This window comes from Thunnus albacares, chromosome 11 (genome assembly GCF_914725855.1).
Source record: "Thunnus albacares chromosome 11, fThuAlb1.1, whole genome shotgun sequence".
Taxonomy (NCBI): Eukaryota; Metazoa; Chordata; class Actinopteri; order Scombriformes; family Scombridae; genus Thunnus; species Thunnus albacares.
Window position 1 is genome coordinate 21876151 of NC_058116.1, and position 62083 is coordinate 21938233.

Sequence of the window (62083 nt, forward strand, 5' to 3'; positions counted from 1 at the left end):
TCTGAGAAAGATGACATCTGCTTTGGTGGTTGGTCCACTATTATTCTCACTATACATGCTGCCATTTGGTGACATCATTTGAGAGCACAATATATGTTTCCATAGTCACGCAACTGTACATCTCTGCTAAACCAAATGATGCTGCAGCTGTAAACTCCATTTCTACCTGTCTCTTGGCAATGACTAAATGGATGTGCTATAATTTCTTAAAACAAAACTGAAATCCTACTGGTTGGCCCTAAAACAAAAAGAGAAAAGATGTTTAATAATCTGGGGAAATTAACTCTCTGGATTAAATCTGAGTTTAAAAGTCTTGGTGGTAATTTAGATTCAGATGTAAGCTTCAGGTCCCACATTAACAAGGTGATGAAAATATAATTTTTCCACCTTAGAAACATAGGTTAAGTATGACCATTTATAAATCAAAAAGATGCAGAAAAATTGATTCATGCCTTTATTTCAAGCCGACTGGATTACTGTAATGCCCTTTCTACTGGCCTCCTGGAGAAAAAAAAAAAAAAAAAAACACTGAAAGACTCATTCAAAACTGCAGCTCGGCCATTAACCAAAACCAAGAGGATAGAGAGCACATTAGTGCAGTTTTAGCTGCTCTGCACTGGCTTCCTGTAACATTTAGAATTGACATTAAGATCCTCCTCCTTATATACAAAGCCCTTCATGGGCTAGTACCAAGTTACATTGCTAACTCCCTTGTTAACTATTTGCCTTCAAGAACACTGTGACCATCTGCTGCTGGTTTATTGGAGATTCCCAGCAACAGCTGAAAGAAAATCGGGGATGCAGCCTTCAATTACGCCCCAAAGCTAGGGAACACATTACCGATAGATAGCAGTGAAGCCATTTCGCTAAGTATTTTTAAAAGAAAGCTAAAAACGTACCTCTTCACTTTAGCCTTTAACTAGCTATGACTTTCCTGATATTGTGTGAAATTCTTTTTTTGCACTTTGCTCTGAACTCATGCACTTCTTTTAAAATGTTTTTGCAAATGTATTTTACTTGATTTTTTACATTCTATGTATTCTATTTTTTTAACTTTATTCTTTATTTTATTATTATTCAGTGGGTTTTATTTTCCTTCTTATGTTATGAATTCTACATATTCTATTTTCATCTTTATTTTTATCTTATTTTTATTATTATCATCAAATTGTTTTTGTATTTTCCATCTTATCCCTATTTTTTATGTACATGCACTCAGTGCATGTCATTTCTTAATGTAAAGCACTTTGAGCTGCATTTCTTGCATGAAAAGTGCTATATAAATAAAGTTTATTATTATTATTAGTAGTAGTAGTAGTGGTAGTAGTAGTAGTAGTAGTAGTAGTAGTAGTAGTATTTGACAACAACCAGTGACTGTGTGTCACAGCTAAGGCAGGCTGAGTCATACAGTTTTGAATAAATCCACTAAGTTTTAATCTTCTCAATGACTTTATTTGTATTCATGCCATGTCTAAAAATCTCTATACATTGAAAAATACACCTAAGGGACAGCATTCCTACTACTGTGGGAACCTCTTGTTTTCATTGAGGTGAGCAAAATTTTGGTTGCCAGACAGCCTTTCCTGGTGGAATTACAGGTGATTTATTTGAAATTTGTAAGTTTTGGTAGAAATACGTGTAGAACCCTGGGAAACTGTTAGATGTTAGTAAGATAAAAAGAAACTTTAACTGCTTCCCAGTTCAAATACCAACCAGGGACTTTCTTCTCAGTCAGGACCAGTCAAATTGCAGGCTCAGCCAAGTACTATAAGGTTGCTTTTGTGGTTCACACAGCCAATATGCCCTTGGCTTGAATAAGTGCTTCCTCCCATTTCAGTGTCTGTCTGGCCCCATCCTGGTTGGATGCAAGGCTGCCCGTTGAATGAATGCTAATGTCTGACCAAGTGTAGAATGACGTGATGGCTGTGGTACATCTGCTGACCTGACATGCAGGGGGTCAGAGATTAGAGGCATTTTTTACTAAATGGGAGACTGAATAGGAGAAAAGGTCTGTGTAGCAGAAAACTTTGAGTGTGCATCGAGCTGATGGATTTCACACCAACTACAATACATTGTCTAAATTCAGCCAACTTGTGGCTTAAAACCAGCTGGATATCTTATATCCTCGCCTGAGAAGAACTGGAACTGCTTTGAGAAATGAGTCATGCTGAGGATCTTTTGCTGCAGGAAAACTATGACTTAATAGGCACAATGAACCCAATCCACATTACTCTTCTCAAGGCATCACATAGAAGAACATTATACAAAGCAGTATGACTGAATTAGCATGAAGATTAAATTTGATGGGAGGGGTTTTCATGCAGATAGAAGAACTAGTATTAAACATAATGATAGAAAATGTAACAGGCTCTGGGGTGGGTTGATAAAAGCTATCAATAGAAAGAAGCTTGATTAAATATGATTGAAAAAGGATGCACTTTTATGTCAAAGTCTACAACATTACCCTGGAAAAGATTTTAAAAACCTGGAGAGTGACAAGCCTCTTCAAAGTGTGTCCTTTTAGCTGGTCCTCAAAGTTGTTCACCTTTCTAAGTAACAGTATAATTAAAGTTGATCCCTGTCAGTGGCAGAGATACCGTGACAAAAATTCTTAACATTTGTGTGAGGGGATGATGTGAAAGGCCACACAAATGGGCTTCAGCTACCAGAGGCTGAAATAATTATGTTAAAAATGGATGGCTCCCAGTTCAAAATCAGTCAGTATTTGGAGTGTTGGGCTCTCCTAATAAAAGACACTGGGAATGATAGGATGGGGTTGTCACTGGTGGAGTAGCTTGGGTAGAAAGAGAGCACCATTTGAGGTAAACTAAATGCCAACAGGGACATATAATTATTCCTACAGTGGTTCTAATTGGACTAATACTGTAGCAGCTGTGTATTATAAAAAATAATATTAATCTTTTAACCTGTATCATAATATAATTACTGTTTAACCTAAACCATGTGAAAAAATGCTTTTTTCATAACTGTGATTGTAAATGTTACATAAATTTGCTTTAATAAGAGCTATACTCTCCCTTGTAATGCCTTTATAGAGGCTTTGTGTGTAAATGACCATCCCACACACTCTCAGCAGACATATAGAAACCCAACATTTTTTGTCAGAGGGCAAAATTTAAAAGTCAAACAGAAATCAATGGAATGGATTAAAGGCATGTTTGTAGATCTCTGAATCTCCTCAAAGACATCTCCTCAAAGACACTGAGGTGTTGGGGGGAAGGAGTTCCCTGGTAAAATCGCTTCACTTAAATCCATGTCCATGTTCATGAGAGAACAATGTATTTGAGCAACGTTATGTCCTGTGTCATCTGTCTGTGAGCTCTTATTCCTTGTTTGAGGAGACTACAGTCCAATCAACCACTCTTGGGGTGTCAGTGACACCTGACAAAGCTACAAAATGCCCTTCCTCCATCTCTCTCTTTCTCTCACTCTCTGCAGGGGCAGCATGTCATTTATTTCAATTTGAATTTCTTAAAAAAAGAACAACCCAGATTTGTTTAATTAGTACTTTGGGGTTTCCTTCTGTATGTTATTTCCCTCGTATCCAGGATTGAGCCAGTTTTTTGACACTGGATGATATTTCCCATAAAACACTGAAATGTCAGTGTTAGAAATTCGGAGAATAATTCCTTTCCAACCTTGTAGGTTTACTGATTTTTTGTGTGTGTGTTTGTGTGTGTTTTAATTAAAGTAGGTTTGCCACTTGATTCGCAACCTTATTGTCTCTATTCATATTCTGCAAAAAAGACTATAATTTATGTCAGATTTGTCAGAACATATGATATGTGAGAAATTTCTCATGTCATGTGTAGACACGTTCTCTTAAAAACCAGAACTGAAGAAAAGTTAATTTCCTCCTTCCTCACAGCTTCCCTCTGTAGAGTAGGTGATTAGATTTTGGAGCACCTTGCTGCATATATTTGCATACTAATAAGGATTTCTGTGACATGTGATCACTTCTTTGCTTTAAAATATGTATGCTCTTAAGACATTTGTGTGGGCATATAAATATTTGCTTATTGATTCACGGTTTAACTTAACCCTCATTAGCATAGCTGCTTGTGTTTAATGTATTGTATTTATTATATAAGGATATTTGGCAATACAAACAGTTTTGGTTATATAACGTGATAATCTATGAATTATGCTGCACCCAGCCATCTGTCTGTCAAGTATAACCTCCCATGTCATGTCTCAGACAGTGGTCTGACAAAAAACTGAATAATACATCTGCGATGTGTGTCAGCATTTTCATAAATTGCTTGGCCTAATGAAGACGACATAAGACTCAACATTTGGTTGGGAAAACAGAAGGTCAACATTTCCAACTTTGAAAAGATATTCAGCCAGTTTGGTTTCAACAAAACGTAGAGCGATGAATCAGCCTGCTGCTGATTAGCCCAGGGCTCTGCATCATTCTTGGGGGATTATTTGTTTTTGTAAAATATGAGATGCAAAGTTAAGTTTTTTGTTTTGTTTTGTTTTGTTTTGGGGTTTTTCGGGTAGGCAGAGTGATTCAGATGTACCTCTCATATCGATCCAGCCTTTGCTCCATCCATCTCTGTCTTTTCTGACAAAGTGTGAACTTTCATTTTGTTCTAAGAGATATGAAAGAATTGCAAAAACTTGTTCAGGGGTATTCTCAACTGTGAAATTCTGCTTCCAGTTAATTCAGTGCTACATCAGATGTGTAGTAAAAGAAAAGAGAAAGAATTATTTTTAACACACACAGGCACATATTGCAGCTACAGTAGATGTCTTTATTCATCTTGGATCAGATATAGATACTTTGATACTACTGATTAGATACCATATACATCATTCTGTCAAAAGTATTTAGCTTTCATATTAATGTGTTATTACAAATGCCTTGTTTTTATTCAATGAATCACAGTTATCTCAAGACGTCTGATAAAGGTGTTGTGCTTGAAGGTTGCATTAGCATTTCAGTAGATCTTAACATTAAAGCTGGACAGGAATATTCTTTATAGCTACGACTTCCATTCTGACAAGACTGAGGAAGTCCTTTCCTTCAGTGCTCATTCATCCAAACAAAACATTATCTTGTATGTCTGATTTTAGGAATGACTGGTTTGCAGCAGACTGTGAAATGTCTGTAGGGAGCTTTAAAACAATACCAATGACTGACTGTTAACTCGGTGAGGTGCTATCCGATATCTGTGGGTTGCTCATATAATTGGAGTAACCTTCTTGCCTCCCCCTGTGTTTGCAGGAGTCAGTTGTGTTGGGGAGGACGGTGAGTCAGCCAATATGACGGAGTGCCTGAGATGGGCTGACCCTTTACCCCCTCAGATCAGAGAGTGCCGGGTGGCTTGCAAGGACGACTGCACTCTAACTGCATGGTCCAAGTTCTCTGAATGCGCTGGATGTGGCAGCTCCCGAAGTCGCAAGCGCTCACTCACAGGTAAAGGCTTTAGATTGTGAAACACAGATGTCATTCAGGGCAACAATTTTATCAATACCAGTGGAGGATTGGACTCTCTGTTTAGGTCATGCATTTTTACATCGGTTGGAAAAGCTATATACTTAGTAGGCTATTTTCTTATTAGTTACGGGCACTTATTGCTGCAAATAAATTGTTTATTTTGCTCTTTATCTCCGCCAGTAAGTGTCAGTGCACAATGATAGGACCTTGTCACATGAGGGTTTCAAACACAATAAATGGAGTATAATTGGAAATATAAAGAAGTCACCTCGTAGACTCATTACAAAAGAAATGTGAGGACATTCCCTGATCTTCAGGGTTGTTGTCATTGCAGCATATTCTTCATGTGTGGAAAAGCCACTGCACTTTGACATACATACCAGAACCCAGTCCAACCTCTTTTTCTGTTCTGGTTCTATAACTGTGACTTTCTTCTGTCCCTGTAGTGTTACGTCAGGTCTAAATTAGGTCTCTCACAGCTTGTAGTCCCTTTTTTCAGTGCAGATAGAAAAATCTGAATTACATGCCATGGTTGCAGACCAGGCTGGATACTATTTGTCTTCATGAATATTTGATCCGATGCCAGAGGGGTTGTAGTAAACATACCCTGTCTCCTTCTATAATGCTCTTAGAATCCAACACATGAAGCCTCAACTCAGTGGTGGGTTTATTTGGAAAGAGTATGTACATGTGCAATATTTCAGCTCCTTTATGCCAACTTTAACACTTGCCTGAATGTCAGGCAAGTTGATGGAGAGGGAATCTACTGTGGGTTGAGGTCTAGTACGGTATTAAGGAAATTGACAGCAGACCAAGGCTTCTGCTTAGATAATACAGCTACTGTATGCTAAAAAGCTTCCTTGAGCCATTACAGCATTTTTCTCATGTCAAAATTGAAAGTCATTTTGAAGGTCTAAAAGGCAAATCAACAGTTTAACCAAATGCTTTTCAGTTGCAGTGCATGTTTCTTTGATTTTCTAGAGGTGAAGAAAATAAAAAAAAACTCTATCTACTAAAGTCAGCATATGTCTGAGAACACTGGCAAGTATTGTAAATGTTATAAACATGACAATGTAGTGTACACCACATGTTATTCTCCAATTTGGACAAAGCACATTATGACAGGCGTTCCTTGAATTTTATTTGTGTATGATTCTTGCATTGTCATAATTTGACAACCTCCTTTTATATGGTTCCACTTGTTGGCCATAGCAAAGGTATGTTTACAAAACAAAACAAATTGATTGCTTGAAAGGAGAAAGACCTAAAATGAGCAACCACGCCTCAGCACTCAATTAGTGTTTACTGTTTTATCGGATGCTGACACCCCACCATGTCATCTTCATACCACAAACACACACAAACTGTTGGATGACACTTTACAGGTTTTTATGATGTTACACCTCCCCCTTTAAATTTCCCACTGAGAAGTCTGTGTAATGGTTTGCTTTGCGTGTTTAACTGGTTTTCCAAAATACTGTATGTGAAACTTGAATTAGAGACTGTAAATTGACCCACTGGCATGAATGGGTGCATATTTGTGACACTCTATTGCAATGATATTGCATGGTGGCTCAGTAGTTAGCACTATCACCTCATTGCAGGATCGTAGTGAATTTGAGTTTTCAGGCAAGCTGTGGCTTTTCTGTGCGGAATTTGCATGTTCTTGCCATGTGGGCTTCCTCTCGGTTGGGTGAATAAATTGGACTACCCATAGGTATGAATATGTTTGTCTGCCTACATGTGTCCATTTACCAATAGACTGGTGACCTGTTCAGGAAATATCCCACTTCTTACCCAATGTGTGCTTGATAAATTCAAGCCCCCTCATCACCCTGCACAGTATAAGAAGTTAAGAGGCTGAATTTGTATTAGCCCGGTGATAGAGTGGTCAAAGGTGCATGCTGCATGCTTGTTGCTGAATGCGTGCTCCAAAGCCTTCAAATATATCAAAACCTCTGACTCCCCTACAGTAAGTGAAGTCTACTTTAACTGATACTGATAGGCTAATATACTTAAATAAATGTCACCATATTAGAAAAAATTGAAAGCCTCTTTCCCATATCAGCAAATTGAGATCTCATTTTCAATTAACAGTGTTTGTTCCTTGTTTGTTCCTGTTGCAATTATGATGTCGCTCCTTGTCAAGAACTACAGGCCCCCTTTACACCTTGCATTAAAATGCATTTTGGGTGATCAGATTGCAGTCGGATAGTGCTTGACCACATGAAATTACAGGTGTAAATGCAGCCAAGACACACTGAGGACGGATTGTGATCCGATCTTCCAAACCAACTCCAGAAGTGGTCAGGGACACACTGTGACCACACTGAACACAAATGTAAATGCAATTGCGTTGTCAATCCACATACAACAACTAAGTGGGTGGAAATACATAATCACGCGCAACTGTTCCAAACCAGCGTTGTAGCAGCCATCGGCCAGTTAGCGAGCTAAGCTACTAGCAAAGTAACAAAGTTATGGATATTCAAGACACTCGTGGATGGAGTGAAGACAAGACCAAGTGTCTGCTTTCCATTTGGTTTGACGAAAGTATACAAGAAATGCAATTCATATTGCAAACGAGCCATTTATGAAGCAATAGCTAAGCAAATGGTGGAGATTGGCTACAACCAGTTCTGGCTGCAGTGTCAACAAAAAATTACGCACATGAAACTACCATAAAGGGGTTGTTATTGGCAGTTGTCAAAGAGGAGGGTGTGATGTTTGGTTGTTTGAGCTGGACAGAGTGATCGGATCTCAATCGAATCTCAATGTGGACACTGGAGACACATTAATACCAGGTGTAAATGTAATCAGGTTAAATCATATGTAGATGCAATCTGGATGTGCGATGTGAGACGCATTTTAATGCAAGGCTTAAAGAGTTTACACTGAAAAATCAGCATAGAGGATGACAGTCTTCTGGTTTGTTTATATTAATTAAACTAATGTCTCAACATTAATGGGTAATAATTTATTGATGTTTAAATGATACACATTTAAGCAGATGCTGCTGCAATCTAAATCAGTCCCCTGTCAGAATTAATAACGACTTGACAACTTGGGTGGCAAAAATGTTCCGAAAATTATATAAGGATAAATGTTTTTCCCATTGCTTTATTTGCTACTACTGAGTTGTAGATTATGTCATTCTCTAGCTGCATGTTGACTATTGTATGGCTATTCAAACGTTAAGTTGTGTGAATTATTTCGACCACACATCAGAGAGCAGGGCTTGTGTGTGTATCTGTAAGAGCTTAACTGCAGATAAATGGTTTAGCTACACTATAAAGCTTTGTTACTGAGCCATTCAAAAGTGTTCCAACTCTCTTCTTTGTCAAAGTAAGCTTTAAGTACTCATGTGTAGCTTTTAAGTTGGGCTTTTATAGAATTACTTAATTTTGAATGGTCAATTTTATACATGGAATATAATTTATTATGGTTTTTTCATGGTTCAGTTTTAACTTTGCTCTTATGTTTTCTCTCCTTTATGGATGTTATGTGATTTTATTCTTTAACTTTGTTTCTACTATTAAATCATATGATATTACATTGTTATTTTATCATTTTATTTCAGTGTCAAGGTATTATTATTTATTTATATTTATTATATTGATTTAATTTCATCGGATTTCATATAAATAATGATTGATTGACTGATTGATTTAAATCATTTTGTACAGAAATCCAGGATGAAAAAGAAAATCTGTTATAACAACAGAGTGTATAGCACAAGGCTGGAGTGTGGGGGGAGGATTTCTATAGAATTCATTATAGCCTACACTATTTCAGAGTCCCTGGATTACTATCAGGCATTATGTTACAGGAATAGTGGAGTGTAATACAGTAGATGGACTTGATCTGAGGCTAAATGATTTCATTTATAGAGACTATATGTGGCAAATATAAAGCATGTCATGCTCCATAGTAAAACCTACTGAATTTAAACATGCTCGGTTCTGTCGGTTAGTCGCAACAACATCTTGTGTACCTAATTTTCACCCAAGAAGAAGTTCAGAAACAAATAGATATGTATCAGCCAATCATTAAACATTAAGGTGATAATGTGTTTTCCAAAACCTAATTGCCAACTATTAAAAATAGCAGGCCTTGCAGATAAAAAATGAACCATGATTCTGCATCAACAGTGTTTTTTATATCAGTTTAAAAGATGAAATCACACCACACAATCAAAGTGGAGGAAAGGTTCATGGAGACACTTCACAGAAGGAGAGATCAATCATCTATTGTCTATCTATTGACATCTTTCTCAGGCTAATTCATCCGTGGCCTTGTATTTCACAAATAAACTAAAACTAATTCACTCGGCATTCACTCCACATTTGCACGCTTTTCAGTAGGCTAGACATCTGGAAGAAGACTGCACAGTATTATGGCTGCTAATGGAGCATTAAAGTAATAATCCTTTCAGTCCTTTCTGGATTTTCACTTTACAGACCCTGACTCACGAGGGACTGAATGATGAACTTCTACTTAATGTACTGTATTTTTCTAAAAGTTCGGTCACGTGGAATGCAATATTTATTAGACAAATACCTGGAACTGGGTATAAACAAAACACCATAAATCAGTCTTCCTTGTTCTGCAATGCCTTCATTAATATGTCTATTCACATTTTTTCATATCATTTTTTTAATTTTTTGAAAAATATATATGCATTTGTTAAGTCTATTTAATCCCTCGCCTCTATAATGTTTCTTTTACTACTTAGATTATGTGAATATTACTGTATAGATTCACTGACGAATTTGCATTAATTATGCTATTTATTTATGCGATTGTACATCCTTAACCTGTGACTATTTAATGGTATTTGGAGGTAGATATGTTTAATTTATGATGACAATTAAAACTTTTTTTGACAAATTTAGAATTTTGTCCCTAATTTACATTCCCTTTTGACTTTTTGATAGAATAGATTTAATATATTTGATAACACTATAAGATTCATGATATATCAGTATATTTACTCTTAATTCACTTGTTATTTTCTATTTTTTGATCCACAGGGATGGTCACAGGGATGTTGCTTAAGATTTACTGGCATCGTTATATATTGTATCTTTTTCATGCTATTTTCTAACTGGTGACGCACATGCTTTGTGTTAGTTCAAGCTGCTCATCAGTTAAACCAATCTCTGTAGTCATCTGATGAGGCAGCTCCTATGTATATATATATATATATATATATATATATATATATACTATATGGAAGTGTTACCAAATGAAGGTCGGACAGACCGAAGCATTGTGATCTAAATAATATTTCAGCAGTAAGTGAGACAGTGTGCGGGAGTTCTTCTCATTGTTTTCAAGTTGCACCTTCCTCCAATGCCCCTGTATTCAGGTGTGCAGAGATTTTTTTTCAAATAAAATCCTCTCAGTCCTGCAACTATTTGTTCACAGTGCAACCAAACCAGCTCACATTTGGTGAGGGGCTTGATAGGGTTGAAGGTGTGCAACTTGTCACCTGAGCTAAAATTGCACTGGATTACATGCATGCATCTTTTTCCTGTGAGGCCCACCTGCATGTGAAGCCAATCTGAATCTAATGTTTCTTCGTTTATGGAGAAATATTACTGAATGGAAATACAGTATATTGAATTGCAGAAAAAATGCAATTATATGAAATTGCTAAATTTTAAAACAAGTTGGATATTGCAGATTTAAATGCAGATTGTTTGTAGCATGTGTAGTGCGATCGCCAGTAATGTCAAAGGGAAGTAATGTTGCCGCTTTTCAATCAACCACCAGCAGTGGTGTAGATTGAACAGATTGCTGGTGAATTGCAGCGCGACAGCAGTGAGTTCACACTCTGTGAGGAATGTTTGCAATCAGACCCACTTCAGAAACAGATGGAAAGCCCGCTGGGCACACAGGAGGCAGAGGACACCCAGGATCCATGATACAAATAGGGGTGCACAAGTATAGCAAGATTAGCCAAACTGTGTTGCGACTATTTCACCAGGCATCCTGTTTGTGTGTGTGACAGATGTGTGTGTCTCGCTCTCTCTCCAACTGGTTCAGGTCAAGGAATTTTGTGAGCACTTTTATTTTTCAGTACAGAAACAAGGTGTTTACTTTAATCATGACAATTACATAGTAATTTGCTCATTCTTCCGAGAATGCAATTCATTAAAGCCACATTTGGGTTTGTTGCACAAAGTATTGATTGGCTATGTTCTGTTGGGACAAGCATGATTAATTTTACCCACCAACAGAAAAAAAACACTTCAATAGTGATATGAGCATAAAAACAGTATAATACCAGCTGTTATTCATATATACAGCAGGTTATATCTTATTTGTTTCCAGATCATGAAACTTTTGAAAGAAGAAATAACACATTTTTCAGATTCTTGAAAACCACTGAAATGTTTTGCACAGATAAACCTTTCAATGATTTTATCACAAAGGTCAAAGAAGTGTGAACTTGTGCTCAGTTAGGTGTCATAAAATCAACTAGAAAATCTTTTCTCAAAAAAATTGGCCACTGTGGCCATAGGTGAAAATATTGTGTGATCACAGAAAATACTTTATTAAATCCACAAATTTGGTTTTGGCTTTCTTTTTTCCTCTGGTTGCTCATGTTATTGTGGTTGACTTTATCATTTAAACACCAATTGTGCCCTAAAATCTAAAAGAAACATGAAAGAATTTCATCAGTCACTGACTCAAAGGACAGTGTTATTGACTCTTGATGATCTTAAATGTTTCAGAGACATTTTGAGTCTTTGATATTATCACATCTTGTAAAGAAAACCACAGAAATACAAAAAATGGAACAATTGAATTTGAACACCTTTGCAAAATGGTGAAATATAAAGATATGTCAAAGATATGCTTTCATCTGCCAGTCTATCCAGTTGCAGTAGTTTGGATTGTCTCTTTCTATTACATGCTGTGAACTGAATGTAAATCCTGCATAGGGGCTCATGCTCTTATCAAATGCTTTATTTGGTTAGCGCTGACATGTACGTGAAGAGGCATTGACAGTGATTGCCACACTTTCATTTTTTTAAACAATGTTCCATAGCAACACTAATGGGTCAATGACAGCAAGATATTTATAGCTTGAGAACAGAACAACATCTCTGTCTTATATAAGACTATTCAATAATGGAAAGCAGATAATCAATCTTGGGAAAGATTTTTGAGCAGTTGGACAGCTTGACAGGTTGTATCTGTTACATGTCCAGATATTAAAAGCGAGTCTGAAAGCGATACACCCCTTCCAGCTGCTATGTCACATTCTTGCTCACACTATTAACACTCATCAAATATAATGGACAGGACTAATTATATGAGCCCTGAAGTGAACTGTATTGGAACTCTAGTTCTAATAGCCATAATAGGTATATAGGTACTTAGCTTAAAACAGAAAAAAATATATATTTTCACCTTCATTAGACAGAGCTGGTGTTTTGAGGTGTACATTAGATCTTAAGGGGGAAAACAATAACTACTAAAACAACAGCTGTCAATCCATGGTGCATTTCTCAGTCCATTTTCTAATATTCATTGATTGTTAATGATGGCATTATGTTTTCCAGAATAGTCACAATGGCCTTTGATTTCACAGAAACAGCTTGGCAGCAATTTCTTCGCTGAAGAAAGCCTCATTAGATCCAATTGCATTTCAGCCATAAGACATGTTTTGTTTTGAGTAAGGAAAAAAATAAAACAAAAAAAAAACTTCTCACTCTGTTGCAGTACTGTTATGCCAAAAGGCAGTGTGAGAAATATATGAAATTATTAAGTGAAATAAAATGAGACAGACTAAGAAACAGCGGGCATACCAAAAAGAGAATTACAGCACTTAATCACAAAATCACTCCTGAGCTCAACATCACTGACTAATGATATAACAGTGGCTGTGCGGCTCTCCATTGTCTGTTCATTTCTCTACTATTGTCAACCCCTTGAATCAAAGACTGTAGACTGTTGGTCATTAATAATAAACAGCAACCACTGTGTGCTGGTGATAAGTCATGGATGAAAAAGACAGAGAGGGAATAAACGTGCATTAGGAGAAAAAAAAAAAAAGGGAGACATTTTTTAAAGAAAAATAACCTATTGTGTCTTACTGTGTTTCCTCTCTCAGCTGCAGCAGTTTTCACTGTTTTTACTCCTCAAGGTAAAACACAAAGTCTGTATATGCCATGGCTTGAAATGGTGCATACAAATTACATACAAAAAGTTTAAAATAAAGCAATTGTGTTTCAGTTGAATAAAGCTATGATCGTATTTGTATTGTGCATTCTACTATGTTTCTATATTAACAATTGCCCAGGTCTTGTGATATAGCAAAGACATTAAGTGTGCACTATTTCCTTAAGAGGCTTATAAATAAAGAGAAAAATTAAAGTTTAATATGTTTCTAAATAGCACTAATCATTCCCCGGGGGTCATTTAAAGTGCTTTCTGAATATGCATCACTCAGGGAGAGTGTTTCCTTGCCACTGGTCATGGAACATTTTGACTGATTGGCTCTTTAGAATATGTGTTATGTTAGTTTCCTTTAAAGAAAATGAAGTCAAACTACAGGGAAGAGATGATTAATGTGAACCAATGGATAACCCCAGTTGATACAATTTAGTTTATGTGACCTGGAAATTTAGGAAGAGCATTCAATTGACTATACCCATGATGGAAGGGATGTGGAAAAGATTTATGCTCAAAATGTCCTTGTTTAAAGATAAGTTTTGATTTAATTTTTTTTTGTTTTGTTTATTTGTTGTTTGTGCAAATTCTGCTCCATTCAAATACTTTACAATAAGTGGCACTCTGTGAAATTGGGCTAAAACAACATGAAATTTGTGGTTAAAGTGTTACCATGACCTGACATGGAGCACGTCTTGGTAACTTGAGCAAGTGGTTGTATAGGCCAACTAATGCTTTATTGATATTGTAGTTATATACTGTATATCATACTGTATACTGTTTCTCCTAGGTTGACTGCTTTTGGGAGAAGGGGGGGTTAAGAACAGAAAAGACATTTCTTGGTCTTGAGAAGCTGCAGCATTTATTAACTGACACACTGTAGCCTGTACTGTACATTTACTGCCAGACTGACAACTCTCTGCTAACCTTTTCCACTGCTCTGCTTGTGTTCACTGTCACTTTTCTGCTGCATGCTCTCTCACACTCACTCAACCACACACTCGCTACTCACACACATTACACACTGCCCTATTCCTTAAAGGAGCTATGCTACTCTTATAACAGTAACTTTCACTTCGATGTCCCTTGAAGAATGAGGAGGGGGGGATTCTGGGATTTGATGCACTGGTCGAGTACTCAAAACAATTCCACTGTAACGTAGGGTATTATTGTGCTTGCACAGTATACGAGTAAAAAATATCAGTAGCCCATTAATATTAATGATCATGTGAAATTTAGGAGCGGCACTCATAATACCGCCGCTGCAGAATGAATACAGAGGAAACACTGGTTACAGTCAGGATGGCAGCAAATATAACAGAAATGGAGATTTATTCATCTCGTATCGTACCTTACTTTAGTGGATCATAACATATCAGGTATGGAATTGATCAGCGGATACTCCAGTTCAAGATGAGACCAAACTTTTCTATGGATGTCAGTTTTTGAGTCACAACAAAGGCCAAAATGTGGCCTACAACAGACTAGGTAAGCCTTATATTTAGCCTAGCCGATGGCCAGGAATGCCATTTGCTATGTCATAACGCATATCATAAAATGGCCAGGACTGCTGAAAAGACAAAAGTCTAAACTTTACTAGAGACTTGTAAGGAATGGCGTTATAAAATAGCTTCTTCAAAAATTGTGAATCACCGCAACCACAAAAGTTCCTTGAGCATACAGTCATAAATGTGCACAAGAAATATAAGGCTGATGGGTCCAGGAGAATGCGAGATTAGCTGGGGACAGATACACACACACACACGCATGCATACATACACGGACAAACGCACACACACGACCAAATGCATGATCCCTTCCAGGCTTACAACTGACAGAGATAATAATAATAACTTGTATTTCCCTGCAGCATGGATAGTTTGGAATATTAATCAGGAGTGGCTTGTTACAGCAAATCAGAAATATGTTTTGGTCATAAAAGTTACATGTAATGTGTATTCACATTTAGTTGTCATCTCTACCAGTGGAATAAGATTCAACGACACAAGTTGTCTTCATCATCTACAGAAAATTATATTTGGACAACTGAGCTGGTTTTTTGATTAAATGTGGATGAAAATAATGAAAAAGTAAGCCAAGTTGGAAATTTCCAAACTAGCAACTCTCCGAGCTGAAATTGCAACGGTGATCTTATCAACTAAAAACAAGCCTGTCACCATAATAGGGTAGAGACAGCACAATGTTAAAAATTTACATAACATTCTTTGCTGCACTTAAGCCTAGGTAGACTTGTCATTCACAGTTTCAATCATACATCATTACAATTCACACTCAGTTCATAGCTCTAGTTTCCTGACCTGCTGACATTGTAAGATTAAGAATGCATTGAACAAAATTACTGCACTGTAATTTATGTTTTTATTAATATTCTGATCAGAGCTCTCTCTTTGTCATTCGCATGTTGGTTCTTTGACCCTCCATCAACTGATGTTTAAATCAAATCATAAAGCTTTTGGTTCATCTATTCCAACCTGAGAGAAAGATAGCTTCAAGCTGAATTCATAGACTGTTTATCACTCACCCAGTGCAAAGTAATCTTTCAATTGTTTTGTCCATCTTCTGCTTAGGTCGCAGTAAAAAGAAGGAGCATTGCCAGAGTGAGGAGCTGTACCCGCTAGAGGAGACAGAAGCTTGTCCCTGTGATGAGTTTTTGTCCCAATCCTATGGGAACTGGTCTGCTTGCGTCCTCCCTGATCCTTCAGCTCCGGGGTCCCTGCAGAGTTGGATGAGCCACCAGGAGGTAAAGGAGTGTGGCCAAGGTCTACGCTACAGGGCTGTGGCCTGCATAGACCAGCAGGGAAACCCAGTCAACCCCACGCTATGTACAGACACAGGTAGGAAGGAAAGAGGAATTTCACTGCTATAACATGTTGGCCCTTTACAACCCCACAACACTATAGCCTGATACTCGTTTCACTTCATTCATACAGCCTGATGTGGTGCTCATGTAAGCCACTTTCAAGTTGGTAGGATTATGTTGTTTATTTTGCCCTAATCAGTCAGTCGTGAGTGATGTATCCCTCTCACTGATGTCATTTTCAGTTGACAAGAAAGCTGCAGTAGTGGGTTAGGAGTAGGAGTAGTAGTTAGGAGCATTTTTCACATCAATCAGAGAAATATGACAATGTAACAGAGTAAGTCAACAAACAACAAATTATACAGTTGCCCTTACCCTTGTTGCTATTTTCTGTCACTATTTTTCTTAGATTTAGCTAGATAGCTAACTAGCTATGTTGATGGCCCCATTCTTGATCCCCCTAAGCTCAACACTTGAGCCTTTTCAACATTTTAGCATTTTCTTGATGTTTATAGTATTAATTATGCACTTGTCTGCTTCCAGTTGTTTCTTATTTTAATAATAATTAAAAACTTGCACTTGCACCTAGTCAGCTCCTTGAGAATTTGTACCACTGCTCTTTTGAGTCACTGTCCTCTATTGCTTGAATGTCTCGGCTTGCTTGAAGATCACTTTGAATAAAGGCATCTGCCAAATGACAAATTGTAAACATGTAAATGTAAATGGTAGGTTGAATGTTTCCCCAAACTGGTGAAACAGTCATCATTGAGTACAACACCAGAGTTATTATTGGGATCACTGAACAATCTCAAATGTAGGTGATAATTCAAAGGTCTTGAACCTTCTTACAACATTGTATTGATGTCAAAGATTTTATCAAATGTAAAAGACGCATCCAAAAGGCATTTTCAGTATTATCAAGCATTGAATCCTTGAAATTCCCAAGCATTTTTATGGAAAGCTTGATTATCTGCTCAGGACAAATAAACAATCCTGTTATGTATCATGTGGGTCAGATGAACCCTAATCAATTGTCTTTTTAGTTAGCAAAACATTCAGTACTTTCCAGTGTGTAGACTAGTCATAAGTTGTTTTCCTGAATCCAACATAAGATTGTTAGATTGTAAAAGGCATTTCTTAGGTTGGTGGTTGAACTGTTTGTGTCTGTGTTATCTGCATTTTTCATTTTAATGCTAATTAAGTTGAGCAGAGACCGCAAACAAATGAGTAGAAAACAAAAAATCATTGTATATTGTAAAAAGCTTCAATCAGTTCCACTACGCTGTGTTGGTACAGTGTAGGAATGAGACACTCATTAGTCAGATAATTAGCTCTTGGTGTCACAGTGAGCAAGTCCAAGGTCTGGCGGCGCACAGGCCAGTGATACGTCTGTCTGATATTATTAATGTGATCCACACTGCAGCCGCTGACCAAGTCTGACTCAGGCCTCCCCCTCCTGTCTGCCAATGTTCATTTTCAGGCTACATGGTGGAGGTTTGCCACATCCCCTGCCCTCTAGACTGTAAGCTCAGTGACTGGTCGGCCTGGTCAATCTGCAGTGCATCCTGTGGCAGCGGGTTGAAGATGAGGTCCAAGTGGCTCAGGGAGAAAGCTTTCAACGGGGGCCGCCCATGCCCCAAACTTGATTTGAAGAACCAGGTAAGACGTGCACCACTGCTTGTATATTCATAGAATCCCACAGCACATGCATATGCATATACTTACACGGTTATGTACATGTGTATGGTTTTTTTTGGTTTTTTTCATTTGTTTGTTTGTTTGGTTTTTCTTGTCCATTGTATTTCTTTTGTTATCTTGTGGTTCTGTGTTAGTTGATTACTTCCTGGTATGAATTCTCAGTATGAAGTGTTAATGTGCTATGAATTCATACTATTTGTTACCAGTAGTTTGTATGGTTTTGCCCGCAGGAGTCTGAAGGGAGGGTTGGTGTGGGTGGGATTAAGGGGATAATATAATATGGTTCAGGCTGTAATGTATTTGTTTTTCTTTTATAATTCATTTTTTTCTTTGTCCCATGATTATTTATGTTTAAAAATAATTAAAACAATAAAAAAGAATCCTGCAACACAAAGTGTGGAAGGTAACTGTTACTCTGAGAAACAATCAGTCACACATACATGCTTTTTAGAACCATTTTGAGCAATTCTTTGACTCTATTTTTCTCATCTACAGTTTATGGATGTTAGAATTATGCATTTTGATTCTCATGAGTAGACACAGCAGACACAAGCAAACACAGTTGACCTCATCATCTACATTGTTCTGAAGTCACTTCTCTCTGGACTTCATTATGTCCAGGGACAGATATAATAAAATACAGATGAGCGCAATCTATACTCCTAATCCACTATGTTCATCACCATTGTACATGTAATTGGCATGGCCATGCTGGATGTAAAATTAGTTACATAATGCTAATAGTGTCCTCACAGCTCCATGTTTTACATAGACATACAGCGTTCTCTTACTGGGAACATTGGTATGGGCAGTAGTTCGCATTTTAATTTTTAAAACACCTCTTTTATGCCTTTTGAATATATTTTTCCTCTAGCCCATATGGTGTTGCAGCCCAGTGTTCGCATAAATACACAGTGGAGTTGTTGCATTCTGCTCACATTTCAATGACAAAGTTTATTACCCATCAGCCAGTGGAACTCTTGGGTGACCTGTTCATTTTCTGGTGTCTTCAGTCAGACCAAATCATTTGCCTTGCAAGACATGCCCTTTCCTTGACATCAAAACAGGGTGATGTTAAATAACAAAGAGAAGGGGGGGGGGGGGAGAGAGGTAGAAGTGGACAGATGGGGGCTTTTGATATTCCATAGTCAGGTTTTATCCGTAGTGCAGAATATTTTGTGACAGCATATCTCTCTAGGGGTCATGGTTTAAAGAGGGGAAGTGTTTTATGAATGCTGTCTGTATGCTTGAATGGGCTTGAAAGGACACTTTAGTTTGTAGAGGTCAGTATGGAGATGAGGCACGGCTGTGTGAGTAATATTCCAGTGTGTTCCAGTGGAGATTTGTGTACAGATGGTTAAGTGCCCACTAACAAGGTCTATATGGCCCCTGTTGTAATGCCCTGTAATAACCCTCGCCACTGAAATAGGAGCTTGCTGTTGCCAATGCCCTCGCGGATTTATCCTGGGGGTGGACTAGGGCTCATTGTTAACATTATCAAGTTGGCCATTTAAAGAGAAGTACATCTGTCTGCGGTGTGGGTAGAGAGATACCATAACCTCAACTCTAGTTCAACAGGCGTAGAGGTGTGAGGTCACTCCTTCCTGCTGTTATATTGTCCTGGATAGTTACAAGTGACTTCACATGGTCTCAAAAAGCGCCACACTTCACCATCGAGCCTTCATACTTACATTTGGCCCTTACTACTTTATTTAGTCTCTTAGGTGCGGTGTGACAAAGAATATTCACTTTCTAAATGGCTGCCCTCCTCTCTCGCAAACACTTGCTCACTCGCCCACTGTGAACTGCACTCTAGCCAAACTCTGGCCTCACTCCCACCAGCAGATGTTTCCCCTCGAGCACCGGCCAGAAGTGACTGGCTTGACAGAAATGAAATATACAGTGCACTGAAACTCATCCTCTCATCACATGGTTGAATGAGCAAAAAAGATAGGGGAGAGAGAAGAGAGAGAGAGAGAGAGAGAGAGAGAGTGTGTGTGTGTCACTATGAAAATAATGAACAAAAATGGCCACAATGTTGAACAGACTGTGAAGGAGTTTGGGTGTAAAGTAAACTATATGTGTGCTGTTAATGATGAAGTCTGTAAGATTTTCAGTGTTGGTAAAATGGGATCAAGCATCCAGCATTTGTATGTTAAGATTTTTAATTCATGCATCAAGTGTTGAAGTTGGACTATAGTTAAGAAATAACTTTCAATGGAACGTCTCTAATTATCGAAATGTTTTCAATAGTGTATATCAAAATGATCTTCCAAAGACTATCAAGATTGCAAACATACCAAAGTATTACAAGTAAATATGTTTCATTCAAAAGAAGCAGCATATTCGGAAAGTTTGGTGTTTTTAAGGACAGTTTGAACAGACATGCTTGTCGCACCTGTTGTATGATATGAAATTTATACTGTAACGTTTTTATTTTATTGTAGTCACACTAAGCACACTATTCCATCCAGCAAAAGAATTTTATCTGCAGTGTCCAAGTATACTGGATATTAAAAATGAATGAATTCTCTTACTGACATATTCAGTATATTTCACTAGACCATTGCGTTCAAAGACAGTATATGTGATGTAGGATCTTTGGTTTCTTCACTCGTCCAGATTTTTTATTTTTTTTTTAAATGTAATAGGTGACTTTCATATACTTTTTACTTAAAGTTATATATCACAACTTTTAAAATGAACATCCAGAAAAATAAAATGCCTGGAAATATCTAAATACTGATAAAGTGGTAGATCTTTACACATTGATTTTATACTACAGCGCGGCACGTCATCGGTATCGGCCGTTAAAAGCTCTAAAATTAAATATCAGCATCAGCGAATTCTGCCGATTATGAGAGGCCAATATGTTGCCTTCTCCTCCGCCGCCTGACTGTGCTTCCCTCAATGGACTGTGTCACCCTGACGGTCCCGATGCTTCCTCTGCAGGCTCCACTTCACTCAGCTGCCAGACAGACTCGCTGCTTCTTCCCACTTTAACCTGAATAACAAACCTGCTGCTTACTGCTCGACCCACTTAGCAGGTTCACTAAAGTTTTAATGCTGAGCTCTTGAACTCCAGTCTTCCTAAGTTCTTTCTTCATATATCATCTTTCTTGATCATACTTAGTACAATCTATGCTTGCATGCATAATAGTCTCCTCAGCCAGCTGGAAAAAAAATATGTGCATATATCGGCATCGGCAATCGGCCACAATGAGCTGGAAATATTGGCATATCGGATATCGGCAAAAAATCCAATATTATGCATCCCTAACAGCTACATTTATAGCCCATATCTGAATACAAGATACCCGAAGAGACTTCTACAGAGAGCTCCCAGTTGTCAAAGCAAAGCTCCAAGAGAAACACACAAATTGGATCTATAATTACAGGAGACATTTGAATTTCATCATAACTCCCACGAGTGTTTTCTGCCAAATGCTGAGATATCAAGTTGTGTATGCACAATGCCCATAAAATAGAACAGTATTGTCTTGACTGCCTGCCAGCCTCTGTGCCAGTCAGATTCTTATTTTCCATTCTATTAATGCCTTGAGGCTCTACTCCATCCACTCTGGCCCCCGTCCTATGGAGAAATATCCTGTCCACCTCCAATGCTGCCATATGTTATGTGTGTGGTGAGATGTGTATGTGTGTGTGTGAGAGGTCTGTAAGTGCACAAGACAGGTGCTTTTGTTTGTGTGGATAATAAGCTGGCATTGGACACTGAGAAAATACAACTAGCATTATCTCCTTTTCACTTTTTTAAGTTAACTCTTGCATTATGCAGCAGAAGTTTTAAATTTGTTATAATTACCATCATTAACATTGAGTTTTACTTTTCTTGCATTGTTGTGCTGTTGTGTATTTGTGTTGTTTTTTCTAGATTTTCTTTATTTTTGTCTTTTTTTTAACAGTTTGTTCTTTTGGGTGTAAAGTATGTTATGGGACCCCCTTAAAAATGAGTCGCTACATCTCACAAAGTTTATCCTGGTATATAATATACTTAAATGTTTTTTTTTCTTGAATAATCACCAATTATCAGCAGGTGGAACATGTACAAGTTTGTTTTTTAATAATCTTGAAGGATTGTGTTGTATTGACAAATTAGTAATTTTCACATGCCATACTGTCTATTGTAGTGTGGATCAATTCACCACTGCACCACTGCATATATTTCTATCCTTAGAACATCATCTCCTGGTGTAACCGTAACACCCTAATTTCTGTAGAATCACATCCTCCTATTTGTAGAATAGAAACAAAACCACTAATTATTCCATTTGTGCATTTGGTTTGTTGATCTGCATGTTGCAAGCGCAGGTCAGAGGGGAAATTACACAAGGCTTGTTGTTTGAGATTTTCCGCCTTGATGTTTTCTGTTCCATTGATGGCTTTTGTGTTGTGAATGCCACATATACAGAGAGAATATGCTTTGATTTGAGAGTAAAGACTCTTTTAATTAGCGATGTGGCCATTTGTGCCTTGATGCAGCCTCTCAATTGTAAATATATTTCTGGTAAGTAGTTTGGGTAATTTTTATTATTCCTCCTCCTTTTATTGTTCCAAACGCTATAGCTGAGTATTGTCAAATAGAATTGAGTTTAAAAGGGGCATATCATGTGTTTTGTGATTTTCTGTTGTTTAAATACTGTTATGATGTTGGATATCTATGTTAAACATGGTTCCAAGACTTGAAGTTAACTTAAGTAGAAATGCTCCCTGCAAGTGAAAGGCCCAGGCTTCAACCTGCCCTGAATGCTTCTTTTGCTGCATTTTTTTCTACTTTGCCGATGGGCTGAGGTCAATTCGTCATGCATAAACAACCATCTGTTCTGTAGCCTTGGATTCTAAGTTTGTTGCTAAGGTTTTTCCATGTGTTGTTTGCATTGCCCACTCTAATAATTGAAATCAGATTCCAGCACAGATGTACAGATGTATTTGAGAAGTTGAAATTTTCATGTTTGTTTCATGGTTTGCTGATGTAGCCTCCTGAGAGGCCAATCGGAACAGAGTGGGTTCCCTGGGAGGGGGGCCTTAAACAGGAGACAGGAGCTAAAACTGCCTGTTTCAGCCAGAGGCTGAACTGAAGGGCTGCTTGAAGGGTCAGTACGGAACTTTTTTGAACTGTAAATCCTCCAAAGATATTCCAGTAGAACCCCAGATCAAAAATATAGACCTGTAAATGTGCATAATATGTCACCTTTAAAGGAACATAATTACTAGTACTTGATAATTAAGCCCCTTTCATTTACAAATCTTATGTATCACATGGGATAGTGAGCAAAGGCTCAAGTCATGTTTAGACATTGATATTTATTAGTGATGGGTAAAGCTTCAGATAGACAACTCCAGTGATGCTCACACCTGACATACTGTATGCCAATATCTGCAGTGCATATGCAATTCATTTATTGCAATCTTCTACTCCATCTATCTACTGATGCTCTTAAATTGCCTTTAATTAGCAAGCTTGCATGCCAACAGTCTCATCATGCCACTTTAGGACAGATTTATGGAGGAAATAATCATCAATAATTATTTGTTGTTTGCATGTCCTGATTGGATGTTTGACACGGTTCAGTTGGGTGTTTGTGTACTTGGCAAATCTCTTCTCAGCTATGAGGTTGCTGATGATCAGAAAGCTTTGCTGATGTGCTTGTTTAGAAGAAAAGCCAAAATGTGGCTTTTTTTTCTTTCTTTTCTTTTTTCCCCCTATGGTGCTGCTATCTACTCATGTTTCATCAGGTGTAAATTTGGAATACTCATGTTAGTACTTGGTTGGTTTTGAGGTATCAGTGTTACCCTTAATGTTGTTGACATTGTTTTGGAGATTTTCTTCTTGGCTTGGTAAACTGGGGTTACTACTGTAGTAGAGGTTAAGATGTGCATATTGGTTTTAAATACTTTCACATTATATCTCTTGCTTTGTTGGCTTTAATTGAAACACAATATGGCTGTTTGGCCATCATACACTGAGGTGTGGGACAGTTTGCTTTGCTCTTCATATATCATAAATTAGCTCTAAACAGCTGATCTCTATATTAACTTCTGTGTCTTGTGCTTGTAATTTGAATAAGTGAATAAATAATTGTGATTTAGCATCAGGCTGCATATCTGGCGGACCTATTCACCTCAGTTCAGTACATGGAATATGTCCCTTGATGGAGGGTGGTACATTGTTGAGCCATGGCCACACAGTGGTCAGCTCCTGCTTTTCTATCCACATTCATCATCTGCAAAACCTTTCAAAAAACATAGTCATAGCTGGTTCTACTTTATCACTGATGCAGGAATAAAGGAGACTAAGGATTTTCTGGAGTGTGGATAGACAAAGCATTGCACCAGTTAAAATACAGAGTGACACTGGCCTTACTATTGGGAGTAGTTTTAGGGTTCAGTGTTTTGGGCAAGGACACACGTGAACAGGAGGAGCCTGTCTCTCTGAACCTTCTGAGCTATAGTGCCACAAAAGTGGCCATACAGGTTGTCCACTCTTACAAAGTGAGTGTTTTTCTCAAAAAAAGAGGGGCCTTCAATTTAAAATGCGGATGCCTGCTTATTGAGGAGACTAAGACAAAATGCAAGGAATCCTAACTACATAAAACTTTGTTATCTCCTATGTTGTTTGCTGGAGCAGTGACACGTACCTTGTTCGTGGACAGATAGGTGCTAGGCAAACTAAGGCTGGCTGTGTCATGGGATGTACTTTGGGTTCTCTAGAGAAGATGAGGGTGAAAGAATTTTGGCCAAAAAAATCAGCCATAATTGTCAATATCTTCCACACATTACAGAGAACTATGCTGCTCTTGGCAGTGCCTTTGGTGCCAGAAAAATCCAACCCTCAGTGTACCGGAATAATGTAATACCTGAACGATAAGAAAACCGTAATTTCCAGTAAAGTGTTGTTCTTTGCCTCATGAACCATTGTCACTATTTGCTGCTAATTGCACATACTTTTCAAACCCCCAAACCAGGACCAAGAGACTCTCCATAACCTGTTGTTCCCCTTCTCCTTTCCACAAAGTTAGGTTGTAAAAAATAGGCAGTAAAAGTGCAAAGCAAGAGTCGCCTTTGAAGTTCTTCTCTACACATTACATGCTGTGCTGTCTCTGTGATATGGGTGTATAAATAAGTAGAGGTCTGTTTGCACACCAGCAATGCACTTGGTTTAGCTCAGCAGTCAGCGCAGTCATCTATGATCTGGGAGACTTAAGTTTGAGACCTGGTGTAGGGACCTCCTTTGTAATATAGTTTATTCATGAACACTTATTTTAACACATTAATATCCTAAAAAGTGTAATAAAAACAAAACTGGATTTTTATGCCTATTTCCACTTTTATTCAAACACAAATACAAATATAGATAATTTTGCTGCCTTGACAAATATAGATACAAATATAAATACTGGGCTCTCTGCACATCCCTAGTAAGCACTGAAAACAAATATAATATTATATATTGATTTATAATTATTATTTTAACCGTGATGAAAACCGGGATGCATTCTGAAGAGATGACACACAGAAAGGCGACATTTTGGAGCCTATCTTTCTATGCTTAAACTCCCCCCTAGCAACCCAGATGGTCCACGACATTTACTTAAGACACAAAGGTTAATCGTTGCCTCTATCTGCTAATTAGAAAAACAAATTGTATTGAGTGGCTGGGTGAATATTAAATACATGCTCATCATTTGATAGCTAGGATGGTCTTTTTAAAAACAAGATTGTTGCACATTTGCTGTTTAGTATATCTCTTACTCAGGAAAATATCTGCTCCTAATGTCCTTATTAGTGTAAGAGTCACAAAAGGAGTAATAGTAACTCATAATTTGTGCTTTGTTTTCCAATAAAAATAAAAGCAACCTCTCTAGTTTTTGCTCAACATTGATTATATAATGTTGAGATATAATTAGAATTTCCAAATCTCTCCCTTTACATTTCAGTCTTGTATTAAATGATTGTTGTGCCAATAATAAGGTAATCAAGATAAAATAAATACTACTAGTCAAAGAGACAGATGCTCGAATTACCAGTCAACAGAAAGAAAGACAAGACAAAAGGGCTCACGTGGGACGAGAAGGTGTCGTCATGACTGTGAACTGTGTTGTGACTTTAATCAGTGTAATCATTGTTAATCAGAGTTCTCTCATTTAATTAGAAGTTGTTCATTTGAACTGTGAAAGAGTGGTATTGGCTCTGATATGACAAGAGGGCTAATTTTTGTATATGTGAAAAAGATCTTCCCCCATAGCCGGCGCAGGGTTAAGTGCTTGTGAAATGTCTCCACCAAACTGTGTCCTGGTAATAGATTACAAAGTAAATGAGAAGAGGAGATTATTTCAGAGCAGAAAATAGAACTTGATGGCCAAATCATTTGTGTAATTATGGAAAGTCACGCCATTGGCCTGCAGTAGAGCCAGCCCAGTGATGGGCTGAGGGATGATGTTCCATATAAATCTTGTAAGGCATTTGGCTCATTGATGTCCTTGGTAGTAGAGATCTAATTGGAAGACAGCAGAAGAGAGAGCATGATATGTAAACAAACTCAGTTGTCAATGAACAGGTTATCAGTGTGATACTGATAACAGGGAGAAATTACACCTGATTGAACATTGCAGGTCCTCTGTGTCTGTTATTACAATTGAGGCACAATATGCCCCTGATACACATTTTAATACAATTCTACAATAATAGTATGCTGTAGATAGATTGAAAATATAGCCAGGCCATTGTTGAATTTCTGCCAGGAGAATTTGACAAAGCTCTCTGTGTCTTCCTTTATTACAGATACAGTAAACGAGTGCAACCACTTCCACAGAATAACATCTTTGGAGATTTCATGTTGCATGAATACCATGACTGCTTTCATTCCATTCTTTTTCATGGCAGAGTCTAGCTCCCCTCAGGAGATCATCAATGTTATGCTCCAGGTTCACAATTTTTCATGTCTGTCTTAAAACAATAGTCAGGTACCCATATGAACACTGAAACAAGTTTTGCTTGCTGTAATCATTCCTCCCGTTCATACTGACTATTAGAAGATCCCTTCCAAGTGCATTTATAAAGTAAACGATGGGGGAAAAAATCCACAGTCTTCCTTTTAAGAAAAAATGTGTAAAAGTTGTGTATGAAGTGGATATCTGCCACGGTTACAGTCTTTTTTGTAAAAAATTCCCTCTTTGTGTCTGTTCAGCTGCAGTGGAGGGATCGTAACAAAAAGAGGGAATTTGGCACTAAGAAGACAGTAACTTTGAAATATGTTGACTTGATTTGACCAATTTGGACAGCTGAAGTCTCATATTGGCTTCAAATAAACATTAAGTACATTTTTGCACAGAAGGCGGGCTGTGGATTTTGTCCTCCATCACTTACATCGAAAGTGTATTATGAAAGGTTCCCTTAATGGCCAGTATGAACAGAAGGAATGGTTACAGCAAGAAAAGCATATGTCAAAGTTAATTTCTGGTCACCTGACTATTGTCTTAGGACAGACAGGAAAATTGTGAACCCGTCCTTAAGAACAGATGATATACTCAGACCTTTTATTGCCATGAGTTTTTGATGCTCAAAGTTGTAAAATGTTGGTTATTCCTGATTTATTTGTTGTTATTTAGGTTTTCAAAATTTACAGGTAGTTTCCCATTTGTTGGTTTGTTAATATGTTGGTTGTTTGGACAGAAAACAGACACAACAGACACTACTAGATGTATTGTCAGTTGAGTGTGGGGCAGTTGATCCCAATTCCCTGTTGTTCAATTTCATCTTATCTTCCCTTGATTTCAGTTTTCAGCAAAACAAAGGTTACCACAAGTAAAAATAGATGTGTTCCTCAGATAGGCAGTCATCCTATATCATCTCATGAGTATATTTGAGTGGTCATCATCACGTGGGAAGAGATCCCGCTGTGTTCTTCAGAGGAGCCATTGTTTTGTAACTCCATGGGCCTGCTGACAGTAATAGCACAGTCAGTTTGAAGTTATAGTCACACAGTGACAGTTAGAGAGATTTATAGGAAAGAGAGAGCTCTTCTCTAAGGCTTCTTGTCCCATGAGACCAAGATGGCGCTGTGGATGGCTGCCTCGGTGTGTTGGTGCGCATTGTTTTGTCTTGTTTTGTTTATAAACTCAGTGTTTTACTACACTACTCGGAGCTCTTTCACCAGAGAAGAGCTTATGAACATCAGGGAAACAACTTCTGCAGATTTATCTCTCAACTTTCTCATCTCATCTGTGGAATTACTGGATATTTTGGTCAAAAGTGCACTCACATTTGTTCATGCAGTGAAACGCTGGAGAACAGGGTGGTGTTCTTGTGCGTCTCCGCAGACGCAGACTACACACTCCGTTATCAGGAATATTTCTCTCTGACGTGCAGTCACTGTGCAACAAACTAGATGAACTCCAGCTACTGGTGCGGAGGAACAGAGACTTTTATTCATCTTCCGTTTTGTGCTTCATGGAAACTTGGCTGTGTGGATTGATACCGGACTCTGCGCTGCAGCTGGCAGACTTCCAGCTGTTCAGAGCAGATTGCGACACAGAGCTCTCCAGCAAAACGAAAGGTGGAGGTATTTGTTTTTATACTAAGAGTGACTAGTGCAAAGATGTGACAGTGATTCTGCAGCAGTGTTCATCTGTTGTAGAAACTCTTCTCATCAACTGTAAACATTTCTGCTCCCCCAGTGAGTTTGCTTCATTCACTCTGGTCGGTATTTACATTCCACCGCAGGCCCACATGCAGGAAGCACAGCGCATGCTCATTACCAGATACAACAAACGTTTGCTGTGTTCTGAATCGCATACTTCTACTTTTTACTTTCAGTATGTACTGCAGCTACCCTTACAAAGTAGATCCTGTTGCATGTAGTTTGCATACAATTGAGACAAACTACTTCATATGTCACTGCAGCTTCTGTTGTTGCACTGGCTGTCATTGGCCTGTGCTCTCTTGGCAGCTCAGTCGATTTAACGTATCTTCCGCTGTGCAGAGGATTGTGGGTCAGAATAGCCAGAAAAGTATGCTGGTTTGCATACTGCAAAATGTAACTGGATGTAGTGGACCATCCTGGTACTTTTGGTGTACTACATTTGACATACTATATATTGGGACATACTAAATCTTTTTCTGGCATACTAAATGATATGGTAGTATGAGTATCGGAACACATCCCTGGACTCTTTCGTTATTGTCGTCGGCAACTTTAACAAAGGGAATCTCAGCCATGAACTTCCTAAGTACTGTCAGCTGATTAAATGCCCAACCAGAGAGGAGAATACTTCAGATCACTGTTACATTGCAATCAACAGTGCCTATGACGCCATCACCCATGCTGCACTGGGCCACTCCGACCACGCCGTAGTCCACCTGATTCCTGCATACAGGCAGAAGTTAAAACTCTCTAAACCCGTTGTGAGGACATCCAAGAGGTGGACCAGTGAAGCTATGGAGGATCTTCACACGTGCTTGTACTGTACTAACTGGGATGTTTTCAGGGCTGCTACCAACAGTCTGTATGAGTACACAGACGCTGTGCATTATACATCAGCTTCTGTGAGGACAGCTGTGTACTGTCATGTACCAGGGTTAGTTACAACAACGACAAACCCTGGTTTAGAGCTAAACTCAGACAGCTAAGGTTGGAAAAGGAGTGGGGACAAAGACTGGTTTGAAGAGTCTAAATACAAGTTTAGCAAGGCGGTGAGAGATGCTGAACGACTGAACTCTGAGAAACTTCAACAGCAGTTCTCAGAAAAAAAACTCTGCCTCTCTCTAAGAAGGGCCTCAGACAGATCATAAACTACAAATTGAAAGCCCCCCACTCCACTCATGACTTGGACCTGGCCAATGACCTGATGAGTTCTGCAAAGCAGCTGGACTAGACTCTGTCTGTCCCTCCACCCTGAAGCACTGTGCCAATCAGCTGTCTCCGATGTTCACAGGCATTTTTAACACCTCACTGGAGACATGCCATGTAACAACCTGCTTCAAGACCATCATCCCCATCCCCAAAAAAACACGGATGACAGGACTCAGTGACTTCAGACCTGTCACCCTGACCTCTGTGGTAATGTAAGTCTTTTGAGCGCCTTATACTGTTCCACCTGAAAACCATCATGGACCCACTCCTGGACCCCCTGCAGTTCACCTACAGAGCCAACAGGTCTGTGAACAATGCAGTAAGCATGGCCCCCCACTTCATCCTCTATCACCTGGACTCTGCAGGAACATATGCCAGGATCCCATTTGTGGATTTCAGCTCTGCCTTCAACACTGCCATCCTGGCCTTGCTGCAGGACTGGCTCTCCTTGCTGCATGTGCCTGACTCCACCTGCAGGTGGATCACCAACTTCCCGCCGGACAGGAAGCAGCATGTTAAACTGGGGCAACATGTCTCTGACTCGTGGACCATCAGCACAGGTTCCCCTCAAGGCTGTGTCCTTTCTCCACTTCTCCTCTCCCTGTACACCACCAGCTGCACCTCCAGTCATCAATCCATCAAGCTCCTGAAGTTTGCAGATGACACCGCCCTCATTGGGCTCATCTCTGGTGGGGATGAGACCACCTACAGATGGGAGAATGACCATCTGGTGACTTGGTGCAGACAAAATAACTTGGAGCTCATCGCTTTAAAGACAGTGAAGATGATTGTGGATTTCAGAGGGAATGCAGCCCCACCCAACCCCATCACCCTGTGTGACCAGTCAACACTGTTGAGTCCTTCAGCTTCCTGGGATCCATCATCAGCCAGGACCTCAAATGGGAGCAGAACATCAGCAGCCTCACCAAGAAGGCTCAGCAGAGGATATACTTCCTGCGGCAGCTGAAGAAGTTCAACCTGCCAAAGTCAGTGATGGTTCATGTCTACACCACCATCACTGGGTTTATCCTCACCTCCCCCGTCACCATCTGGTAGGCTGCTGCAACTGCCAAGGACAAGGGCAGACTGCAGCGTATTATCTGCTGTGCCGATCGGCTGCAATCTGTCGTCCCTCCAGGACCTGTATGCCTCCAGGAAACTGAGGAGAGCAGGAAAGATCATGGCCGACCCCTCCCACCCGCTCCCCTCTGGCAAGAGCTTCAGGTCTCTCAAGACCAAAACCTCACGCCACAAAAACAGTTTCTTCTCATTTGAAGCCACCCTCATCAACAAGGCCTGGGACCCCCACTTACATGGACTCTATCCCTCCCATGGTCATTACATGTTATATTAACCTAAAACCCCATAATCTTATATCTGTGTGTGATCTTTGATCTGACATGGTGCATTACATTAATGTAACTTGTATTATTGTTATTATTAAATGCACACTGCATATACTGTTCAGTCCTGGTCAATGTTTTGTACATTTCATCTCATTCTCTTCTATTTAAAATAAACCTATAGCAGCTCATTGCTTCTCATAGAATATATTTTGCATACTTTTTATTGTAAATTCTTTCTTTTTTATATTATTTAGGATTACTTAATTTTGTGTATATTTTTGACCGTTATGCACCACAACAACGCCAAGCCAAATTCCTTATATGTGCAATCCTACCTGGCAATAAATCTGATTCTGATTCTGATTTTCTCTATTTACAATAAAATGCCACCTCTGCAGGAAAGCCTGTTTGCTCTTCACGTGTCCTTTTGTATATGCATTTATTTGTGTATGAGTGTGCGTATGTTGTCTTTGTATGTATGCAAATGTATCATCGTGTAGGGACATATAGTATTATGAGTCTGTGTGCATGCGGTTCTCAAGTCTTTGCAGGTGTGTATGTTTTTTGGATGGAAGCCATATCTATTATCTCACAAAGAAGTTGTTTCACAAGAATGACATTTTTTTTCTATAAACCTGGGATTTAAAATGTAGTGATCACTAACTAATGCCTCCTATCCTGAAATGAAGATGAATTTTCCCTGATCCTAAGCTTGTAATCCTATTCAGACGTGCGGAGTCATGAATTAATGAGTGAGTGGGAAAAGTAACTATTTTGGCATCGAGGGGGATTTTTAGAATACAAAAGGGTGCATGTTCCTGCTATGACCATTTGTCACTGCACGATGTATTAAGTATTTGGCTGAAACTGTGAGTCCAGTAAATGTTCGGTCCAAAGGTACCTACAGTATGTTTACAGCAATAATTGGCACTGTTTCAGGTCAGGGGAATTTATTTGAATGTCCTTTATTACTGTGAAACATAAATCAGAATAACCTGAGTCAACAACATAACAATTACTTTTTGTAATCTTGTTTAGATACAGAGCACACAGTCTTTCTGAGCATATGCTCACTGACGCCAACTTCCCTCTCACCATCTCCAGACAAATTAATTTCTAAGAGTTGCCTTCAGCTGGAGGTCCGGCCATTGCACAGCTGTTGCAACCAACTGCAGCACTTTAAAACTCTCTCAACACCATGAATCTTTCAGTTTGGCAAAATATCCAAGGCTGCTAGAATCACTGTAGATGATGAAGTACTTAATCATCCTTTACCCTCATTAATGAAACACAGAGCAGAATGCAGTATTTTAATCAAATTTAAGCAAAACTATACATTTTTGTCACTACAGGCAAAATCTAAACTAATGATCATATCATTGTTCTTCTCTCCTCTGCCCAACTTCTGGCTTGTCATGCACTGCTAATATGGACATCCACGCAGGCTCAGGTCAGTGCCGTTCATTCTGTACATATACTCTGCTTTAGCTAATGAAGACAAAATGCATGCCAGATCTGTCCAAGTCACATATACTCCTGTGACCCTGCGCTGTCTTTTGATCGAGAGAAAGAACAATAGTTTGATTGGAGAGAGTGCTACACAGATGGGAATAATTTATGTGAAGTGCATCTGGATATTATTTCATCTGCATTTTAACTGGAGGGACTCAGAATGTTAGAACCTCATTATATTGTGAATAGTCGGTAAAGCTTTTGAGAGTGCACTCAAAGAAATTGAGCCGGGTTATCATTCTTGTACTGCTTATCTAAAAAAAAAATGTGCTTGATTTCAAAAGCATCTAAAAGAGAAAAAAAAGAGCAGAAGATAAAGACTGCCCATATAGCGTGTAACCAAAGCAGCCAATTCCAAATGATAGCCTATTTCTCTGTCCTCTGCGATGTGAGATCTTTGTAAATGTGTGTGACCTAAGATGTATTTGGGAGCATATCTTGTATTGAAGCCAGCTTTAACTTGCCAACAAATGATTTAATATTTGACACCTTATGTGCTGTGACACTGTAACCCATTTGGTAAGTGCTAGGTCAACATGATTTCTCACTAAACAGATGGCGTTAGTGTTTAATAAATAGTGTGTATATTGTGAAAAGTGACTAGAAACTCATTTTTATGGTGATAAAAATTTGCTGTTAAGCTGGAGCTGTGCTTCTGCGGAAGTAGTGGAGAAAGTGGGAGCAGAGTATTTGCCAGTTTACCCAGCAGGGGCATCTGCAGGGACAGATGGGAGATGATGAGGGTGTGTAATAGGCATCTGTGTGGCCCGTAGGGGAGGGAATACTCAACACTCATTCCCTCTCTCTAGTCTGCACACACACACACACATACAGACACCTATTACAGCTTGTCATAGCTTTTTTTCACAAATTGTCCTCTAGAGTATACCTTTTACTGTGGCAGACTGTTACATAGATTGAGAGTAAACATGTGTTTACAGGAGCATTGTGCTGGCTGTTCCCTTGGTTATACAGACGTGCCAGAGTCACTGGTTGAGTGGGGCAAGGTGAATAGACTCAACATTCAGTCAGTTACATCCTCAGCTAAAGGGCCTGCTGCCATGGTCATTCATTTTACACACCCCATGCTATTCTCTCCATATCATGCATAGTATTTATTTCAGTGTGAATAAAACGTTTTCGCTCTCTTTTTTTTTCAGTGGTAGGTTGTTAAGTGCCCATCTGTAAGTTTAGTGGCTCTCTGTGGTGAAAGGTTTACTTTCCATAGAATTGCACATTCCTCTTGATTTTTGTTCTGTACTCAGAATGTAGCTCTATTCCTATGCTTTTAATTATGCTTTTTAACCTATATTCTGAATGTAGATATTGAACTCCAGCATTTTAGGTCCATTCCAGCTGTCTAAACACTAAATGAGTAGTATAGACTTCAAGAAGTTCCAAGGAAGCATTATACCTTTTTAGTCTTAAATAGACTTGTAAAACAGCACATACTGTAGAAAATGAATCTACTAGGTTAAGCCAAGAAATTATACCTGAAAGCACAAAGAAATGTGTGAAAATTATTTTTTAATAAGATTTACCAAAATAATAATGTTTTTTTGCTGTAGACACATTGTAAGTGTGCTATGAAAAGGATAAAAAGAATAAGTGTCCTTAATCTTCTACATTCCCTACAAATGTAGGCACACACTATTCTTATCTATACATGTAGCATGCTTGGGTGTGTGGGTGTATTGCATATGTATGTGTGCGACCTGATTTATATGCGTGTCCATTTTCTCAGGTTACACACTGTGCTGCTTTCTCTCTATAATTCCTCATGTGTGTCTCTTTCCTTGTGTGCATGTCTGTGTCTGTTTGTGTGTGCGTGCATGCATGCGTACAGGTGTACGAGGCCATGCCGTGCCATACTGAATGCAGCCAGTATGAGTGGAGGACTGAGCCCTGGTCCATTTGTACCATCAACACCGTGGATGACTTGCCAGCCTGTGGAGAGGGAGTCCAAAGCCGCAAGATCAGGTCAGTTAGTGGGTTTGGCTTGGCAGACTGCTAGCACTGCAACACTCACCAGGAGGGGTAGACTGGCATCGGTCCTGTAGCTGGCATTCACACTGGTCCTGACACTTGCAATGCCAAGGGAAAACAAACAGTCAAAACAAACTACTGCTTCCTAATGGATGTTGTTAGTTTTCTGCAGTGCCTTTTTAGTGATACTACAAACAGCCACAGAGGAAAAGAGTGAAGTGTTGACCTTTTCTGCATGTACAGATGTTGGTATTGGATTATGCACCTTTTGGAAGTGTAGATTCCAAACTGTCTCACTGTGTCAAAAGTCACTCGGTCTATCATTAAGTTCAAATCACAGACACAGCATAGTCGGTCCTAATCAACCACACAGATGCAGAAAAAGAGCTGAAATCTGCTTTCATTGTAGAGGGAAAACTTACCATTATTTTCTCCATTTTAGAAAGTTGCCTGCCACAAAAACATGCCCATTTCTGGGTTTTTCAAAGGGCCAGGGGTGGCAGTTAATGGGAAGGGAAGGCCAAGCCGTCCCTAAATTTACTGCTGGTTATTCTCGTTTTTGTGACAATCTCAGCTACGCATTAGAGCACTCATCTCACCACCTCATAAAAATACAATGTTGTACATTGAAACCTGGGTGGACCTCTATAGTAGTTGCTCAAAATTGCTAGTTGACTAACTTTTCTTTCCTTCTCCAACTAGTTATCATACCTAAACTACAAATTAGGTTGTTTGTGAGTGCTTTCATATGTTTTCTGGTCTTCCATCCCCACAGATAAGGCATAGCTAAATTTAAACGACTAAAACTACTTGGTTAAAGTTTTGGAGAGATTGCCTTCATAGTTAAGAGAAACCAATGTTGACTGTTGCCAGGATATTGGAACACAAACTTTGGTCTCCTGTGTCACAAGCGTGGTAAATCCAACTATCCACCCTGATTTCCTCCCTTTTTATTGCAGGATAACAAAGTCATGCTACATCCATCTTTGCCATTGAATGTAAACATATAGATAGTTATTTATAGGATTGGAAGAGGTTGCCATCCAGAAAACACAAGTCATTTTATAATGATGTAATGAACAAAAAAATAATGTTGCCATGTTTCTTGTGAAAACGGTAGCTGACGCTTTAAAAATGACTGAGCCACAAAATCTCACCTAAGAAAAAAAGTGTAATCTACAGTATTTGAAGACAGAAACTTAAAAAAATGTGTTTTGAAACTCAAAAGAATCCAATTAGTAGTGCCCTAGAGACTAGTTGTACAGCTGCATCTGCTGCTCTGCTTAGGTGTGTGAAGAAGGGAACAACAAGCGGGGAGGCCCGCAATGTGGAGGACAGTTTGTGTGATCAGGAAGAAATGCCACCCACTGCCCAGGTCTGCTTTCTGGCCTGCCCCAACGACTGTGTCACGGCACCCTGGGGACCTTGGAGCAACTGCCCTCTGGTAAGAAGCAATACTATAATTAGGTAACTGCTTTTATTTTTGGTTGGTTGACAGGTTGTGTATGATAAGTTGGATGATTTATTGTTATTGAAAGCATGACAATAATCCACATCAAATAAGTGAACATTTGAAATAAAGCTCCCGTAAGAGACGGCTGGGGGATAAAATGGCCAGATAAGTCAGATAACGTCTAAAAGTTGCACAAAGTAAGAGTTGGCAAATTATAAATATCAGTTCTTCTACAATAATACTTACATTTGTAATTGTCTATGACTCTTGACCGTAATGTTTAGTTAACCGTAACCGTTTAGTTATTATTTTGATAGATTTAGCCTGATGAAAGCCACAAGTTGTTCTTTATACTAGAATTGTTGCTGAAGTTTTGACCTTTTCAGACTTTTTCCTTTTCCATGCACTTTGGAAGTAGGAGAAGTTGCCCCAGTTTTACCAATTATAATGATCAACAGCTGCAGTCTTCAACAATATCTTTCAAAAATAAAGATCTTTGTTACATTGAGACAAAGTGGTGAGTTTTTCTGCGAATAAGCATACTGTTTCATCAGACTTCCTGTAAATATAAAGGTTAAAAGCAACGCATTCACATTCTAATTATGCATCAGGGAAATGTTGGTGATAATCAGTAATAAAAACTCATATCATACAGAAGTCTTCACCCAGCTGTTATCTAAGCCAGTGGTTCTCAAACTTTTTCACATCAAGGACCCCTAAACTGATACAAATTAGACCACAGACACCCATTTAGTAAGTTTTGTCCCAGGCTTCCCCATCTGATAAGATTTATGCTTTAGATGTTTTATTATAAAACGTGTATGAAACCCATGACCAAAATAATAATGCATTCTGTCATTGTGTTACTTATGGAGGTGATTATAGTGCAAATAAATGATTCCTCCTTTCGCTGTGGACCCCCTAGAACCCACTCAAGGACCTCTGGGGGTCCCAAGACCCCACTTTGCTTGGTTTGAAATGTGGGGTATTGCAAAGTAAATTGAGTTTACTAATGTGCCTCCATTCTCCACTGAAGGTTAGCCCTCAGGCTAAAAATGTGTAGCATATGTTCCCCAGTGTTTCTAGCCACAGGCTACTGGTCCTACGACCATCTAGCTGTGTTATAGGTTTACTGGCAAACATTGCAGGTCATTGGACTGGAACAGAGTCAGGAGGGTGGGAAAAGAGACAGAGAGATAACTGAATTAGTCTAATTTCTCCACAGACATTTTGTCTCATTCAGTCTTCTCAATCTGCATGTTTTGGCAGCACTCTTAACATCATGTTATGCATTTGTTGCCATGATAATGCTAAGACTGTTAACTTGGAAGCCAATTAAATTGTAACAGCTATATAAAACTGTTATGGATGATTTGTTTCATTTAAATCCACCCTGAACACTTCAACACATGACCCAGGAGTGGTTTGAATTGGTGGTATTTATTTTCATTTGTTTGTTCATCCAAGTAAATTAGAAACTTTTGTAGTAGGTAGGGCTTAAACAATAACTCATTGTGGTTTACACTGAAATGTTACAGCTGCAACAATTAGAGTTTTGAACACTACTTTAGGGAGTAGAAGAATTCATGCTATATTAAGATGTTAAATATGATGTTGAGATGTGAGATTTTACACCTTCCTGTCAATAATAATGAAAAAATGAAAATATTTGTTAAAGATCCCCACAAGACATGTTTTAAGATACACAAAATCATGGTGCTTTGAATAATAATTTGTGTCTAATATGTTCAGATTCTAGTCCTTCTCCCTCATCCAAAATCCAGAAGTTTCCACATCATACTTGTGCATATTGGACCACGATTGGCTTCAGATTAGTTGTGATGTCAAGAGTCATGCTCATAGGTACCCGTCTTAAACTCAGATTTACAGTGAGCACAGAGAAACTTTCCTCGTTCAGCAGATGAAGGTGAAAATATAACATCATTGATGAAGGATCTGCACATTCATGAATCGAAGCCATACCCATGCATTTTAGCTTATTTGCTGTCACTGCTAAGTGCAAACTACAACTACAAGTGCCAACTACAAAATGCCACTGGAATTAGGAACGAAAAAAACTCCAAACTCATACCACTTCATGAAGTACATAATGACCCCCCCTATGTTTTCAGACAGAAAGTCCAATCTCGGAATCATTATTGATACTGCACTGTCTCCATTTTCCTCCCAGATGAGTATGTCTCACCTTCACCTGTCTTGGCTTGGCTTCTGACAGAAATGATGCACAGAAACACTGATGAGAGATGGAGATCTTGAAAAAGCGCACATCAAAATTCTCAATGTCCTGGCAGGAGAAATCTCCTTCTTAGATGGATAGTGTTATAGGACACAGGAATGCTTAATGTAAAATATGTTGATCCACTGTAATTGGAGGTGGTTGTATAGCCCTGGGCCATTACTGTACTGTTGTGTAGTGTGTGCAGGGATGTGATGTGATCAGCTGTGTTGTGGGCTTCAAGAGCAGCACAGTGATGAAGGAAAACATGTTAATGACGATGTTTCATAACTTCCTCATAGCCTTATTTTAGCTAGGTTGAAGCTAACAATGTCAATAAAAATGCGGGAATGGGATTGTATTTAGCTCCAAAACTCTTTGACATGAATCACATAATATGCAGTAAAGATACAGTAATGTTATTGTTGTATTGTATTTATCAGGGCAATGCACAGTTTTAAACATAAATGTTAACATTTGATGCACTGCACCAGAGTTAGCTTAAAGCTAATTTTCATCTGCAGTCCCTTACAATTAAAACATAACAGCACAATAGCAAACAGTACAAAGCATTATATAAAATTCAAAGCTACATACAATAGCACATCACATACACCCACAATGTCCCAACAATGTTCCAATTCCCAACCTAGCTGCTAAAAGTTGATGTTGCACTCCACCAGGGTTGTGTTTTGTCATCTGTTCCATGATTTCCATGGACAGGATTTTGAGGAAGTCAAGAATTTGAGAGCATCCACTTTTCAGGGTTGTATATTAGATTTTGAACAGAACCTAAATGAAATGAAAACCAATGACAATATTGAGCAATAATAAGATTAAGGGTTTAATCATGCTTAAATTCTGGTTTACAAACAGCAGTGATTTTCTGTGGAATATATCTGGGGTTTTTTTCCTTACAGGCTTCTAAATACACATTATTTGTGCTTAGCGAAATATCATATTCATTTTCATCTCTATTCATAAGCTGTCTCCTCCAGCACAGCTTGGGGCAAATTTTAGCTGAGAGTTAAATGGTTAGGATGAGAATTACACTCCCAAGTCAGACGCCAAAAGGTCCTGCGGGAGGAAAGGTAATTGTACCTTCTAGGTTGGATTTTGCTGTTCCAAATGAAGGAGGTGAAGTTTTTTGTGTTTTTTACAAAGAGAGCACAAGACAAACAAGCAGATTGATGTGTCTAACCATCCATCTAATGTATCTGTAAAGCCTCTCGATTATTACTGTTCAACTTTTTTGGGTTTAGTGTTGCTCATGCACACAAACATTTTTTTTTTTTAGGTCTGCATTGCATGATTGATTCCAGTAATAGATGACAACACTGGCAAAAATCCCCAAACTCTGTGGGTGCTTTTATGTGTGACAAAGAACAAGGGAAAATGTGAGGCAGAATGTGCAACAAAAAAAACAAAATGTGTTTTCACACTGAGCACATATAGAAGAGCAAGAATGCGCATGAGAGAGATTTTCACTGTATTGTAAAATGTTTTATGTACAGGATTTAATTACATTTTTAGTCTAAACTGTATTGTTTTATTAACTAGGAGCTTTTACTGGTATATTTATTTTACTGTAATTAAAGTACAATTGCTCTTAATTGCCCATCAGCAGCCAAAGGCGCTGTCAAGCCTTAGTCAGATTGCAGAACCCTGTGTTGTCTGTAGCATACAAATAGATGTGTGTGTTTGTGTGACAGCTGGCGTGAAAACATTAAGGATACCGAGGCTGCTGTTGATTCATGAGGCTCACACAGAGGTCCCTCATTAGGAGGTGACTGTGATTGAGGTGCATGTTCTGATGCATCAGGGCCAGGGGGATGAATACAACTCATTGCAAAAACCTTTGTTTGTAGAATGTTTCTTTTTCCCTCAGGAACTGGACTGGCCATTTCTTCCACATTTCACATTTTCACACATCCTTTGCTCCTCCACATTTCACATTTTCGCACATCCTTTGCTCCTCTGTTCACAGATTTCTATTCCCATGTAGTGTGACTTGAATTATTCGCACATTATTCTCGTCATGCTACCAATGCCCCTTGGTATATATTTGGTAAATGTTGTATTCTTACAGTTCTCGTAATTGCTCTCTCGATTGTTATCACACTGGTCTTTGTTTGCCGTCAAATGCACAGAGTTAAACTTGATACTATACAGTAAATTCAGTTTTCCCCCAGTTCACCTACTTTGCAGGATTATTCAGACATTCAGCCTGAAAATACTATATTTATAGCACACTGAAGGCAGCAGTAACAGTATATGTGTCATGTGAATTCCATTCAAACAAGTGTCCTAGTTCTTAGGCCTCAGGTGGGGGATATAAGAGGATGTTTATACAGATTTGTGTCAGTGAATCTGTTTTACCTTTAAAAGCTCAGCCTGTTAACACCAATGTGTTAACACATAAAAAAGATTCACGCAGAAGCAACCTCAGTTTGAAATCAAAAATGTTAACTGCAGCTTTAGTACATAATTCAGAGATACTATCACATGATTATGAGATAATGTGTCATATTAAGACAAAAAACACAAATTTTGGAGACTAGTTCACTTTGTTTATCATTTCAAGCTGTCAATAGCACAAAGGCAAGATTCCAGTTAAGACTGGAGAGAAAACAGCACAACTGCATCATATAGTCAGTCCAATTATACCAGTTTACCACAGAAAGTTTAGACGTCAGAGACTTATTTTAAAACAATATTGTAAAATTGGAGTGCTAGGATGATCAGGTTTACTTAGGAAAAGAGGCATAATGAGGCCCAGGGAGGTCTTCTATAATTAGTACTCAATTTGCATTAAGCACAAACAACTTGCTATACAAACTATGGGTGGTTTGGAATTTCCTATAGTGCTTTATTGATAGTAAATGCTCATATGGGTAGAGAGAGTACAGATGTGCATAATCTGAAAAGCTTTGTTCTTTGTATTTTTTTTTCTCACCCGGCTGCATCTGTGGCTTCCCTATGTCTTTAGTAACTGAATTTATCAAGTGCATCAAGTTTCCTTCATTTCTAACATTCAAGTACTGATAACACATCGGTCATCTTAAAAGATCAAATCATTTTAAAATGTTACTCATGCATAATTTTCAAAGTCTCTTCGCTAACTCCAAAACATCTAGCTTCCACGCAGATAAAATCTCTTCATGGATTTGGAAGTATAATCTGTGTTGTCTGTGTTATTACTTATCATTGTAGCATTAAGATATTTTTAGCATATCCATAGCAGTTATTCAGTGGCTTGCTAAAGTCACATTTTAAAATCACTGCTGACTTTTTGTCAGGGTTTTTAGGCAACGACTAGACTTTATTTTTAGAAATTAAAACAACCCTCTTGGCATATTTTTTTAATTAAACAATGCCATTTAAACAGGTTTATGAAGGTCATAAAGGTGGCAGTCACAGTGAAGTCATAGCAGTGAAATATCGTTTTGAATACAAAAAAATAGAAAAAAGGATTGTGGAAGAGCAGTAATTGCAGCCTAAAGTAGTGATTGATTACGTGAGATACTGATTACCTAATGACTGATAACGCAAAGCATGATTATAATTTAATGTGTTAGTCAGTAGGTTATACATATCAATACAGGAGAGAGCTTTTAATTTCTTTGACCCTTGACTACAACTGGCTCATCCCATCCCCCTTATGGCTGAACCTTGTGAGTGACATGTTCTTTTCTTGGTGCTGTCATTGTTGTGCAGCAATGTGACCAAGGGACAGAAAGAAACAGGAGCAGACATATCCTCCGCCAACCTGCTTCAGCAAATTCGGTCTGTCCAGAGCTGGTCCAGTCAGAACCCTGCATCCTCAACAGCACCTGCTTCACCTACCAGTACAGAGTCTCAGGTAGGACAACCTGCACTGCAGGTCTGAGCCACACATGGACATGTTGACACTGGGCAGCCCCCAGTGACCAACAGTAGCATGCTGTTGTGTAATCGTAATATGAATGTGTTGGACTGAATAAAAGTGAAAGAAAGCAAATTTGGCTGTAAAATCAACAAATATTCCCCAAATAAGTATTTGCGAGCTTAGCTGGTCAGTGTGCACCATGTTTCTGGTTAGAATAGAGATCCTGCAGGTCTGACAGTGAGATTTGTCAGCAGTAATGTACAGCTATGTTACTACATATGTGTTGCAGACTGGAGTACATGCCAGCTGAGTGAAAATGCCATCTGTGGTCAGGGTTCACAGTTGCGTCTCCTGGACTGTATCAACAGCGATGGCAAGATTGTGGAGTTACAGAAGTGCGAGCAGGTAACATCTGTGAAGTCGGACATTTAGTTCATCACGGGATGCAGCAGTTGCACATTTCTGATCGTACAGTTATAGTTTGAGGAGAATATATGTGTTCACAGTCACACTATTATAAATATGGGCAGGGAGATTTAATTTTATTATGTTAAGCAAAAAAAGGTTTTTACTATGGCTGACCTTTTAAAACAAATGATATAATTTCTTTTAGTAGACAGTTAAGTCTTTTCATGCTCTGTATGTTTGGAAATGTTAACCAATACATGAGTAAACATGAGGTCAAAATTGAGAGAGAGAGAGAGAGAGAGAAAGAGTTTTATTAAGTATGAAGAATTGATTGATGCTGTGTACTCCATGTCCTCTTCTGTTCCCACTAGCCCAAACAAACAGGGCAACCAGGCTTTCAATAATGTATAAGTAGAAATATTGCATCTAATCTCCTAACAAAGTCATGTTTCACTAAGCAATCTGCCATGAAGCTGCAGCAGCTATAACTTTACTCACTGGTATGTTGCAAACTGTATATCAGTCTTGTTCCCCAACACACAGTTAATTTCTTGTATATCCAATATCATATTACACTGCAAATTTAGGGGATTTATGGGAATGAAGGCTTTGATGTTGCCACTTCTGTGTTAAGTATAATGTACATCAGCAATTTGATTCCATCTCACAGAAATTTAAAGAATGCACAACTATACCCCAAAATTGCTTGAAAGAAATAAAATTGTTTAGTTGTTGCATCTCCACTCCTCTAAAATCTGTCCTCAAATGAACTGCTGTCTATTCAGAATATGGAAATGTGGCCACTTTCTCTTTCTTGTTCTTGGAAATAATTGGCTCGCCCTCCTCACAGCTCTGCTCTTGTTTTCTACAGTTTGGTCTGATCAACAAGTGGAAGCTGTCAGAGAGCTGCGTGGTAGACTGTCCTGTCAGCTGTATACTCTCTGATTGGTCGCCGTGGGCTGAGTGCTCGCACACCTGTGGTAGCCAAGGTAAACATATGGGCAAACAAACCTTATACTTAAAACAGTGGGAACACCAACCTGACGAACAGACACATAGTCAACCACATGTACAGCACCTCATTATTCCGTCTGCTCAGGCGTTCACCAAGATGTTGAATTGTGCATGAATATATTTAAATGCATTAAAATATTTACGAGTGTATGTAATCCATGGCCTTTTTATACAGGGAAACAGTGTGTTGTGTTTTTTTTAAATGTATGCATTGATATTCCCTCTTCATTGTCATTCTGACAAAAAACTCAGTTTTTTTTTTTATTAACACAGGCAGCGTTGCTTTACGAGGTTATATTTTAAGAATAGCAGGTTCATTTAAACTAAATTTTAAACAGCCCACCTTTGTGAATGTCATAAATGATTCAGTGTTCCTTTTTTTTCTTTTATTTGTGCAATAAAATGATAACAATACAAGTGTAAAACAATACAATACATGGTGTTGGAAGATGGGACAGAGGAGGTAACAGAACAGAAACAAAACAAAAAATAAAAGAACCAAGAAAAAAAAGGCAAGTACAACTCGATGGTCTTTGAGGGAGTGAAGGTTCAAATGAAGGGGGTTAATGTGCCTTAATATGCACATATGAGTGTGTTGGTGTGTATGTCTGTGTGGTAGCGTGGAAGGGTCTCCAGAAGGAGTTGGGTAGGGTTGAGGTTGGGGATGGGGGTGGGAGGAAGTGTTTGATAATAATAGTAATAATAGTAGATAGATAATAATAGATAATAATAGTAATAATAACAATAGGCTAAGAAGAAGAACAACAACAACAACAATAATAATATCACTGGTAATATCAATAAAAAAAATAATATCACCACCACCATCATCACCAACAACATTAATAACAGCAACAAAAATAATAACAATGATGATTATAATAGTGATGACAACAACAACAACAATATTATTGATAGTAATAATAACCATAATAACAATATATTTGATTAGAAATTAAAAGAATATATAAGTAAGTGGTAAGTACACATAATAGTAATGATGGTTCACGGGAGCAGTTTAGAGGGAAAGATTGTGAGAAAAGAGAGAAGGAGAGTGGGAGGGAAGGATAGATTAGAGGGAGCTGGGGGGGTCTGATTGTGTGCACTGTATGTTTTTTGGGTGTATGTGTGTGATGCCTGTGTGTGCAAGTGTATGTCAGATTAAAAGTTTGTTGGGATCACGGTGTTATGGTGTTATGGTAGTTGTGTGTGAATGATGGTGTGCATGTTTATTGTGGATGGTGGACGGCCAAAAAGAGGTGACAAGTGAAATTGGTGTGGAAACTAATAATTTAGAGTATAGATGAATGGATTCCATATTATGTCAGAATCAGTGGTTTGTTTTTCAATGGAGGCAGATCATTTTCTCATTGATATGTATTTAATTAGTAGATTTTTCCAAAGCGTAATATTGATTGTGTTCCTTGGTTTCTAGTTCATGAGGATAGTTTTAATGGCGATGATTAGGGCTATGGAGAGTATTCTACTGGATGTGTTGTTTAGGTTGATGTTGGATATGTCCTCTAGTAAGCAGAGTGGAAGGGATAGAGGGATGTTGCAGCCTAAAAGAAGAGAGAGGTTGTCATTGATGGCCCGCCAGAATTGTTTAATTAGTGTGCAGTCCCATGTGGCATGCATATAGCTGTCTGTTGTGTTTTGTGTGCAGTGCAGACAAATTTCAGAGTCTATAAAACCAATTTTAAATCCTTTTCCCTGTGTAGTGTACTCTATGAATAATCATGTACTATTATATGAGTTTGATGTTTGTGTTGGTGGATATAAAGAAGTTTTTGCAGATTTGGATCCAAAAGTTAGTACTGGGGATGATCTGTAGGTCTTGTTCCCAGTTTTTTGAAGGGATGGATATTATTAGGTCGAACTTGGAAATTATCTTGTAGATTTTGGATATTAGGTCTTCTTTAAGTAGTGATGTTGATTGTTGTTGATTGTTGTTAGGTCTGATGTTAATCTCCAGATCAAATCTTCTATTCAGAGGATTTGATCTGGAGAAATTCTAAAAAGTGATTCTCCCCAATGCTGCACTTCTGGACCAAATGAGGGAATGAGTGTTATTATGGAACATATGTTTGAGGTGTGTGATACCTTTACTAATCCATGACGAAAAATGTAGCAGTTTTCTGTTAAGACAGAACTCGGGATTGTTCCAGGTGGGTGATGGGTGAAATGGGCTACCAGGCCGGTAAAATGTGTGTGGCATTTTCAGTTTGGCTTTTTTTCTGCATGAGGGCAGCTATAGCATTTGGTACAGCTCTGTGAGATGGGCTAGATCCTACTGCACAAACAGGAGAAACATGCAAAGATTACTACAGCTGTCAAAAAGTTCTGTTTGCAACTTCTTCAAAAAAATGAATGAAAATGAGGTGCAGTGCAAACTCTGTCAGGTAAAGCTAGTACATTACAATTCTGCAACAACTATGCACAGTCATTTGAGAACGAAGCACCCAGCAGAAGGTGGGGGCCCATCCAGAGATCAACAATCAATGGCTAGCTTTGTCACGAGACAAAGTAAGTTTAATGGTAAACCTGCAGACAAATGGCCCTCATCTCAAAGATGATAGCTAAAACTTACCATCAGTTTGTTGAAGGTGAGGGTTTTCGAAATTTGATGGCATTTGTTGAGCCCGAGTTTACGGTCCCATCAAGAGAATCCATTACTGCAAAACTGGAGTGCGTGTGTGCGTGCGTGTGTGCGTGCGGGGGTGTGGGGTTTGAGATCTTCAGAGAATGGTGGAATAGTTCCCAGTGAATATCGAATAGTATTTTTGCTTGACATGCCCGTCCCTAATGCATACATTCTTAATCTCCCAGAGAGAAAGCTTGTTATTCTGTTAATCAGAAAGACTCAACGGTATCTTCGTAAGGTCATTAATTTTAATTTGTCGTTGGCTGTCTGACTCCTCGCAGTTAACCCCTCATTCCAAGAAGCTCAAATTTAAACGAGCTTTTAACTGGGGATATAAACTGAAGGCTGTGTCTCTCACCGCTCTGTCACGGTGGCTGAGACTCTGTTTCTCAGTTCATACCCACAGACTGTGAGACACATCTGTCAACTTTGATGAGGGATTTGTGTTGCACCTGTGTCAGACAACGCAAGGATATTGTTTTGTCAGGATGCCATAAGAGCATTAATGTTTTGGGTTTGATTTTTTTGAGATGGCAAAGCTGAACGTCCTTTTGCTGTGTCTGCCTGGGGCCCACTGAGCTCAACATCTCCCGTGGTGTAATACGCACATGAAACGTCTGTCTTGACAGGGTGGCTGATGGAGGCCATGCCTTCACTGAGCCTCACTGGATCCAGACATTGAGCTGTTCTATAATATAGAAAACCTGCTCTGTGGTCACTCTTTTTTTTTTACTGCTGCCATTTACCAAACTTTTCCTATCACATATTATTAATGGGTCACTTACACAAAGCACTTGTGTAGGAAACAGTTAGATATGAGCATTAAGTGGCACTGCGACAGATGAGTTGTGGTGGTGCACTAATTCCTCTTTGTCATGAAGAAAATATTTCATTGGATAAAGAGAAGGCACAGCCTCTCTTCACTTCTAAATATGATCATCATTCATTTCAGCCACCCATTTTATTAACTGTTTTATGGTGCCTTATGTTTGTGCAATGGTGCATTTACATCTCCCACAGTCACATGTAGTTTAGTCCTGAGTATATAAATCCCACAGTATTTTTATTCTTTATTCTTTAGCAGTTTGCAGGGTAATGCATGCAGACGAAAAAATAGTAGTCTTGACATATGGATGACATCTAAGCCTTATAAAAGAAGCTTGCAAATGTCAGGTTTTCTCTGATCTGTTGTTCCTCTAATCGTCTATGTGACACTGTTCTGCAGCTCAGTCTGCGCGCACTCGGAGAATCCTCCAGGAGGCTCATGAAGAGGGCCGTCCCTGTCCCAACCAGCTCACCCAGACCAAGCCATGTCCCATAAGGCCTTGCTACATGTGGCTGCTCAGTGACTGGTCCCCCTGCACAGTGGAGGTATGACCTGTCTTGTGAATTCTATCAATGATATGTGAAACAAAAATTTGCAGCTTGTGGATATAGGAGAATTTTCATTAGTTCAACAGTTATTGTTTTTTGACATAATTTTATCTTTTGTCTTTTTTCTTTTCTGCCATTAATTATCACTTTTCTAGTCATGCTAGCGGCATGGCTCAAGGGATGTCAGTCCGCTGGTCCACCACTTTGGTCCAGACTGAAATATCATTTGTAGTTCGGAGTAGAATATCTACTATAACTATTACATAGATTGCAATTAAAATATTCAAGATCCCCAGAGAATAAATTCTAATGACTTTTCCTCTAGTGTCACCAGCAGGTCAAAACTTTCACCTATGGGATGTATTTCAACATTTCCTTGAGACATTGGCACAAAATTTGATTTGATATGACTCCCAGTCGCTCTATTCTAATGACTTTGGATATACTTTGACTTTTCCTGTAGCACCACCTTAAGGTTGACCCTTTAGCTCCGTATTGAAACATCTTGACAACTATTGGATGGATTGCTGTGAATTTTGGTACACACTCTCATGGTCCCCAGAAGATAAATTGCAATAACTTTGATCTACTGACTTTTCATCTAGCAACATTGTCAGGTCAAAATTTTAATTTGTCTGCTACTTTGGTTTACACAAATACCTGCAAGACTCATGACATTCCCATCAGCCTCAGCTGTGTTTAGAGATAATTGGCCAATTGTTTTATTTCTAACATGCTAAACCGACACGTGGTAAACATTACACATCCTAAACAGCAACATGCTAGCATATCACTGTGAGCATGTTAGCATCAATGGAGTTATAGTCACTATCATGTCCTTCTTTTGAGTCACTTGTCCTTAAGGTCAGTATTTGCTCAATGTTTACACGCCAAATAAATGCTTCTGTGATGACTTTCCCCTTGCCTAAATTATAGCGAGGAAACATATGTACTTGAATCTTTAAAACATTCACTTTTGCGTGTGTATGCATGTGCGTGTTTGTTCAGGGTGCAGAGTGTGGTGAGGGGCTTCGAAAAAGAGACCTGTCATGTGTCGTCCACTGGGGTGACTGGCCTGAGTCTCCTCCTCAACCAGTAGAGGATGAGCTCTGTGGAGACAAACTGAGACAGCAGATCCAACAAGAGATGGAGCAGCCCTGCTTCGTCCCTTGTCTAGGTAAAGGCGCATTCACACATATTCTGCTTTGACAGTATATTTCCACAAGATTACAGGAAGAACTTCATCTCTTACAGTGTATGAATCATTTTTATTGATTTAATTGTATGAAATATATACAAATATGGAATTTTTATAATATAGAAAATATTAAGAAATGTTCATTCAAATAGAGAAAAACTACATGATTCTATGAACTGTATGTAGTCATTCTGGACTCATTATACCAATAATTATTTTCCTGGGTCATTTACTTCATAATCAATAGTCTTGTTTTTGAACACAAACTCATTTGCAGGAATCTGTCCTCTCCCCAACAAGTTGACATTTTCAGCTGCTATTAATGCTGCAAAGTCAATAAAAATTATAGATTAACTAATGACCCTTTTAACTCTGCATTATCTGATTGGGTCCGTCTAAACACAACCCCCCCCCCCCCAAAAACACACACCATCCATTTAAATAGAAAGAAGTTCATGTTTTTTTGTTAATAAGGGTATCAATCCTCATTGTTACATGCGTAGTGTGCATGTACGTAGCGCCATACTGTAGCATTCTGTCTCCCATCAGTAAACCCACGCACACACACACAAAGGCAGAACTGGGTAACTTAAAGAGAGACAGCTCGTACAATTGATTACTGTACTAGTCAACAGTATTGATTTTTTACACTACATTATGTTTGACCCAAAAATAGATAAAGCATGAAAAATCATCATGTGCTAACTGAAATAATTTGTCGATCACACCGCTGAGAGCAATCACTCTGCCTATCACAGCTACGCAATTAACAGCTATGGGAATTTTGTACGGGGAGTGCTTGTGTGCCAGCACAAAGGTAATGACTGCAACAGCCACAATGCAACATTATGATGAAAATAGTTATAAAAATAGGGGCAGCTTTGATTGTAAAAATTCAAGTTCACTACTAAAATCCATCAGCCTCCAAACAAACAAATCAAAAATTTACTTGAGCTCCTGGACAGAAATGTTGTAAGTTGCTCACGTAACCAGCCAATAACAACTAGCCTAACATGCAGTACTTACGGTCTTTTATGTGGTTTTTGATGTCAATATAATATTTTAAAATATTCCCAGAGTAATCTATGACATTTCTCTGTCATGAACATTGTATGTATGCCTTGTTGCTTTATCTAACTTTATCTTTAATCTTTTAATTTCTCAAATCATATTGTAACATATGTTGTAGCTACTAAACAGGGAGTTTATGTCACTTTTCTTATATCAGGAAAATATTATAAACTGTCAGTCTCTGTCATTTCAAGAGGGTCTCCAGGTAACAGGTAATAGAGTTGTTTGACATGCAGTTGTCTATCAGATGTGGCAGGATGATGCTCTGAAGCTGCACAGTGTGGGCAGAATATCCATTACACTCTAACATCAGGATCCTCACACCCAGCTCTTCAATGTGGATCAGTACAAACAGATTATAAACACACAAGGCAGCATTGTAGCATTATTGGCCGTTACCTCCAGTTTAATGCCAAGAAATGAGAGGCCTCTGTTTTCTAGGGCTGTAGTCTCCTGGTTGACTGGTCGATTAGTTGGTCGATATGCTCTCATCCGACTAAATTCTCATTGGTCGAATACGTTACACGTTACTTTCATAAGGAGAAAAGTGCTACATCAATAGTTTTTCAGGATTAATCCATTATTTCCTGCGGCGAGGGGGACAGACTAACAAATTACCTGTGTAACTGGTGTATTCAAAACACCCCCATTGTTTTCAAAACTTTGAACTCGCCCAACCAAATGGAGACCGCTGGGTCTAACTTTACTTAACGTTTACTGAACGTACTGAACGTTTACTGAATCAGTGTTTCTCCCATAATTATCACGACAAGAACCCCTGCCAGGCCAAAAATAATATTTTTTAATGCCAAAAATAACGCCAAATATCCATTCATTCGGAAATCAATAGCGTTTGGGAGTCTCTGTGAAGCGCTGTTCCAAAACGTGAGTCAACCTCTGCATTGTTACCTGGGAAACTATTGGTAGTGTAACTCCGTTTAGGAATAGGGTGTTGCGTAGTATGTTTGCGTAGCGAGTGGGAAAATTGTCAGTCTGGCAGTAAATGTACAGTACAAACTACAGTGTCTCAGTTAATAAATGCTAAAAAGTCACGTCTGTTGTTTCCCCAAGTGCTGGAAAAGTGAAGGGGGTTAGCTCCAAAGTTAGCAACAATAAGTTATCCTAACCTGAAGACGCAAAACAGAGAAATAGAGAACAGAGAAATGTGTGGCTGCTGAGTTCATTGTGCATCTTCCCCGTTGCATCCACACGATGTATATTATATATAAAACATATGTTGTTTTATGAGTAAATGACAAGGGGCAATTGAATTAGTAGTGAATCTCTTTCTTACTTTAATGAGTTTAACTTTTTCAGCATCACTACACTTTGATCCTGCACCAATCTGCATGAAGTAAGATCACTGTCAAACAGAGAATCTGCCTATAAACTACCAGTCAATTATTGCTAATTAAAACAAGTGCAAATCACCCTCAGATTACACACAAAACTTGGGCGAAAGGCCCTGCATGTACATGTGCTTGTAGCAAATCTAGCCAACAGTGCGGCTGTCATAGAGCTCCAGCTGCTGCTGGCGATGAGAACTGTGAAGAGAACTGCGTGTGTACTCTACGTCAACAGTGGAGACGACTGGGAAATGGATTTACTATGACTTTATATATGCGTCTGTTCTTTAAGTCTCCAGTTAAGTTGATAATGAACAATGTAATGCCAAATTCAGGCTTGATGAAGGTCATCCGCTTCACTGGTGAATTTATTATTTCATAATAAACAACCATATAAAGAAAAATATAATGTAAGCTTTAAGACATTTTAAAATGTCAAATACTGAAATCAAACTGTCACACAGTGCTTTAAATTGATCATTTTGATGAGAAAATTGGGGACCTGTAACATAAAGAGTGGTTTTTAATTGTGTCTGTGCACAGTAAAATGGTCAACTTTATCCTTATAAAAATCACCATGGCAACAAGTAGCCAGCAGATCATGGTTGACTGACATCCCATGATGCAGTCTGGTGATTTTTTTTTTTTTTATATCCCTTTGTGAATCCAGTATGAATGTAGCTGACAGCTATGACCTCTTGTCACTTTCAGGTTTTCTTCACTGAAAATCTATAATGAAACTTTATTGTCCTTAGGCACACATGGTTGGAGTACAAGCCAGCTACACAAGCAGCATAGAGCGTATTTGATTTTACATTTAGATTTTTTAAAAATCATTTTGTCATAGGAAAATGATCATTATCATCTGGGGGGGGGGGGGTCTTATTTAGCATGGCTCTTACCAAGCAAGGCTGTTGTTAGCTTTGCCTGTGAAGAGACACCATCTTGCTGTGCTTGCTTTTGCTCATCTGTCTCTCGCTCTCCTCTGATCCTCGCCTTGATTCATCACTCAACCCGCTTTTGCTGTGAGCCTTGGCTCAGGATCAGGAGTGTTTGATGGCCGAAGCAGATGTGTGTGTTCATATGTCTGTTGGTGTGAAGGTGGCAGGCACAGTGTAGGGACCAGGGGAGAGGTTGTCAACATGAATGTGATGTGTATACTATGTGTGTATGTGTGTTGCTGTTTGCTGTACACTGCTGCTTTTGCCACAGCATGTTTCCACAGCCAAAGCAGCATGAGAGAAGAGCTGATAGAGTGGATCCGTATAAAGATGAAAGATAATGAGATGCGTCAATCCACAGACAGTCATTAATGGGCGTTCAGGGCAGAGAATCAGAGGCTTGCTCTGGCTGAGAAGATGTGCCAGTGGGTGATATTATCACTGCAAGATGACCCTATCAGAAATTACAAAGGGGTATTAATGTTTGACCTTCAAGGAAGCAAGGGCTGACATGTTATCTGTTGAGTCACAGAATACATCAACTAGCTTTTATTCGCTGAAAACGTTGCCCAAACCAAATGAATTTTGCTTCTCCTATGACATATTTCAGTATTGGGTGTTGCCTTTACAGTTGTTCTCAGAGTTGTAGCTTGTATTGTATAATTTATAACTCTGGTTGGTCTATTACTTCTGAATCCCCACTGGGCTGTCTGAGTAATTTGTTTGTGCATTTTGCACATTATCAGCTGCAGATGTGTGCTGAAGTTGTTTTCGATCTCTTTTAAATGTTCCAGGAGCTAGCAGGGGAGCCAATAAAATTATCCCTGAAATAGTGTTGGCAAGTTATATATATAAACTACCCTCAAGTTTATGAAAAGAAAGTCTGATAGTGGTATTGACTAAGTTGGTGATGTTTTTTTTGCCTCTTTTTGCCGCCAGGAGACTGCCATTTGACTGAGTGGTCATCTTGGAGCTCTTGCCAGCTGACCTGTCTGGAGGGGCGGAGCTTTGAGACTACCGGGCGCCAATCCCGCTCCAGAGCTGTGATCATTCAGGTCATGGAGAACCAGGGCAGCTGCCCACATCAAGTCTTTGAGACCCAGCCCTGTAAAGGTACTGTGGAAACCACATATACAAATGTCAGGAAACCTTTTTGTGACAGCCTTAACCTTACTTACAGCTGCATTAATCAATATTTTTATATTAACAACGGATCACATGACTACTTGTATGTGAAAGGGGTCACTGTGGACTTTTACAGCACTTTTTTACAACTTTACCATCTTGATTTACACTCCCTGCCCTTATTGAATCATTTCCAACAACAGCAGACAGCTGTTTTCAGTAAAAAAAATCCATTAAAACCGATTATACACTACCAGACCAACACCAAACATCAGACGAAGTTAGCGACAAGCTGGTGAACGTGATGGAGCATTTAACAGCTAAGCTACTATTTCACTCAGTAAATAGTAGTGTCCAAAAACACAGCCAAATGGAGATTTAATATTAGACATAACAGGTGGCAAGAAACACAATGCCAAATGAATGCTAATGTTGCTCTGTGTCTGCTGGCTGTGTAAATAAGCATTTTTTTTGCTAATTCGTTCACCATATCAACTATGTGAATATCAAGTATCTGGAAGGTCGTCATTTATATTAGAACAGCTTAATTCCTCCTTGTGTTGTCGTCACTTGGGATTATGAGATATTTAAGAAGAAAAAGCCTCTAGATCTTTGATGGCTCAGTGATGTGGAAATTGTCCTCTGATAAGTTCAATAAATTTCAGATCTACTGATGAGGGCCACAGAGAGATTTTTTACTTCATCCTGTTGTCCTTGAAACCACACTTGTTTATAAGTATGTATTGGGGCACTATTACCTTGGAAAGTCGTGAGAGAGTAATTTTTGCACTGTGACAGAACACTTATCAAACCACATACTGCTACAGTTCATAATGTTATGTACTAAAGGCTTCTTTTGGGTTGTATTATGGGAGGTAAAAGGTTAAAAGTTGACATTGCAAGTGCTTCCTAAATGTGCAGCCCTGCTAGAAATGGTAGTTATGTGATTTTAATGGCAAAGTTGTCATTGAAACTGTGTCACACAGGCTATAATTAAAAGGTCAGTATTTGAACCATAGAAAGGTCATAATTGCTGTACCACTATCTGATTTTGATAAAAGACTGAGGTTGATACACCTCATTACTGTCTGGCCCAAGAGAGATTGGTGTATTTCACAAGTGAAATGTATGCATGTATTTATTGTGTCCTTGTTTTTGAATCTGTACTGCAGTTGTAATATTTAACAACTCCTCGGCTCATCTTTGTGTTAATCTATTTGACTGTGTGGGCTGAATACAGAGTTTCTGTTTGGCTTACTGTATTTTATCATAAGTTTATAAACTTTTTCCATCGTTTCATGATATAATTTTGCACTTTTTTGGTTGCTGTACCTGCATACCTTTATATACCCAATTAGCCACCAACTATTTCTCCCCAGTTCCTTTCCCTCATTAATTAGTTGCTTTTAAAACATGTAAAATGGTAATTGTCAGGTACTTGGGATTTAATTTAACTCTGCACACCTGTAGCCTAATTTGTAATTTTAATCTAGATAGTATGTTTTAAAGTCCTTCCCTGTGATGTTTCTTCTATTTGGCATTTTGATATAAAATTCAGCATTACATGTGTGGCTAGATTTTCATTAATACATAAAATCAGGTCAAGTGACTTTGACCGTTCCTCTGTTTAAATCCCCCCCAGCTACCTCCAGGAAAATATGAGCATTGCTCTTAAGAAATAGGAGGTGTCTTTAATACATTTCCAGCTAGTTCCTGCCATCTAATTTCCTACAAAATGGCATTGTCTGGTAGCATACTACTTCATCACACAATGAAAAATGTGCTCTTATCCTTTCACTACACCCATAACATGCCTTGCCTTTTAATATGAAGTAGCAGGGCAGCAGAAGAAGTGGCGGTTAATGTCTATGGGAGTCTAACAACAGGGCTGGATGCCCAACACAAACTACTAATGAGCGTCATCTGCCTTTCTGCCATTGCTACAGGAGGAAAATGCCACACTTACCAGTGGAGGACAGGAGGATGGAGCAACAATGAGAGAGCAGTGTGGTGTCAGCGCTCAGATGGTGTCAATGTCACAGGTGAATAATTGCTGGCCACCACTTTCTAGCCACCCTAGATGGGTTCTGCAGAAGCAACTCGTGGAAACACACACAGACACACATATATATAAATATGTATGTATATCTGGCTTAAAGCAAACTGCAGCTGAAAATGTCCTAGTTCAGTTTTTGTTCCCCCGCACTGAACTGAATCAGTGTGAACAGCAAAAAAGCTGCATGGAGTCTCATTTTTCACTCTGGATCTCATGGATATGTGCTAGAATATCGGGGAGATAATTGAAACGTTTAGAAACAAGTGAGAGAGGTGGATACAAAATCGAATGTGAGGTCTTTTGTCATAGTTAATCTCAATTTACAATAGTAATGGGGTTATGTACTACAGTAGACATGATACACTATTTTACCCTCTCCAAAAAAATCAGGTTCAAAATTGTACAGGAAGGCCTGCAGTGCGAACATACTTTCCATGTCTCACACACTCACACATACATGCAGATACGCAAAGAAAAGCACACACACAAAGAATAATTTTAGTATAGTGTTCTAGTTGAATTTAACACCTTATTTGATCTGCCCATTCTTAGTGCAGCCGTCATTGATTTCTTCTCTCCCTCTTAACATAAGTAATCAATAAGCCAGACTCTGAGCTGGGAGGCTTTCAATCCATATAAATATAATCATGCATTTGTATTTGTGGGAAGTATAGCAGGCGTGGAGAAACAGAACAAAGGTAATAGTGCTGCAGGAGTGAAAGCTTTGGGCGAGCTTGATGTGCTGTAAATAGTAGGTGAATGTGATCTTATCACTGTAAGGAAGTGTTTCTGGCAAATATGAGCCCAGAAGGAATAATCTCCCTCCTCAGAGAAGCCAAGAGCTCAAGGCATTACTCTTTGATATTTTGACATGCAATTTTCCATGTTGGAATTAAAATGTTCACAGATTGATCAGGGACCCTGATAGGCAACTGAGCCCATTAATCAGGTGTGACAGTACATTAATTTAGTGATCAATGGGTAAAGGAACAGAAATAAGAATCTGTGTCTTTCTCCAGGGGGGTGTTTCCTGCAGAAAAGGCCGACCACGGTCAGACACTGCCATCCTCCATGCACCAAACCCTTCTCACACTGCACACCGGTAAGATAATTGCACTTTGATCAGGCAGCTGTGATCTCTGTAATTCTGTGTGTTTTTTGCTGTTTCCTGCTGTTCCAACATAGTAGGAGGGGAGTTAAATGGATTTTGACAGATGACATTTTTAATTATCAACAACAGGCCATTAAAGGATAATCACATTAATACCAATGAATGTGGGTGTCAGTTAGGGAGTACACCTAGATAGGGGGCGGAAACTGCACACAAGCAGCAATGAAAAAGACACACCTAAGCTTGAAGTTTTACTGCCCCTTAGAGTACCATTCATGTAACTGCAAAAATACAAAACAATGAAGCACTGATGCTTTTAAGAAGATTGTGCATGTTTTTCTTTCTTGATTTTATTTTATTTCACAGCATATTAGATGCGTCATGCAGATGAAGTGCCTTAAAAATGAATCAAAAGTTGAGCCCACACTGCTTAAAAAGCTAATGCTGTGAACTGGTGTATTGCTTTTGGCTTTGTCTGTTTTTAGCCTGGCTGGGACACATTTTTAATGTGTAAATCTCCAAATCCGAAAAAGTGTCGGTGTAATCTACCTCCTGAGGAGCGCAGTTACATGTTGCAGGGTTGGGGTAAATGAGCCTGTGTTAATAGCAGAAAAGCCTTTTGAAAGAGTAAAGTTGAGCAGACACAAACAAAGTAGCCCCTATACATCGATATTTTGTCAGCAGTGTTTTGTAGCAATGGGAAAGTAACGATCACAAGTGGTTTTGCGTTGGCTGTAAATGACCCTCCCCCCCCTCCCCCCATGCAGAGTGGAGTGTGTGGGTGTGAGAAGGGTTACACTGAAGTAATGACCACGCATGGCTTCTTGGACTACTGCACCAGAACCCCGGGGGTGGACAACAATAAGAAAGCTGATGTGAAAACCAACTCTGGAAGATTAAAACCGGGGCCGTCTCAGGCCCAGGACCTTTTCAACGAGTGGACCTTACGACCTGTTGGCCCAGGTACTGAAATGGAAATTATCTTTACAGTTCAACCAGCGTGCCTGAGATCATTGCTGCCTTTGAACCTGCTTTATGCTAAGATCACTAAGCCAGGGGTGGAATTCATTCTAGGTCAATGTTTTTACTGGGCTCATCATTATATGCTGTAAAAAAAAAACCTCAATAGACCTAGATTCTAGTTGCTCCTCTGTAGTGTGTTTAAATGAAAGCTAAACCCAATTCTTTATTCCAAAATATGAGAAAAAGTTCTAAGATCTCCAGACAAAAGATAGACGTATATAGTTAAAACTTGTGTATTAAAACTGCATTTTGATTGCACAGATGGAAGAGTAAAGCTGTGGGTTTATGCCGTGACTGCCGTCGGATTCATCTTAATACTCTTCATTATTGCATTATCATTCCTGGTCTGGTATGTACTAAATTACTTTCTTTCATCATCACTATGCACAATTTTGCAGCTTTCAAGAACAAAAGCTGCATTGTAGGTCACACACAAATTCCTTACCATCTGCTTTCCTTGAAGAGAACCCTGTCAAGTATGAGTTATACTCCTCACGATATTTTGTCTGCTGTGTGCTGCTGCTATCAGATAATGGAATTCTTTGTAAAGACTGAAATCAAGTTGGGCTGCCCTGTGGTACTAAGTCAGATACACTGTCAGCTTTTCTTGTCTGTGTTTATTTTTTTCAGTAAACCATCCAAAACCACAAAGACGTCTCCTCCACCACAGAAGCCCTTGACCCTGGCTTATGATGGTGACATGGATATGTAACCAGGCTGCTATACCTCACAAAGACAAACTCCTGACTGCATCCAGATTGTTAGCACGCACATCTGTCACATACCACCCTTTGTTAGCCAAGTTTGAACTGGGTGACTTTTTGCTGTAGTGCCAATTGTACTGCAAAAATGGAGCGGACAAATAATGCTAATACATGATGTGCTGCTTATGGGTGGAATAGCACAGAATTTTGGCTGCAGCCAACTTTCCTCCCGAATAAGCAGAACCAAAGCCGGACATGGTGAAAATAAGACAAAGACTCTTTGGACAAAGGAAAGAAATGGACCTGTACTTTCTTTTTTAACTGCGTGCAACATGGAGCCACAGATGCAGCACTGTTCGCAACCCTCAAAACAACAGGACTCCTAAAAGCCGAAAAAGACAACAAAGTGGATCCACAGGGGGTTTGGAGCTTTTTGTGTTAAAAATCTGAAGGGCCATGTGGCCCTGGTTGTCTAGTATTTGTGTCGGGAGAGAGAAAAAACAACTTGAGTCAGCAGTCACTCATGACATTCAAAGGCGGAACAATGGCACGTTTGACATTTGACTTTGTGTCATCAGTGCTGGATATTTGTAAAGGAAATGTCACAAGCCTTTTGGGTAAACAAACAGCCTTTTTTTGAATTCCTGAGAATAAACAAGATGCTCTATGCACTACGTTAGTGCTGATTCACTTTTGGTTTTCCTTTCAAATGACTTTTCTAGTGTTTTAATTGTTATGCAAGTTGTTGCTGTCAGATTGTGTTTTGTTGATGATGCCATGTGTTGTGTATATGTGGAAACCAAAAGCAGGCTTGCCTTGAGTTTAATGATACAATGATGCAGTAATTTCTCCTACCTAATTCTCACTAGACAGTCGGCCACTGAGAACTGATTTAAGAAACATTCTCAGAATCGTGGAATTTGTACCGAAACATGGCAGACTGCTCTGCTGACAAATGCAGTCATGAATTAACAGAAAACAACAAACATAGACCTTTAATGCAAATTATCAAATACCAGCATGATAGGAAAAAATCATACCTCATATATACTTTTTCATCAAATTTTTTCATCAAATTTAAAACAAAAAACTGATCACTAAAAACCAATACAAGAATAGAGAAGAAGGATTATCTACTGGATCACACACAGCACATTTAATAGAGCAAGTATGCTTTACTTCTTTGACAAGGACGTCATACTTCAATCATTTAGTTTATTTCATATCATTACATCCAGTTATTAGGTCAGCTGGCACAGAGCAAGGAGAGCAACTTGTTTTTGACAGTAGATTTGTTTCTTCTGTTTTCTGTTCTCATTGTTTTTCCTTTTTGCACCATGACAGGGCTTAAAATATGAAAGTCAGCAAATACCAAATATTAGTGAGCACATATTAAGTCTTATATTAATAGGTTATTTCTTATTTCAGTTTCTCTGGAGTAAAGACTTCTTTTAGTCAGCCCTGGATTTTTTTTTTTTTAATTTCCACTCCTAGCCAAGACATCCACAATTTTGATGGCCAGAGCATCATCCCAAAGCATTTTGATGGACCATTAACTCTCACATTTAGTATCATTTCAACATGGATCCTTCAGTCTATAATTCATTCGACCCAGTGGAGAATTCAGTTCCTAATACTCAGTGGTTTTGGAGCTGACCAGAGTTTATGCTGTTTCTCTTTCTGCCTCCACAAACTGAAGATTTGGTCTTGTGTTATCCGACCTCCTTCTGAATGTATTTTACCAGTAACTCTATAATCTCAGTGGTTGTGGAACTATGGTTGTTACATGCTGTAACAATTGTATTCAGCAGCTGATTGTATGTAGGCATGCTTGATCCATTTTGGCAGAAAGTGCTCCAAGTGGCCTTGCAAATATTGTTTTACAAGTTGCCAAACATTTTAGAGTAGTTTGTTTTAGGCAATGTTTCTACTATTCGGCCAATGAAGGGACATATGGTAAAGATTCAGTCAATATTAAACCCAATTGTGAAATACTGATAATTTTGATAACGTGACCAACTAATTAACAAGTTATCTGGTCATATTTCCATTATAAACTAAAGAACAGCCAATCTTTGACCTGAAAAGAAAATTCTATTGGATTATGTCTCAGAAAATCTAATAGTATGTTCACTCATTGTTTACAGTACCATGCTATTTGTGTTACTGTTGTGTGTACATGGAGAGCTGGACAAAAATGCAAATAAATTGTGGAATACTGTGAAAAGAAAACTGCAAAATTGCATTCCTTCCTAGTTGTTGCACATTTTGAGAGTTCAAACTAAATGAAATCTGTTTGAGAGAGATGCTCTCATCCTGCTGTGATCTTCATCGGCTCCTTGACTCTCGAGTCTTGATAAATTGTAATTACTGATACAGGCTCCAAGGCTGAGCCCAGAATATATAAGCAGCTGATAAGATTCATCTTGCCCTCCAGTCAGATTCCCAGCCTGATAGTCCCAGGGTGCTCGCAGGTTGTGGGGGAAACAGTGTTTAAATCTTTGGTCTCATCTAATTCATTTATTTAAGACTGTCATTTTTGTTTAAGAGAGGGTTGAATTCAAATGCTTGTGTCGTGGCCATCTGATCTGTGGCCAAGACGTAGGCTGATCTTGTCATGTCCAATTCGTTTCATTTTAGTAGCTCTCAAGACATTTGCAGGTTTCAGCGAAGATATGTGAACAGCTTGACAATGGTATTGTCTCATTTTAATCAGGATTCATCTATTACCTCAAGCTGGATCATTCTGTAGTTTGGCAGAGCAAAGTGAGAGCTTAATGAATATTTAGTGGGAACAATGAACTTTTTAAATTAAATTAAACTTTTTAAAATAATAAGTGTTTATTATTATTATAATTTATTATTGATTTATGTGTTTGTCTGCACCCAAGCAGAGTAATGACATTCTAACAGGCTGGTGATATTTTTATCTTACCAAAATGAATCTGTTACTCTATTTTCCAGAAAAATACTTGAATGTTTTTTAAGACTATATTTATGAAATTTATTGGGTGGCAGTTTTGAAGGTAGAGAGCAACAGGAAGACGAAGAAGAGGAAGCCATGCATCATAAGTAACCAGCTGGAATAAAACCCTGAAGTTCAGCTGTATGGTGCTTGTATCACAGAGCTCTGGACCACCACGAAGCACCATACCTTTATGATACTGACATCAAGGATTAAATGAATCAAGGTTTAAATGCCTGGGACTCCACAGCAGTCTGTCTTAATCAATAGAACTTATGAAGCCTCTTGGAAGAGAGATGAAATGTCTGCAATATCAAACAGCAAGTGTGGTTGCCTTTGACTTTACTAACTTAATATAGAATAAAAATATGTCTGGCGTTTCAGGTGAAGCGGTGGAGGTTCTGAGAGTCTAGTGATGCCTGTCTGAGATGTTTCCTGTTTGATTAAACTGCTATAGATGTTGTTGGTTGGATTAAAAAATTAGGATGGGTTTCTTTTATCCATGCTGGCTCTAGCCAAGCTGGCTATGTCGGTCTGTTCATATGATTATCAGTCCACTACTTCCAGAATGAAATATCTCAACAACTGCTTGATGGATTGCCATGAAATGTGGTACAGACATTCATGTCCCTAGACAGTCAATTCCTCTGACTTTGGTGATCC

The 62083-nt window shown here is 38.7% G+C and overlaps 1 protein-coding gene across 1 annotated transcript; it reads left to right on the forward strand.

Annotated features, from left to right (window-relative positions):
- Nucleotides 1-5267: 5267 nt before the first annotated feature.
- On the forward strand, nt 5268-59134 carry thsd7ba (thrombospondin, type I, domain containing 7Ba). Its single transcript, XM_044366655.1, has 17 exons — nt 5268-5446; nt 16243-16509; nt 17953-18131; nt 32830-32835; nt 34744-34877; nt 36171-36327; nt 42290-42434; nt 42730-42845; nt 43720-43837; nt 47732-47877; nt 48889-49057; nt 53376-53549; nt 55508-55603; nt 56637-56719; nt 57496-57691; nt 58013-58100; nt 58382-59134. The coding sequence occupies exons 1-17, from the start codon at nt 5293-5295 to the stop codon at nt 58461-58463; spliced, it is 2310 nt and encodes a 769-aa protein (XP_044222590.1). The 5' UTR covers nt 5268-5292; the 3' UTR covers nt 58464-59134.
- The last annotated feature ends 2949 nt before the right edge of the window (nt 59135-62083 follow it).

Excerpts from the sequence above, each read along its gene's own strand:
- thsd7ba (XM_044366655.1), top strand. The coding sequence starts at position 5,293 with ATGACGGAGTGCCTGAGATGGGCTGACCCTTTACCCCCTCAGATCAGA. Across the intron at positions 34,878-36,170 it reads GTCCAAAGCCGCAAGATCAG|GTGTGTGAAGAAGGGAACAA; the intron begins GTCAGTTAGTGG and ends TGCTCTGCTTAG. Across the intron at positions 43,838-47,731 it reads GCACACCTGTGGTAGCCAAG|CTCAGTCTGCGCGCACTCGG; the intron begins GTAAACATATGG and ends ACTGTTCTGCAG.